This window comes from Pelophylax lessonae (assembly GCF_965119305.1).
Source record: "Pelophylax lessonae genome assembly, chromosome: 8".
NCBI classification, from domain to species: Eukaryota; Metazoa; Chordata; class Amphibia; order Anura; family Ranidae; genus Pelophylax; species Pelophylax lessonae.
Window position 1 is genome coordinate 143,074,013 of NC_138775.1, and position 72,089 is coordinate 143,146,101.

At 42.7% G+C, this 72,089-nt stretch overlaps 2 protein-coding genes across 3 annotated transcripts in view; both read right to left on the reverse strand.

Moving 5' to 3' along the window:
* The window catches only part of TXN2 (thioredoxin 2), a 49,484-nt gene extending 46,412 nt beyond the window's left edge, over positions 1–3,072 (reverse strand). Inside the window, exon 1 of one of the 2 annotated variants that reach the window (XM_082266546.1) lies at positions 2,989–3,072. The gene's annotated coding sequence lies outside the window, so the exon portion shown is untranslated. Of the gene's footprint in view, positions 1–2,967 lie in introns of both variants that reach the window. The other variant, XM_082266547.1, reaches the window with a different exon arrangement.
* A 9,644-nt stretch (positions 3,073–12,716) lies between these two features.
* On the reverse strand, positions 12,717–51,715 carry FOXRED2 (FAD dependent oxidoreductase domain containing 2). Its single transcript, XM_082266396.1, has 11 exons — positions 51,696–51,715; positions 51,456–51,568; positions 48,975–49,109; positions 40,765–41,259; positions 33,918–34,169; positions 33,511–33,792; positions 30,446–30,612; positions 26,805–26,970; positions 22,057–22,301; positions 16,872–17,042; positions 12,717–12,954 (listed from the first exon to the last, which is right to left on the reverse strand). Exons 4-11 carry the CDS (start codon positions 41,256–41,258, stop codon positions 12,770–12,772), a joined length of 1,962 nt encoding a protein of 653 aa, XP_082122522.1. The 5' UTR covers position 41,259; positions 48,975–49,109; positions 51,456–51,568; positions 51,696–51,715; the 3' UTR covers positions 12,717–12,769.
* Between the last annotated feature and the right edge of the window lie 20,374 nt (positions 51,716–72,089).

Genomic DNA, 72,089 nt, shown 5'->3' on the forward strand with positions numbered 1-72,089 from the left:
GATGTTAAAGCTTATATAACATTTTAGTGATTAGGATTAGATCTCAACATAAAATCAGGAGTGTAACTGCACTTAAAGTACAATTATACTTTAAAGCAAACCTTTCATAATCAACGTATTACTGTAGCTCACAATGAACCTTTAACAGTGCAAGTTGTCACACAAGACATTTTCAAAATAAACACAAACTATTACAGTGGGAATTTTTATTCTACCATCTATAAAAATATTACCAGGTATAAAGTTTTCCACTAGAAATCACACAAATCTCACAGAAATACACACACAAGGGACAAAAAAAAAAAAAAATTCAAAAACAACCGGCTTGAGCTAGCTTGGGTAAAAGCTGAGAGAAACCTGGAGGCTGCCATTAATGACCTCTCTGTCTATAAATGTTTGTTGCCAGGCTGTCATGCTGATTGAGTATCTTCAGTTATTTTTGAGTCACTGGTCTCGAATAAGCATGCAGATCAGGTGACTTGACTTTTTCTGTGATTTAATTGGCTTCTTCCAGTTCAGTGGTTAAGAATGTACTGAAGATTAGCTGTCACTGTCAAGTAACTAGCCTACAGGCTTCTTTTAGTATAGATTTCCTTTAAAGTGTATATTAATCCATTAGAATTACTTTTTTGCAAATGAGCAGTCATTGAGACCCTAACCATACCTGGCCACAAATCACAATTTCATTAAGCTCAAATAACTATTTTGCCTCTTTCCTCCTGTGGTCATGTGATGTACCTTCGCACCTCATTGTCCGATAGTAGGGTGAGGATTAGTTTCTGTGTGTGATGAATCCCAGGGCCCAAACCTTACTGAAATTACACTTTCCCAGAATCCCTTTAGACTAACATACTCCTCACTTCTATACATTTGGTGGTCCAGACTTTAGTTGTGTAATCTTCTGCTTGATTACACTCTATCAGACCTGCTTCTGGAACAGATTGCACAGCTAATGTCCACAACACCCAGTGGCCAGCAGGGAAGAATATGCATGTCTAGAGGAATGCTAGTGCTGTTTTATTTCATTCAATGCTTGATTTCCTCCCAGAGGTAAACTTGGAGCATTCCCAGAGAGAGTGGCACTGCTGAAGACAGAGGATTGGCTAGATTAGCAATGCCATTCTGAATAACAAAGTAGAGTGAAATGACAGTATCAACTAGGGATCGACCGATTATCGGCAAAACCGATATATCGAGGGCCGATCTGCATTTTCCCCAATATACCGGAATCGGCCCCTGAGGTTACCGATATTTCAGGAAAGTGCTGTACCGGAGTGATGCCTGCAGCTAGAGGCATCACCCTGGTACCAGTGCCCATAGCCGATGGTCAGGTGTCTTGTAATGACAATTGATGCGACTGAGAAGCCGCTCGGCTGTTATTACAAGGAGCTGGAGGGAAAGTCCTGCCCCTCCCGCGGCTCGCCCGGGTCTCCCACCCCACAGGGATCCTACCTGCATGGCCGACAAAGACCCGATCAAAGCCGCATTCGGCTCTGATCGGGTCTCCATGTAAAAACCTGGAAGTGATGTCATGACATCACTTCCGGGTACTCGGCGCCAAATTAAAAAAAATGACAGCATTGAAAACAGCCAAACTTGGCATTTTGAATGCTTTTAAGTGCAGAGGAGGGGTTTGTTGTCTTTTAGACCCCCAGATCCCTCCACAAGAGTATCTGTAAAAAAAAATATATATATATATATTTTTTTTAAATGTCTGAAAATATTGGCAGATATCGGCCGATACCAATATGCGATGACCAAAATATTGGCAATAAAAAAACGATATCCGTCGTTCACTAGTATCAACCAGGCATTTATTATATAAAAATACAGCATTGAAAGAAACGCAAGATAAATATTAAAGCGGAGTTCCAGTCATTAATTTTTTTGTTTATTAAATGTCAGCAGATACAAAAAGTGTAGCTGCTGACTTTTGATAAACTGACACTCACCTGTCACACCCCCTCAGTGCCTTTCCATTGACATACAATAGAAGGGCCATTTATTAATCCTATTCATGCACAAGCATCCATGTTTCCAATGCAGAGGATATACATAACCCACCGAGAAGGGAACACGTATGACTCCAACTGACGCAGAGACATGGACACTGTGGAATGTATTACCTCTACTGAGCTCCAATGGATACGTTTCTTTTAAGCCCACATTCACATTGGTCCGATTTAACATGTCAGATTGCAGCAATTGCCGGCAATGGCACTGTCCCATTCTGTGGGTGCGGTGCCGCAAAGTCCTTTCCCAAAAGTAGTTTCTGTATTACTTTTGGCGAATTTGGGGGGGGGGGGGGGGTGATTTCCATAGACATCTGTGCACGAACCCGCACAGATGTCTGTGAAATCGCCCCCAATGTCGGACTGAAATGCTGGCTTGAAATCGTGCGAGTTCAGATTTTAAAACGGCTTCAGTGTGAACCTAGGCTTTGCGGCGCCGCACTGATTGCCAAAAGTAGTTTCTGTACTACCTTTAGCGATTTCCATAGACATCTGTGCAGGAACGCAGACAGATGTCTGTAAAATCGCCCCAAAGTCGGACTGAAGTGCCAGCGAGAAATCGTGCGAGTTAAGCTGAACTTGTACGATTTTAAAGCAGCCTCAGTGTGACCCTGGGCTTACTCCTACTGGCCCCAGTCTGATGGGCAATGAACTGGCCCTGTAAGTGAGCCCTGGACTTCTCCTTAGATTAATATGGCACAGCTCTGGGACTGTCTACATGACAGGTCTATGATGAGATCACAGGGGAGTCCTGCCTGCTTAGCTCCAAGTAAAGGATTATTATGGGTAATGTACACATTCTGTGACTGGAGCATACCTGTACTTCCCTCTGATCTTCACAGCCACTCTGACCAATAGTGGGCCCCTTATTACTGTACACACCCCGTATCTACCTACCTATGTACTTCCAGTACCCACCAGCACTCTATCCGAGCCCTGCACCCCCCGTACTCACATCTATACCATGCGTCCTTACTTTTCTCCTTGTAGATCCTCCTTCTTCCTACCCACAGAAGGGACCTTGATGACATCACACGGTCATGTGACCAGGACTACCAATGCACAACCGCTCATCGCTGGGTTACAAAACATAAGGAAGTGTCCAAACCGGAGAAGGGGGAGATCCGCCTATCACCGACCCGGGATCTCTCCGTACTCCAGGGTGGTGACAGCTACACCTGGTCACGTGACGGCCGTGTCATCCAGGTCCTGATCAGACATGTGTACTATCCTCACTGATCACACAGCCTACACCTGACCCATAGGGTTGTCACCTCATCCCTATAACCAGGACACACATTAATTACACAGGTTCTGTGGCTGATAAAGGTGGTAATTAAAGTCACTTAGTGCCTTATCTGCATTATATTAGCCTCAGAACCTGTGTAATGTATGTGTCCTGGTCTAAAGGGATGAGATGGCGACCCTACTGACCCCATGACCCTGAACTTCAACAACTACATCTCTATTCTCATCAGTAGGATTTGGAACTTTCAGGATTTGTTCCCCGTTCACATTGGAGAGATTTGACATGTTAAATCTCAAGCCAAATCGCAACCTATTGCCGGCAACGGTACCATGCGACACCGACTTTGCAGCACCTAGGGTTGCCACCTCATCCCTTTAACCACTTGCCGACCAGCCGCCGTAGATATACTGCAGCAGGCTGGCTCGGCTGCGCGAACCGCCGTACCTGTACGGTGGGAGCGCTACCATTAGGCAGTGGGGAAGCGGATCAATGGGGCCGGCGGCCACGATTGCCACCGGGCGCCCATGATCGCTCCCGTGGAGCGAGAACGATGGGTCTGCTGTTGTAAACACAGCAGACCGTTGTTCTCTCTGGAATGAACACAGAGTGCCTGTGATCCTCCTATTTAGGATCACAGGTCTCCGTGTTGATTCCACAAGCCCATCCCCCTCACAGTTAGAAAACATCCCCTAGGCTCACATCTAACCCTTTGATTGCCCCTGAGTTAACACAGTTCCCTGCCAGTGTCTTTATTACAGTAACAGTGCATATTTTTAGTACTGTAGTAATATCACTGGTCCCGACAAAAATGTCAGTTAGAGGTCCGATCTGTCTGCCGTAATGTCGCAGTCCCACTAAAAGTCGCAGATCGCCGCCATTACTAGTAAAAAAATAAAAATACTTAAATCTTTCCCCTAGTTTGTAAACACAATAACTTTTGCGCAAACCAATCAAAATACACTTATTGGGATTTTTTCTACCAAAAATATGTAGCAGAATACAAATTGTCCTAAAATGATGAAAAAATGACAGTGCACATTTAGGAGATATTTACTGTAGGTATAGGTAAGCCTTATTATAGGTACAAGTAAACATGGGGTCCTTTACTACCGCTTTAAAATATAAGTTCAGCTTGCATAACATGTCACTGCCCTATTCAAGGTGTAACATGTAACATGCAGCAGCCCCCCAAGACCCCATTGTAACAGTGAGCAGAGGAATCTTCTTCCCGCACTGGCTGTCACAATTTAAAAAACAATTGGCTGTGCGGGGCTCCGCCCCCCAGCCGCATCATTCATTCACAGAGTTCTTTGAATGAGAGAACTACAACAATTGCGGCTTATGGTTTGTAGTTCCCAATGGACTACGAGGATACTGATGAGCACTCTAGCAGTCCCTGATATTGAAGGACTGTCCCTGATTTGGAACAAAGTCCCTCTGTCGTCCTCATTTGCCCCTCATTTTGGTCCGATCTATATAGCTGTATATAAAATACACTATTTATCGTAAAAAAGTGTTTCAAAGTGCGCAGCTAAACCTTTCATCCAATTTCCACGTTGCTGCATTTGTAAATTTCAAAAGCCAGTATAAAGGAATAGTAGTAGAAGAAAAAAAAAAAACTATTGTGGGTTTAAGTATTCTTTTTTTATATAATTCTCCTTTAAGGAGGCATGGTAGGGGGTGTGTCCTATGCCTATATACTTTTTCTAATAGGTGTTCCTCATTCCCATCTCAAAAAGTTGGGAGGTATAGGTATAGTTCATTGATCTTCCTGCCATTCAGTAACTGCCTGACCATACAGCTACACTGACAGTCTGCAGGAACGTGACACAGAAGGTGCAATGCTTTACAGGCTCCTTAGACCCCTTTCACACAGGGAGCCCGTCAGGCGGACTCAGTTTTTCTCAGCGGGGGATCAGCGGGTGGATGGCAGCTCTGTCTCCGTGTTGTGTGCGGAGACAGAGCTGTCAGGTCCCCATTGTTCTCTATGGGGAAATCGGATGAGAAAGGACCGTCTGTCCTTTCTCATCCAATCCGATCCGCCAGACGGATGGAAAATAAGGTTTCCATCCGTCCAGATTTGACGGATTGGATGTCAGCGGACATGTCTCCGCTGACATCCGATGCCCCATAGAGATGCATGGGGCATCCATTCAGATCCGCCTAAAAAACGGACAGGCGGATCTGAACGGTCCGCCTGTGTGAAAGGGGCCTAATAAAAAAAATAAATGCCCATTTTTTACCTTCAAACATATGTTCATTTATTATTTTTTTAAAGGTGAACTTAGCCTTTAAATTTATAGTAAAGTCTTTTTTTTTTTTTAAAAATAACAAACATGTTATACTTACCTGCTCTGTGTAGTGGTTTCATCCTCTTCTTGGGTCCCTTGACAGCCCTCCTGGCCCCTCCCTCCTGCTTAGTGGCCCCACAGCAAGCAGCTCACCATGGGGGTGCCTGAGCCGAGCTGCAGCTCCGTGTGTCCATTCAGACAGGGAGCTGCGGCTTGGGCCCACCCCCTCTCTTTCCTCATTGGCTTACTGATATTGATTGAGAGCAGCGGGAGCCAATGACGCCCACTGCTGTGTCTCAGCCAATCAGGAGTGAGAGTCCCGGACAGTCTAGGCTCTCGTTCAACATAGCTAGATCGAGATGGGGCTCAGATATTGGGGGGACTGCTGCACACAGAAGGTTTTTTTTTTTTATCCTAATGCATAGAATGCATTAGGATAAAAAAACCTTCTGTCTTTAGAACCACTTCTAGAGGTTCTCAGTTATGACTTTGAAGTGCAGCACCTGTTCTAAATCCTGTCATTTATTGCCATTTTTACATAAATTGTCCTCTTTTAGGAACAATTTACTCACAATGCCATGGGCCAATTCTTGCATGAAAGAACACCCAATTTTTTTATTGAGCTCTTTGCCAAACCCTGTAAGCAAAAAAGTGAACTGTGAAATTACAGCACACAAAAGAAGTGCACATGGATTCTTGCCCAAGGCCTCGATCCATGAGCACCCTGAACAGACAGGGGCAAGGCACTCTGGTCCATCTGGCCATAACCAAGTTCATAGTTACATAGTTGGTAAGGCTGTAAAAAGACACCAGTCCATCCAGTTCAATCTGTGTGGGTGTGTGTGAATGTGTTTAAAACGAATATAGTTTACAAAAGAATAAAAATAATAGTTTTTTGAAACTATCGATGCTCCCTGCTGATACCACTGCATGTGGAAGAGAATTCCACATCCTTACTACTCTGACAGTATAGAATCCTTTATGGTGATTATGGTTAAACTGCTTCTCTTCCAATTTCAGTGAATTGCCGCATGTCTTTTTAAATTCCCTTTCACTGAAAAGTTTTTTCCCTATGCTAGGGTCACCAGTAAAATATTTGTACATTGCTATCATATCCCCTTTCAAGCGTCTCCTTGTGTGGATTCTTCGTGCTTTTAGGAGAAAAGTTTATCCATGCCCCATCCATCTCAACCACTGTAATACAGCTAAAGGGCTGTCAGGAGTTCTCATCAAAATAGTTCAACTATGTCTGACCTTTCCTGCCATATCTCCCATTCATAGAAGCTGTACTACATCTTGTATGAATGATACAGGATCTCTAAATGGGTAACCGGTGGGTGATTGATAGCCCCACCCCTCCATTGGGAGATGCTGTGTCATTCATAGAAGTATGAATGTAGTATGGCTGGCATATTATCTTTATATGAATGGCAGATCTGGAAGGAAAGGGCTGGCATAGTTGAGCTCTCTTTATGCTAGCTCCTGACAATCCCTGCTGAAACCTGAAGTAGGGGATGGGGGGGGGGGCATCTTACTGAATGGGCACGCTGGGCAGTTGCCCAGGGGCCCCACCTGCCCAGCGACCCAGCCCCAGCCAAGCATTAGTCCAGATTCTCGTGTGCATCCCGCTGCCGAACTTGGCAGATGGCAAGCGCCTGTCGGCCCTGCGCTGCTGTCAGGCCACTTAGGACTGTGGAGGGGGAGCCCACAACTGCAGGAATGCCTGTCTGCCTCCACGGGAACAGGCACACACAGGACAGTCGAGTCTGACCCCCGTCCGTGTCACCGGACCCAGCCACTGAACTTGGAAGCTGTCATTAGCCTGGCACTGCTGTATCAATAAATATCGCCTGATCGATAATTTGCATTTTTATTCTCGTGGATGATTGGGTGATTGTGTAGGCAGGGCCCCAGTGCATTGCATTGCCCGGGACCCTTTAATGCTATTAAGATGGCACTGGGGGACCCATCATACTAAATGTAAGCTATGTTCCTTGCGTTGATTTTTCTCTGGAATCTAGGCTAAACTTAGACTTTAATGACTCCAGAAGAATATAATCAAAGGCACATTAGAAACTTTTAGACTTTCTTGTGCAGTTAGATGAAAGAAAACTTCAAAGTAGCTCAATAGCCTTGGAGTTCCATTGCTGCTCAGCAACTGCTGTCAAATTGTTTTATCCAGGTTTTATCTCAGAGCCCTGATGAAGGGGAGTGGCATTGCCCCTGAAATGAATTGGATGTTTTTTATATGACTTACCGTGCTTCCCCGAACATAAGACCGGGTCTTATATTAATTTTGGCACCAAAAGACACAGTAGGGCTTATTTTAGGGCTAGGTCACATATAATGTGCTGTCTTCTCTCCCCCTCTCCCTCCCTGCCTGTCAGGAATCCCCTGTGTGAACCCAATAAAATTGTTTGTAAAACCCTAGAATCCACTCTATTATTAGTATATTATGCGTGGCGTTTCCGTGACCCCCCTGGAGCTCTCTTCTCGTAGTATATCATGTCCAATGTGTGTATTTCCTGTATTATATTTGTGCCAAATACCTTAGTTATAGCGCCGCCCAGCGCTTCCGTGACCCACCGGAGCTCTCGTTTTCCATATGCTTTAAGCACTGCAGAGGGGAGGGGCTGAGATCCCCCGCTGACAGCTGGGAGGAGAGCAGCACGAGATAAGCTGAGCGCCGAGCTGCGCTGTACTGAAGGTATTTGACACAAATATAACACGGAAACCCACACATTGGACATTTTAGAAAACAGTAAGAGTGGATTCTAGGATTTTTCAAACACTTAAAACTAGGGCTTATTTTTGGTGTAGGGCTTATATTGCAGCCCTCCCCGAAAATCACAGTAGGTCTTATTTTCAGGGTAGGTCTTATTTTTGGAGAAACACGGTATTTACCAACAACTAAATTTATCCTAGACTCTTTCTCGCACTCCTTGCTGTATTTCAAAGGTTTCAACAAACTAAGACAGCTGTTGGATATATATGAATGTGAGCTGGTGGATGATGATAACCAATGGCCAATTTGCCTGTGTATGCATTAGTATTATTATAAATAAGTTTCAAGTTCTATACCAGGGGTGTCAAACTCAATTTAATTGTGGGCCGCATCAGAATTATGGTTGCCCTCAAAGTGCCGGTTATATCTGTAAGATTAGATGTCAAGAGCACCCCACGCCCCCTTACATGGGATTTCAAGAATCCCCCCCACCATCAGAAGTCAAAAATCACCCACCCTTCCTTACATCACAATGCATCCCCTTACCTTGTGCTGCTGCCAAGAAGAAGATGTGGGTGGTTTTGGGAAGAAGTGCCGAGTCTGGAGGAGAACCAGAGGAGGGCTGGAGTCAGCCTCCAGAGTCTGCTGAATGCTGAGACCAGGGGAGGCAAAGGCAAGGTGGTGTTGCAGCTGCACAGAGAAGTGCAGGATCTGCAGGAGGAGTTCTGACCTCCTCTCTGCTGCAAACTGCTGAGAAGGGGGTTGTGGGCAAAGAGGAGCCTTTCTGCAGCTGCACAGAAGAGTACAGGATCTGGCAAAGGAGTTCTGTCCTCTCTACTGCCAACTACAGAAGGTGAGGGCAGAGACAAGGGGGGTGTCGCAGCTGTAGGAGAGGTGCGAAGGCCACATGAAATGGCCTGGGGGGGCCGCATTCGGCCCGCGGGCCTTGTGTTTGACACCTGTGTTATATACCATGTTAGATATCAGAAGAGCATCCTGGACAATAGTATAGGCTGTGGTAATTTTCTATTGTTGGAGTTTTTTATACTGTATACAGTAAAATAAGGCTTTAGGCAATACAACTTAAAAAAGATAAATAAATACTTTTAGATATATTCTTAAATGCATGAGGTGCAAAAACTACAATCCAAAACTCACTCCTCCTTTAGGTTTCTTTGGTCCACGTGGTATATATTATTCAGTGGGTCAGGATTGATTAGTATTATTATAATTTATGATATGTTGAATACAATACAGGGGCGCATAGGTAATTGTTTTAATTAAGCAGCTCCCTAATTGAAAAAAAAAAACTGTACCTTTTACAACTGAGCCCTTGTTCACACTGCCACAGCTTCAAAGTCACATGACTTTGAATCCAAAATCCCGGCACGACTTCATTGCGGCTTGCATATGACTTCTTTAACAGTAGTTAAAAGAAAGTAATGCAGAAACCTTTTTCTAAGTGGGAGTGACCTGAGTCGCACCGATTAGAAGTTGTGGCAGTGTGAACTGTGGCTGAGAAGCAGTTCAAGTGACTTTTCCTAGGTCAAGATAATGTCACCAGTCTGCTCTAAGTAGGGTGAAGTATTTTCTCAGCCTTGTCTTTCCCAGTTCTCAATCAGATTGCAACATTTTAACTTTGTGGCAAGCTGTAAACTGAGACCTGGCAGTAGGGGGCTGATTTATGCCAGTCTGTACGGGATGATTTACATGATCTTTGTCATCTCTGATCTGAACCAGAATCTATACAGAAGTATATGCTGACCCTAGACAGTGCCTAAAAAAAGATGGCACTTTCCTCCTGGAAAGAAAAGCAGATAAAACCATTATTGGGGGGGGGGGGGGGGGTTCTGTAGTCTCTGAGAGGTAATAAATACCAGCAAACGTTACACTTTGTTGCATGCACCTACAGTGGACCTTGGCTACAAAATGAAAGTTTGCTGCCTTGTAATCCTCCACTCTCCCCTTTACTAAAAGCGGTGTGATTTTTTTATTTTTTATTTACTTTTTCTTCCTAATTTTCATGCTGACCCTACCCCTGCCATTGTTTCCTAGGCCTATGATGTTTTATTCTCCTCCTGCAGCCTACTGTGATACTGACGTCACATATCCTAGAGGCTGCAGGAGAATCCTTCCCATTCCTATAAACTGACTTGGCACAGATCTTGCGCATGCATAGAGAGAGATCTGGCACCATGACTGTTTACATACATGCTCTAAGAATGGAGAAAGGATGCCAATGCCTCCTGGTTTATGTGACGTTGGTTCAATTCATTCAATGTTCCATTCATAGAATAGTATGGTAACAGTCAGCACCAGATCTCTCTCTGTGCATGAGCAAGATCTGACTGTTTGTCATGGGAAGGTGGCAGCTGAATAGCAGTAGGAGAAAGTTGGATCCCTGTGGTGTAAAAAAGAAAGATGAAGGTGTAGGACAGGACCTGTGTAAGGACATCCGGGTGAAAGAAAGGGGCGGCACAGGATCTGTTGGGCTTGTAAGTAACTGATTACAGAAAACAGTCACCAAAGGTTTGTCCACCCTCATGGCCAAAAGGGCAAATTGTAATCTTTTAACCGGTTGCCGGCCGCCGCACGACTATATACTGCGGTGGTCAGCCCCGGCCAGGCAGAGTGACGTAGGGGTACGTCACTCGCCTGTCACTGACTTGTGAGCCAATTGCCCGCCCCGGCTCGTTCACTGACAAGTCAGTGCGTGTGACCAGCGGACCCGATCGTCCGCCGGTCACTCACGATCGCTCCGGTGAAGGGAGAAAGTCAGGCGGCTGATGTAATCAAGCCGCCTGTCATTCTCCCCTGTGTGTAAAAATGAAGATCAGACGGTTCTACTATGTAGAACCGTTGATCTCTGTTTTTACACCAATAGCCATGTCCCTTTACAGTTAGAATCACGCCCCTAGGACACATTTAACCCCTCCCTCTCCAATACAGTTAACCCCTTCCCTGTCATTTTTGCAGTAACAGTGCATATGTATAGCACTGATTACTGCAGTAATGTCACTGGTAACCCCAAAAGTGTCAAAAATGTCAGTCAAGGGTCCGATCTGTCCGCCGCAATGTCGCAGTACCGCAAAAAAAATTGCAGATCGCCGCCATTACGCGTTAAAAAAAAAAACACCAAAAATGACAAAAATCTTTCCCTTTGTTAGTAAACGCGATAACTTTTGCGCAAACCAATCAAAATACGCTTTTTGCGATTTTTTTTACCAAACATATGTAGCATAAAACAAATTGGCCGAAAATGTTAAAAAATTTTTGATTTTTACATTTTTTTTTGGGGAATTTCATATAAAAAAATGTGAAAAATATTGTTATTTTTGCAAAATTGACGCTCTTTTTTTGTTTATAGCGCATGATCAAAAAATCGCACAGGTGATCAAATACCACCAAAAGAAAGCTCTGTTTGTGGGAAAAAAAGGACGACAAATTTGTTTAGGTACAGCGTCGCACGACCGCGCAATTGTCCGTTAAAGTCACGCAGTAAAAAAAATCGCAAAAAAAAACCCTGGTCAGGAAGGGGGTAAAATCTCCTGGGGCTTAAGTGGTTAATTTCAGCAAACAACTAAATGTAGTGCCTCTACTATGGATTCTTTTTCCTTCTCTCTACATAATGAAAATAATCAGTGCTGGTTGTGATCCTCTAGCTCAGCGATATGCAAACTGTGGCCCTCCAGATGTTGCAGAACTACAAGTCCCATGAGCCATAGACTCTGACAGCCACAAGCATGGCACCCAGAGGCATGATGGGATTTGTAGTTTTGCAACAGCAGGAGGGCCACAGTTTGCTATCTCTGCAGCTAATTTCTTCATGCAATAAAAAAAAAACACACTTCCAAAATGTATCATTCCTTAATTGTTTGTTCTTTCTTTTAATGCAGTAAACCAGAAATATAATCTCTTTTTTACACAGTAAATAACATTAGCTGTATTCACAAAAATTAGATACGGTGTTCTGAGGTATCATACAAAAGTACTGAATAAAATAAAACACATGCTTTATTTGATATTTCTTTGTTATTTTATGTCTAGATAATATTTGAACCAAAAAGTTCAGTTCACAAAAATAAATAATGCACTGGTGTGGAATTTATTGTCTGTGTGAAAGGAACATTTACCATTGAAAGCCTCTTCTAATGATTTATTATCCATCTCTACCTGTAATGTTTCCTTCTTTTGCTTTCCTCGAGTGGCTTTAAGAGGCTGTATTTAAACCTCTGAAAGTGACTGGTCTCCATTATTGCACACAAGGTTACTTATGCAGAGAGTGCATAAATGATTGCTTGCTTTAGTATACTGTTATTTGTGCAGCCTCATTGTTCTGTCTAATGCTTTATTAATTCACTTAGAGATGAGAACTTTGAGCAACTCTTTGAGCAGAACTTTCAGCAACAATAAATGCATTCCTGAGTTTGACAATCATTTATAGCACTGCCTGCTGGAAAGTCCATAGATCCCAATTCCATTTTTGGAAATATCAGAGTTCATCCTTTTGTTGCATTTTATATGGTATTTCAGCGGTTATGTCAGTTCTCAGTGTGTAGGTCTTATTAGAATTTTGTCTTTGTTGCTCTTTTCTTATAAGTCCTTGGTTCTGTAGATAACCCAGCTGGCAGAAGACAGGTATTTTTCCATGCAAAAAAGGAAACGCAAAGCATGAATCTATAAAAAAAGAAAGAAAGAAAGTGAAAACTAAGAGCATATCGGATAAAACTTCTTTCACCAAAAAAAAAAAGCCGAACACAGCAAGACCGCACATCAACAGGACCTTAGGTTGGCCATGCACTAACCAGAATTTAACCGGTTAAGCAGGGACTGGCCAAATTCTGATCAGTGTGTGGCTGTCCCTGCTAGTCAGAAGTCAATCCTTTGTGTGGATGAGGGAATCTGTTTTTTTTTAACCCAGTGGTGTATGGCTAAAGCTCTAAGAAACGGCATATATAGGTGGGACTTAAGTATTGGTAGCAGTAAATCATGCAGAAGACAGGGAAACTCAGGAATAGTCCAAGCAGGTTTGTCCTATGCTATTATTCAACGTAATTTCTATGCAGGAGAGTATTGTGCAGCAAGTTTATAGTAAAAACAAAAGAAAGCATCTCCTTGTCCAGGCAAAAAAAATATACTCAATTCGATCCCTGACTAGGAGAGAGCCCCTAATGGGTTCTTGAAAACAAACAGGCAGCTCTTAGAGCCGGTTCACACTGGGGCGACTTGTCAGGCGACTTGTCAGGCACGGGACCCGTTCCAATAGGAGCGACACAAGTTGCTCCGACTTAGAAAAAGGATCCTGTACTACTTTGGGGCGACCTGGAGCAACCTGCATTGACTTCAATGATATGAAGTCCGTGCATGTCCCTCCGAGGTCGCGGTGCGCGCTGTGCACCGCGACTTCACAGGTCGCCCCGGCAAGTCGGGTCACCTGTATGTGAACAGGCTCTTATACCTTTTTATTTTATGTTTTAATATTCTGTCAGCAGTAGCCTTTTTACCAAACAACAGGCTCTTACAGCAGAGAAAGAGTTTTTTCGAGCATCAGTCAGCTTACATATAAAAGGCATGTGAACAGCTAAGACTAATAATGAGGTTTGGCAAGCAGGTCAGATGTGGATGGAGGCCTTATCTCACCCAAAGCTCTACAAAACCTCCGGGCTCCTGGACTAATGGTGTGAATACACGATTAGAATATTGCCCGATCATTCGACCACCGACTTTTGAAAAAGTATTTGTCGGTCGAAAACATACACGGCCCGAATATCGCTCGACCGCTGCCCGCCATCGAAACAGTGTTCGTCGGTCGAAAACGTTGCCAACATTAACGATCCAAAAAAATATATTTTGGCTGAGAGGACTTCTTTAGCTTTTTTCATTCGTGTTTATGAAACTTCTTGACATTGTACAATGCTTCCGGGTCAACAAACATTTCCGGGAAAATATGTTCGGCATGCGTGATTAGGTTAAACTGAATGACCTCAACACCAACGTATAGAATATCGTTCTTCCGCAAACGAGACGACAGAATTTTTCAGGTTTTTCAAACGGTATTTTTTGTTCACAATATCGATATCGCTCATTGATGGCCAGACATTAACGAGTAGAATATCGGCCGATCGCTCGCTGAACGGAAAATTTCAGCCGGTTTTCTTATCGTGTATTCCAGCCATAAGTCTGGAACCTATCAAGATCCTGAGAAAACAAAGAGTTTGTTTCCTCCACACCAGATACAAACCCTGCAGCCTCTCACCATATGTAGGCAAGAAACCTAGGTGACACATATGCACCGTCCAAAATCCTGCCAGTGCCTCACAATATATACAAATTTTTATTGAATGATTTCTGGCTTCTGAGTGGTACACAAATCAATGCTGTGCATTACTGGGCAATTAGCTGGGCATTATTTGGTAAAGTGTGCCATCTCATTAAAGTGACCATGATGGAGAAAATTCAAACTAATCATGGATTATATTTAGAAGAAAAAGAAGGCAGAATATCAGCAAAACATGGACTTGGGGAAAGGGGTGGTTAAAGGAGCCACAATGGCAACTGGCTCTAGACCACAGGGGGCAAAAAAGGAGCCAATGAAGAAGCTGAGCATGGCAAGAAGTGGAGGGGGGGGGGAGAAGCAAGAGTTGATCAAGGCAAACTGCAAGGGAACAGTAAGACCTAAATAGGGAGGAAAGAGAATGGCAGCAGACTGATGCCAAAATGCTAACCAGCAACAGTGCTTTGTTTCCTAATAGCATACTGCCCAAGGGGTGAACTACTGAACAACCCAACAGATGCAATATTTGAGTGAAGCCCAACAGGTGTTCCTAAAGAAACAACAGCAAGTGAACCTGTCTCTCGAGCGGCAGATACAAGCCCTGTCAGAAAGGTAGATGGGTTAGAGGCAGATGTTCCCACTTCAACAGCTGGTACAAAGTGCATTAGGGAATGCTTCCATTGCGTACATTATCACTGATGTTGAGAGAGCTGCTGAATGGTAGAAGCTCATATGTTTTGTAGAAAGAAAGCGGCACCTCCAGTCGTAGGAAACTTGAAACTTGAGTTTATTGTGAAATCAAAGGTCCAACACCGAACATACGTACAAGACAAACTGGATCTGGATAAGCAATAATTAGGCACATGGTGTGAAACGCGTCTGCTGATCCAGTTTGTCTTGTACGTATGTTCGGTGTTGGACCTTTGATTTCACAATAAACTCAAGTTTCAAGTTTCCTACGACTGGAGGTGCCGCTTTCTTTCTACAAAACATATGGACTTTCCGGGTTGCGGACCTTGGCGAGCACCCAGTTTTTCAGGATTGCCACAGTTTGCTCGGGATCTTTCCTGTTCAGCTGATAGCCTTGGAGCGGTGATCTGTTTCTTTCTCTGCTGAATGGTAGAAGCTGCCTAAGAAGCAGTCGGTGGATGTGCTAGCACCCTTTTTACACAGGAGACCCCCAAGAAGGCCTGTTTCAGCTTGCAACATTAGGATGCCAAAACGTATCCTAAACTTAAAGGAGCATTTCTAGCCAGGCTCAGGGTTTTCATGGCCATCCAAGTTTAGTGAGTGCTGTCATGGGAATATGAGGCCACAAGGTCAGAGATGACTATTTTGTTTCAATTTATAAACATTCCAACCAGGTATTCTCAACCCTGCTCAGATTGTGGAGCAAGTGGTGCATGTAAAACCATTATATCAGAGCCTTGGCAGATCACAAACAGCTGTTTCACATGTTTATTGTATAGGTATTACTAATTTTGATGGACCAATCAACCCCTTTCAAGTTAATCAAAGAGCTGCACTGCCAGTTCAAAATTGCTTACCTATGAACCTTAGTGTACCACCCCCAAAACTGATAGGTTCATGGATCAGTTTAATAGAATCCTGAAAAACACAGTGCTCAGACACAGGATAGGATAGCAGCAGTTGGCCCCTAAATCGACAAGATATGCAGCATGCCTATGAGGCACAGGTCAGAGTTAATAACTGCTCTGCTAAAATCAGAACGTCTTTGAAAAGCAATCTGAAGTGGATTCCTTTTCAACGGGTGGTAGAAGAGTGACTTCCAGGCTTTGCTGTTTTTTTTTTTTACTAAACTGTGATTGCATTGGCCCTAATGAATTGCAACTGCTAGCTAAGCGTGTGGCTCACGTTTGTGGCTTAGTCCAAAATGCAATTGATGGATGAGTTTGGCAGGTTGTGCCGGCTGTCAACTTGACAAGCCTAATTAAATTTGCTGCAGTCACAAATCAAGGCATCTTTGCCATGGCATGTGTTTGAGCCCTTTACCTTGCTATGCTTTCAGTGGATGGTTAAAATGCAGCTGAACCACATTCCACCTTGTGACATTTCAAGAAAGTTTGCACAAAAAAAATGTAAATAGTGCATAGCACCACTGTCATCACATGGCACAACAGTGGCTACTGTATTTTCTAACAAAGCTGTTGGTGTGAATGGGCACTAAATAAAATAAGTTATTAAACAAGGCAAAGCTGTGCTAAATAGGAATCCAGAAATGTCCCAAGAATTCTAAAACATTTTTACCACTGCACAATAAGTGCACACTTTTAGCTTCCCATGCATTCCTTATACAGACCTGCATAGAAAGCTCTGAGGTCTGTTTGTAGACAGTTTTCTAGAAAACGACGAAGTGGCAACAAGTGAGCACTAGGTGCAGTCCAGTCTGTAAGGAAGTCCTCCACCACATGATGAATCTTTTCAGGACGTGGCAAAGACCACTTTTCTGGACGTGCCTCCATTTGCTCCTCTGTAGTGTAGAAGATAGGAAGGAACATGTCACATACCAATAAAATACACATTGTTCAGCTTATTAACATAAGATAATAGACACATGATTACCGTGAACGTATGCAAGAATACTTGAAACCACCCTCTACGAGTACTCTAGTCTCAGAGAAATTCCGCTTTAAAGTGGGGTACACACTAGTAGAAAATCTGCCGAAAATTCCCGTCCGAGGTAAAATCGTACGATTTTCGGCTAGTGTGTACACAACTTTCAGCAGCCGATGCCGACATTTTGAACGAAAAAAAAAAACGGAGGGACAAACACCAACATTTTTATCGTCCGTCCCCAGACGACCAATTTTCGTTTAATGTGTATGCAATACGTCCACGAAAAATCGGATAGGAAAGACCGCGCATGATCTGAAGTTGCTGACTACCCAGAAGTCTAGGAACAAATGTCCCCAAAAAAAATAAAAAATCGGACGAGAAATTTCGTGAACATTTATGCATTGTCAACTAAAAACGGTAATGAACGCTGAGCAAGAGAGAGGAAAATCGGATATTTCATTTGATTTCCGTCAAGTCTGTACGGGCCTTAAGTCTTTTGTAGGGAAGGGATACAGGTTTGTATTCCTGTCTGTGCTCATTTTCCTTAATTTCCTGTCCTTTACATTATCGAAACAAAAAGGAACTGTTTTTAATTCCATTTTGTAATCAAGAAGTTCAAGAGTGTAAAAGTTTGGAGTTTAAGTTATACTCTTTATTGGCTAACAAAGCTAAATTCCAGGCAAATGGCTAAATACACTGCCCTGCCACAATGAACAGCCAGGCTAGTGACTTTTTTTTTCTCTGTTGTTGTTAAGATATAAAGCTAGGTCACCTCCCTGCCCCCAGCCTGTGATTGAACAGGAATGGAACAGCGAATCTTACATCTGCTCTCTCTGCTTCCTCCTCCTGTCAACATGTTCCTTGATATCACATAAACACTGCAGCATAGCTGACTGGCTATTGGAGCTGCTCCTCTCTTTCTTAGTGCTGCTGTACAGGGGATTACCGGAGGTGAATACCAGGTCAAAGGTACCTACAGTAGCTAAAGTTTAAAAGGCATTTACTTATTTTTAATAAATATATAACTGCATTATTTGTGCTTTTTGTTTGCCTGGAGTTCAGCTTTAAAGTGAATCTGAACTCAAAAAGTGAGGATATGCTGTTTTATAGGGGACATTCAAAAAAGGTTATTTTGCCTAAACATATATAGTAAAAAATGTGTGATGGGGCAAAGGAAGTGGGATTTTAATGGTACCATCCTTGGTTGGTTTTTGATCAAATATCAAACACCAACATTACATAAAATAAACCAAAACATTAGTGTGACAGCAGAGTCACCTCATATATGAAGAACAGAGCTCCAAAAAGAGCAACGAGACTACAAATCAAACTCCTCCCAGGCGATCATGGAATTCGTGGTATAGGGACACCCTATATCTATTAATAGGGATAACATCGATAAGTAAACAATATATTGGATCTCAAAAATTGGAGCTCTGTTCTTCATATATGAGGTAACTCTGCTGTCACACTAATGTTTTGGTTTATTTTATGTAATGTTGGTTTTTGATATTCTATCATACAGTTGTACTTTTTCCAAAAACTTTTTTAAACACACTTTATTTTTTTATTTTCTTTCCTTCTGTATTTATAGGGTAATTATTGTCTTTTGCTGTTTTGTTGTCCCATTTCCCTGAAGAAGCGGTTCTCCGCGAAACATGTCGGGATCCTTTGGGAGTTCTATACGCTTACAGATTTACCAGTGAAGGAGTAAATATAGGAACAGTATCCTCCCTCTAGGTTGTATAGTATTATTCCACACATACATATATGTTTTTATTACCTGTATGTATATATTATGTGTAATCCTTTGCTTTTCTTAGTGTTTTGTACCTTAACCTCCCTGGCGGTCTGATTATGTCCAGATTTCTGTGCTAAAAGCAGTCCATTGTTTTGCATAGAAATCTGTTGTCTTACATTTTAAAACTCACCTTCCCCTGCGATCCCCCCACCGTCCTCCCCCGCCGTCCTTCCGCTGTCCTCCACCTGTGTGCTCGGTCGATGGTGGCAAATTCAAAAGTGTAAATACACTAAATGACATGAAACAAAGTTGTAATCCTAATGGATTACACTGTATCATGCCATTTCACCACAGGATTTCACCTGGTTACTTTTCCAGTGCCTGTGTGGGGATCACAGGGTAGGTAAGTAACGTTCTGCGGTAATCCAGAGTGTGGCTCTGGGTTACCGCTTTTGGTACTGAAAGTTAACCCCCGAGCCACACTCGGGAATACCGCCAGGAAGGTTAATAAAGTGTAAATTTTATTGATTTTTCATTGGATTCATTTTTCCTGTTTAAGGACAGTACTATTAAAACCTTGCTCCCCTTGCCCCATCACACATTTTTTAGTAGTTACCCTTTACAATACTCTAGCTTTTTCCTGAGTATAAAATAAGAGCTCTCAACTCATTTTGCATAAGCAGGGTTGGATTTGGTAAAATTGTTCTTTATGTAACTTTGATGTGAACTGACATATGCCTTGGGGTGATCAGACTGCAGATTAGGGCACAAAGAGGTAATAAATGCTCTCTGAGTAATGTCACTGATTGATCCTTGGACAGATACCAAGAAAGTGGCTGTGAAGAGTCACTGTAGCTTCTTTACTAAATTCAAATAGGCTGTTCACTTTGCAAGCCAATTTTCTCTAGAGCTTAGTTAAGGTGGTGACGTTTCTCTTAAAAAGAATACCTAAACTCGTAGGAAAATAGGAAAAGAGATTTTTTCTTGCACATGATTCAATAATGAAAGTCAGCAGGGCTTCCCCTCATTCACAAAGCTCTTGGAAAAATTCCCTTGCAAAGTACAATTTCCCTAGCAATGTGAACAGCCTATTTGCCTTAGTAAATCAACCCTATTATCACAGTGGCCAGTAGCTCCCTGTGATGTCACATCTTATTTCCTAATCATCTCCACAGAGCAAGACAGATCCTGGGACCAAGAAAGGACAAGAATTAACTTTTGTATGACCTGTTGGACAACTCTTCCTTAATCCTGCCGGTAGGGATGAAGTTATTTGCTGGGACCCACCTGATGGGAGTGTTCCAAGAATAGATAGCGGTGTTGTGAGCGTGAGAGCTGTTGTACTTCCAGGTATGTGAGTGTGCCTAGGCACTCCTGCACCTCTGGCATCAAAGCTGTATATCTGCATTGTGAGATTTAGGACTTTTATACCTCTGACTACCTATGTCTTAAGCATTTTGGAGTCAAATTTGGGGATATCACTACTGTGTCACTCACTTGTCTCCTTTCTGGAAACACTGACATAAGTAAGTAAAACCCTGCCTCAACCAAAATAGTAACTACCACACACAGACACAGTGGGATTGATTTACTAAAACTGAAGAGTACAAAATCGGGTGCAGCTCTGCACAGAAACCAATCAGCTTCCAGTTTTTTTGTCAAAGTTTAATTGTACAAGCTGAAGTTTGAATCTGATTGGTTACCAGATCTGGTTGGCTACCAATACTGCATTAAATTTTGCACTCTCCAGTTTTAGTAAATCAACCCCCAGTGGGGACAAGGAATGGCAAGTCCGTAATGGGGTAGAGATCAGCTGCAGGGAGACCACAGGCAATGCTGGTGACTAATCCTTTTCTATTTGCCTGCCTTTTTGGGCACAGATTTTAGTTCTTCTTTAAGCTAATAAAGATGGATGAATTGTAAAACTGTATATTCCTGTTGAAGAAGCCAGAACTGTTGACAGACATAAGAAAGGATTTACTAAACGCAAAAAGACTGTGCACTCTGGAATTGCAGATGCACTCATTTTCCCCAGAGCTTAGTAAATGTGGTAAAGCTATGCTTTTTTTTTATTATTTTCTTTGCACCTGATTGGGTATTCTTTACATAGTGAAGCATAATCACATTTACATTTACTAAGGAAAGTAAGCGCAACTGCACTTGCAGAGTGTACAGTCTATTTGCATTTAGTAAATCAATCCCATAGTGTCAAGTTTAAAAAACGAACATACATCTGACACTTGACATACCACAGATTACAATATAGGTATTGACTATTCTAAGTGCTTTTGGTATAAAAGATACAAGAATCCTGATTTGAATCTAAATACACTTTTATTTTAAAATAATGTTTTTTCTTGTATGTCTACCCTTTGTAACTTTTTTTTGTATGCACTGCATACATAAAGGCTATAAAAACATAACACAGCTTGTTTTTTGACTGCTCTCGGGTATGGATAAACAGAAACAGTGAGCCTATGCTTGTATGTTTGCAGTAAATGTTCAGGTGAAAGTATCTAGTTTAGATAACCTTTTATGCGTTGGAGAAAAAGCAATGCCTGTATACAGTAAATACCTATATATACAGTATATACCTATATATAGTAGTCTGCTAAAGGGCAGAGTTTACAGACTGGAAATATCAGGAGTGTCTCTCTTACTTTTACCGCTATGTATACCAGGCATTTTACGTTTCCTAGCACAGCAGCAGGGGGAGTGAAGGGAAGGTAAGTAGGTTCAGTTTAAAGGAGTTGTAAAGTCAGGAATGTTTTTTTATCCTAATGCATTCTATGCATATACAGATACAGTCACGGCGCCACTGGCTCCTGCGGCTGTCAATTAAAGTCAGTGACCCAATCAGGAGAGAGAGGGGGTGGGGCCGAATGGCAGCTCCGTGTATCCTTAGCAAGCTGCTTGCTGTGGGGGCACTTGATAGGAAGGAGGAGCCAGGAGCAGTAACGAGAGACCCGATAAGAGGAGGATCTGGGCTGCTCTGTGCAAAACCAACAGCACAGAGGAGGTAAGTATAACATGTTTGTTATTTAAAAAAGCAAAAAAACGCGACTTTACAATCACTTTAAAGTACACATTTCTGTGCAGGAATTACATGCCATATCCTCACCTTTTAAGTTAACAGAAGCAAAATAAACTTTTCAAATCACAAAAGCAATGTCAAAGCTCTCATTACCTGTTGGCAATTGTTTGTAAAAATATATCACAGGATGAAGAAAGTTGGAACGCCATGCTGCTTTTGCATCTCCTATAGCACGATTATAGTGAAAGACATCTTTGTCTGCTCCTGAAAAATTCTTTCCATATTCCATAATAAGGACAAAAAAACCTGTGCTGTATACCTTCCTGCCAGTGCTTTTCTCAAACATGGGAAGAACGCCTACTGGCACTTCCTCTAAATATTCAAACGTGTTAGCGTCTCTGGAATTAAGAATAAAAGAATTATGATTGTTTGCATGCAGTAACCATATAGAGGACATATAGACATGTATATACAGTGGATATAAAAAGTCTACACACCCCTTTTAAAATGTCAGGTTTCTGTGATGTAATAAAACTGGACAAAGATAAATCATTTCAGAACTTTTCATACCTTGAATGTGACCTATAAACTGTACAACTCAATTGAAAAACAAACTGAAATCTTTTAAGCGGGGGGGGGGGGAGTAAAATTAAAAAACTAAAATAACGTGGATGCATAAGGGTGCACACCCTCTTATAACTGGGGATGTAGCTGTTAAAGCGGAGTTAAAGCGGAGTTCCGGCCACAAAATCGACATAATCGATTTTGTGGCCATCCGCATGCTTTTCTTAACCTGAAAAGGAAATGGATAGTTACGATTTTTTTTTTTTTACTTACCTTGTTATTGTAGAAAGAAATACTCACCTTTCTTCCACTTCCTCCCTCGGCGGCCGCGGCCCACACCGTCACTTCCGGTTTGCAATGATTCCTGGGAGCTGAGCGTCATCGCTCCCAGGAATCAATGCGACGGCACCGGCCCCGGTCGTCACTTCCGGTGCGACGCCGCATTCCCTGCTAAAGAGCTTCTGGGCATGCCCAGAAGCTGTGGAGGAATACGGCACCACAACGGAAGTGACGAGAGGGGCCGGTGCAGGCGTATTCTGGGAGAAGAGGACACGGAAGAGGACGCAGAAGAGGATCGCGCTGGCTTCAGCTGCCCACATCAGAGATGGCAACACTGGAGAAGAAATTTTAAAAGTGAGTATTTCTTCTTGCAGGTAAGTGCGAACCGGGACAGATCAGAGGCTAGCCATTGTGGAATGTACTAGCCCTGACTGTCCCGGGGGGATTTTCATTGAAAATTTATTTTTGTGGCTGGAACTTCACTTTAAATAGGAGTCAGTACACACCTGTCATCATTTAAAGTGCCTCTGATTACCCCAAATAAAGTTCAGGTGTTCTAGTAGGTCTTTCCTGACATTTTCTTAGTCGCATTCTACAGCAAAAGCCACGGCCCACAGAGAGCTTTAAAAGCATCAGAGGGATGTCATTGGTAAAAGGTATCAATCAGGAGAAGGGTACAAAATAATTTCCAAGGCATACAATGAAACACAGAAAAGACGGTCATCATCTAGTAGAGAAAACATGGCACAACAGTGACATTACCAAGAACTGGATGTCCCTACAAAATTGATGAAAACACAAGAAGAAAACTGGTCAGGGAGGTTGCCAAGAGGCCTACAGCAACATTAAAGAAGCTGCAGGAATATCTGGCAAGTACTGGCTGTGTGGTACATGTGACAACAATCTCCCGTATTCTTCATATGTCTGGGCTATGGGGTAAAGTGGCCTTGTCTTACGAAGAAAAACATCCAAGCCCGGCTAAATTTTGCAAAAACACATCTGAAGTCTCTGAAAAGCATGTAGGAAAATGTGTTATGGTCGGATGAAACCAAGGGTGAACTTTTTGGCAATAATTCCAAAAGATATATAGTCATGGTAGAGGGAACTAGAAAACGTACAATTTCCGGGGAAATTGTGGGAAGTGTTCTTGCCGCCACCACACTAGACTAGAACATTCCGGCATTCATTCCTGAACATTTTGATATAACATTTTGCAGGTGGCCTTAAAAATAAGAGAGTGGCAGCAGTTTAGAAATTGGCCCCATAGGAATGAACAGCGGAATGTTCCAGGAAAGGTTCAGGAAACTACCGTTGGCAGGAAGAACACTTCACACAATTTCCCCACTGTAGTTTTGAACATTCCGCCATTCATTCATAAGGGGCCAATTTCACAGCGTGAGTTGGAAACAAACGGTCATAGTGTAAAAACTATAACGCCCACAGCTTAGAGACTTATACCGTAGGAATCACAAGACCCAGGCTGACATTGATGTATAGTATGTCTATGAAACATTAAAACTGAGGGCACAGTCACAGGTTAGAAAACGACCTTGAAATCTGAGACGGTTTCAGTGGATTTTCCATTAATGTCAATGGACGACGTGAGTTGGAAACAAATGGTCATAGTGTAAAAATTATTAGGGCTATGGCTTAGATGTGGACATGTTAAGTGGCAGCAGGGATGGCTGAACATTTTGATGTAACATTTGTGTAGGTGGCCTTAAAAATGAGGGAATGGCAGCAGTTTAGAAATTGTGGCAAGATTTCTTCGCTCCTCCTCTCGGAATCTCCATCTCCACTCTAGTTTTGAACATTCCGCCATTCATTCCTATGGGGCCAATTTCGCCACAAAAATGACGATATTTCGCAAACAGTTAGGCGAAACCTTCCAAAAAGTAATAGCAAGGTGATCGGGAGCTTGTTTTGGTATATTTCTTGACTATGTAGTGTAAAAACTGTGGGAGGAGTTAGGGTGCCAAATTTTCAGATAGGCTTTCACTATAATAAGAACTAGAAAACGTACAATTTCCAGGTAAATTGCGGGACGTGTTCTTGCCACCACCACACTAGTTTAGAACATTCCGCCTTCCATTCCTGAACATTTTGATATAACATTTGTGTAGGTGGCCTTAAAAATAAGGCAGTGGCAGCAGTTTAGAAATTGGCCCCATAGGAAGGAATGGCGGAATTCCGCCATTCATTCCTATGGGGCCAATTTAACCATGTGAGTTGGAAACAAACGGTCAAAGTGTAAAAACTATAAATCTCACAGCTTAGAGACTTATACCATATGAATCAAAAGACCCTGGCCGACATTTTGTTGTATAGTATGTCTATGAAACATCAAAACTGAAGGCACAGTCACAGGTTAGAAAACGGCCTTGAAATTTAAGATGGTTTCAGTGGAGTTTCAATGAATGCCAATGGACAGCGTGAGTTGGAAACAAACGGTCATAGTGTAAAAACTATTAGGGCTATGGATGTGGACATGTTAAGTGGCAGCAGGGATAGGCAAATGTTTTGATGTAACATTTGTGTAGGTGGCCTTAAAAATGAGGGGGTGGCAGCAGTTTAGAAATTGTGGCAAGATTTCTTTGCTCCCCCTCTCGGAATGTTCATCTCCACTTTGAACATTCCGCCATTCATTCCTATGGGGCCAATTTCGCCACAAAGACGACGATATTTCACAAACCTTTCGGCAAAACCTTCCAAAAAGTAATAGCAACGCGATCAGGAGCGATCTGCTCGTTTCGGTTTATTTCTTGTCAATGTAGTGTAAAATCTGTGGGAGGATTTAGGGTGCCAACTTTTCCCTTAGGCTTTCACTATAATAAGAGTAATATACTGTATATGTGAAAGAATATTAAGTGTACTTGCCATAGGCAACAACACTTTATTATGAACAGTTCCAAATACCAGTCAATATTGGCACAAAACCTTCAGGCTTCTGTTAGAAAGCTGAACATGAAGAGGAACTTCATCTTTCAGCATGACAACAACCCAAAGCATACATCCAAATCACCAAAGGAATGGCTTCACCAGAAGAAGATTAAAGTTTTGGAATGGCCCAGCCAGTGCCCAGACCTGAATCCAATTGAAAATCTGTGGGGTGCCTACCTACCCTGATTCATCCCAACCCTGCCTTCCCAGCCCCCTCTCCCCACTCGGCCCCTGGCATATCTCATTAAGTGTTATACCTTTGTTTTGGTTGAGACCCCTTCTATGAGGGGGCCCATCTACGCATTGTGACCTCGGCCACACCTTCAATTTGTACGTGCCATTACTGCTTCTCAGTCGGGATGCCGGGTCGATCTCTTATGCGTATCACATTGTTACCTATTCCTTGAAAGTTTTATGCTGTAGTTCTATATTTACTGTGACTTGTTATATCACGGCATGTACCTAATCTTTCTACTGCATGTTACTGTACCATGTTTCTTTTGCCTTCAATAAAAACCATTTAAAAAGAAAAAAAAAAAGAAAGAAAATCTGTGGGGTGATTTGAAGAGGGCTGTGCACAGGAGATGCCCTCACAATCTGACAGATTTGGAGTGTTTTTGCAAAGAAGAGTGGGCAAATATAAGTCAAGATGTGCCATGCTCATAGACTCATACCCAAAAAGACTAAGTGCTGTAATAAAATCAAAAGGGGCTCCAACCATCTATTAATTTAAGGGTGTGCACACCTATGCAACTATATTATTTTGGCTTTTTATTTTTACTTCCCTCCACCTAAAAGATTTTCCTATGGGGCCAATTTCGCCACAAAAAAAAACAGTTGTTCAACTGAGTTGTACAGTTTATAGGTCACATTAAAGATGGAAGAAGTTCTGAAATTATTTATCTTTGTTTAACTTTTTCATCACGGAAACCTGACATTTTAACAGGGGTGTGTAGACTTTTTTATACCCACTGTAAATGGGGTTCTTTCTTTCTGGATTCTCAACAGTGCTACCCCCTGATCCAAATCCCCATATTCTCAATGAAATTGTGATCCTTACTATACACATTGCAACCTACAGCCAACTTCAATCATACATTCATTAAAAAATGTCTTACTCTCCGAGAAGAATGAAATCAGCTAAGATTTCAAACATCTGGTAAATACCCGATCCTTCGTTCATACGTTTGACCAGTAAATTCAGGAGCTGGGAGATGGGGTAACGAGTTGCTGGCCATGGGATATTATGGTAACGATTTTCAGTCAACCGATGGACAGACTGAGCTAGAGGAAGAACAGATATATTTTCATGTTATAGTGGTACTGTATTTATAAGTAGTATAATTATCATTATGCCTACACATGGAACTTAGCTTTTTTTATTCAGGAATGAGGAATCATGCAGTATATACCCATTTAAATGAGTTGACGACTTTAGAGATGGTTTATATATATATACAGTATACACACACACATACAATACTGACATATTGACCGGGCCAGAATTTGTCCAAGCATACTATATTTTAACATAGGAGCTGATGACTCTTCGCTATGTTAATCTTATGGAAGTTCACCTAAGTATGTGGGGAATAGCCTGTTAATCTAATTGAACATTTTAAAGGGTACATTGTTTACATACTAAAGGATGATAAAGAACCATAGAAGAAGTATTTATTGATAGTAATATATATGGGAAATGGGTATATATGGGAAATGGTGGCTTGTTTACCTGGTAAACATTAAAGTGACTGTAAAGGGTTATTGCCAGTAATTACAAGTAGAGTCTAGACTAGTGTCAGACTAGTATTTTAGGGGAAGTTTTAGCTGTTAAGCATTCATTCTGACACACATTCATACATCAAGATGAAGGCACAGATCTAGATTATAATACATATTATTGCATGCATGGAAGCTATATACAGGTAGGTGCATAATATGCTGGATTGTGTCTCTATGCTTGTTAGAATAGGAATGACAGATGATACTCTAAAGGCTGCTGTTCATTGTAATATTTACTCTGTTGGATTTTGTCATCTGTGGCAAGTGTCCTGTAAACTTTGTTCTGCGCTGGGACTCAATAAATGCATCTCTCTGGATAAACCTAGTTACTGGAATTATACTAATATAATTAAAAATCCTCATCATACAACTATTTGACTACAACTTTGGCAATAACCTTTTATGGTCACTTTAGTGTTTACCAGGTAAACAAGACACCATTTCCCAAACATACCCCTTAAGTCTAATTACTATCAATAAATACTTCTTCTATGGTTCTTTATCATCCTTAAGTATGTAAACAATGTACCCTTTGAAATGTTCAATTAGATTAAGAGGCTATTCCCCACATACCTAGGTGAACTTGCATAAGATTAACATAGCAAAGAGTCATCGGCTCCTATGTTAAAATATAGTAGGCTTGGACAAATCCTGGCCTGGTCAATATGTCAGTACTCTTTGTGTGTGTATGTATACATATATATATAATATCCTACATAAAATCGGCCAATAATAGTGAACCAAATATTGCCATACGAAAATCTTATTATTATTCAAGCATAGAGGATGCCCCAGGAAATACAACAAAGCTGGCTATACATTATACAATTTTCTTCTCCAATTTTCTTTTAGATTTACCAAAACCATATAATATGAGGTCAAACTTAAACACTTTAATTTTGTATGCAATAAGGCAGGCCCTTGCACTACATAATTGAAGGTAAATTTAAAGAAAATTGAACAAGAAAATTGTATAATGTATGGCTAGCTTGAGATTTGGGATGCCTGGTGTTCTTCTTCCCAAGTCGCCTGGCAAGTCGTAATAGTGTGAACCGGCTCAAAGACTTGTTTTATGTCTGTGAATCGCATTCTGTACTTTATTGTGCTCACGTTGAGCACCAGGATGAATGTATTAATGTGATGCATCTTCGTCAATAAAAAGAGTTTAAACAAAAAAAAAATGAGTAGACTTTTACCAACCTGCAAAAGTAATGATGTCTCAAAGAACATTTTGATAAGTGGGCTGCGTGACAACAAATACAGGGTATAATAATATCTATGAAACAGTATTACATTTATCTTGATAATTATGTGACTTTTCTTAGATGTTTCTGATTTTACATAGGGAGTGCAACATGTTATGATATTTTGGTTATAGCTAGAGCCTGATCGATTTAGCCAGCATGTCATAGATACTTCAACAGTAAGATCTCCTTGTCATGATATAAATTTTTTCCATCTACCGGGCAAGGGTTGTGGGAACCCCTCATAATGGTCACTTCAAATATGCAGACCCTGGCAAAATAAACTTATCAGGTAGTTTAACTCTCCAGCATCCATCAAAAATTAGTTTTATACAGACTGACCCTTATAAAAATGTATTTTAATATATACAAGCCACATGTCTTTAAAAAAGTTTGTAAATATTTTAACCACTTTAGGACTGCTCACTGTGCTGCTACAGCGGCACAGTGGCAGCCCTGTGTCCAGCGACGTAGACCTACGTCACTGCACTCCTGCCCGTCTTGGCGGCGTGCGTGCGCCCCCGGAGGATCGCTCCCGCTGTGTTTAAACACAGCAGGAGTCAGGCCGGAGGAGGAGAGGCAGTGATCACTGTGTCTCTTTCCCGATCGTCGGGGAAAGAGTGAGAAAATCCGTTGGCTTGTGTAAACAAAGTGGGCGGATCTTCTCAATGACAGACAGGGACAGATCACAGGATCCAGCATAGCTGAACCTGCGATCTCTGTCTCTGTCACAGAACCCCCTCCCCCCACACACGTCAGTAAGCATGAGGCATACATTTAACCCCTCGATCACCAACAGTGTTAACCCCTTCCCTGCCAGTGTCATTATTACAGTAACAGTGCATATTTTTAGCACTGATTACTGTAGTAATGTCACTGGTCCCCCAAAAGTGTCAAAAATGTCAGTTAGGGGTCCAATCTATCTGCCGCAATGTCGCAGTCCCGCAAAAAAAAAAAAAAAACGCAGATCGCTACCATTACTAGTAAAAAAAAGAAAAAAACAATAAAAATGACAAATCTTTCCTGTAGTTAGTAGACGCAATAAATTTTGCGCAAACCAATCAAAATATGCTTATTGCGATTTTTTTTTTACCAAAAATATGTAGCAGAAAACAAATTGGTCTAAAATGTTAAAAAATTTTGATTTATAATTTTTTTTTTTTGGGAATGTTATATAGCAGAATGTGAAAAATATTGTTTTTTTTTTCAACATTGTTGCTCTTTTTTTCAAAAATTAAAAATCACAGGTGATCAAATACCACCAAAAGAAATACATTTTGGCCTAAATATATGACAAAAATTTAATATATTGGATATTTTTTAACAGTCAAAGTAGAAAATGTAAATTTTTCGCAAAATTTTTGCTCTTTTTTTATTAATATCGCAAAAAAATAAAAAAACGCAGAGGTGATCAAATACCACCAAAAGAAAGCTCTGTTTGTGGTAAAAAAGGACGTAAATTTCGTTTGGGTACAGCATTGTGTGACCGCGCAATTGTCAGTTAAAGTCACGCAGTGCCAAGTTGAAAAAAGTGGCCTGGTCATTGAGCAGCCAAATCTTCCGGGGCTAAAGTGGTTAAAACATGTTTTAAAAAATGTAAAGTACAATTTAACATTTAGTGATTTAACCTGCAGTGAATATTTGTTACTGTCACATTCACTGCTTTAGAAATATACCCTTATATGTTTTAAATAAAGAAAGCAGTAAAAGAAACAAGAAAGCCAATTTCTCACCAGTATAACGGAAACCATGGATAAATCCACCGGCCGATTTGCGAAAATCAATACCATGGCTGGCAGCACCCACCACAAACAAACCTCGAGTATGTCTCGCTTCATAGTTCACATTTAACAAGGGATATTTTTTCTTTAGGCCAAAACCAGACTTCAGTCTAATAGACCTGAAGAACAGATAAAACATCTTATAACAAACATAAGATCACAAAAGTCTTCAACTACAAAGCATAAAAACAAGACATTCTAATAATAGGGAGCAATATAACATGTAGTAAATGGGCTTCTGGCTTTAATTACCACCAGGGATACTAGCTGCATGGAGTATGTATGTTCTCTTCACCTAAATACCCTCTTAATGGCTGAGAATGTAAAGAGTTTTTCAATGGTTTGTAAAATTGTACAGAATGTGTTTACATGATATAAACGAATAGCCCAAATAAAATGTGATAACAAATAAATCATTCAGCAAGTAAACTTATCTACACCCTGACATTTAAACAGTTTTTTTTATTAAACACCAATATTTTTATCTGTCATTTTCAATGTTATATTGTAAACCACCTTTAATTAAATGCGCTAAAGCTTGTCTGGGTGTTGCCAAAGCCTGAAGGCACATTAGAGGACATTCAGGGGTGCAGGCAAAATCCAACTGTAATCTCTCTTACACTAAAGAGTGCTCTATAAATAATTAAGGAGCTCTGTTTATCTTCAAGGGGAATGTAATTTAAAGGGTAAGCTCCCTTTTACACGTTTCCCAAAAAGGTCCCTATGCACCAGTGTCCCCAATCAATTAAAATACTGCGTTGTGTTCTCCAAACAAATGCCCACTGCTTCAGCTGCTGACATCCTTGTTCTCCCCAGACTGTCCTGCAGATGGCAGGATGCTCCCAGCACTGGATGGGTGGACCCACAAATCCACAAACAGGTACGCCAGCCTCCACCCCCATACATGCATGCACAGTTTGCAATCCTTTACTCTCACAAAAACTCTGAGTTGCATCTCTCTCCATTTCAGGTTTTTTAAAGCACCTACACACACCTGAAGGTACCGCCACTTGCACACATATCCATGGAAGCTGTCTGTATGCCCATGGTAGTGTAAAACCACAGGAACATAGGCTGCAGTGTGCACATAATGGGTGCACCAGTGCCCGTTGCTTACTTGCTGTGACTAGCCTTTTACGTACACCCATGGTCACTGAAAAGGAGCTGGAACCTAAACAAATGCATAATCTACAAGCAAACCACATGTTATAATAAATGGTGTTTAGCATTCTGGAAAGCAACATCACACCTACTTGTGTTTTGGCAGCATGCGGTTTTCTTAATAATTAAAGCCCAACTGAATCCTCTTTATTTATTACTCTAACGCAGCCAGTCTGCATATACAGTCATAAATATAGGGCTCTTTTTACTTTTTTTTTGCTAAATTATTATTTTTCAAAATACTCTGTGCTGCCAGGGCATAGGAGAGTCTGGTGGTGGCTCTCTGGCACACAGCAGCAGTCTGACTCTCCAGAGGTCTGACATGCCTCCAGGATCAACAGCACATTCATTTTCTGAGTAGCACTGGTACTTGGAACACTATTTTGACCCTTGCTGAAGTACATAGTAGCGTAAAAAATAAACAAACAAGTCCTTCATTTTTTACTGTATATGCAACCTGGCTGCATTACAGTAATAAATAACAAGGGTTCAATTGAACTTTAAAGCCTGTAAGTTATTGCACAAAAATACGCAAATACAGTAAGCCAGGGCTCGAAAAAACCCCAGGCGCCAGGTCGCACTGGCAACTAGAATTAGCGGCCTGGCACCTGGGCTACACTGCAGCCTCTGCCCGCAAGTGCGCAGACTAAGATGCTGTGCCCGGCCGGTAATTGAGGCCGCGGCCTTACGGCCTGCTGTAGAGAGACGATTTCATCAGGGAACTGGCACCCTCTTGTGTAGGCCGGGGCTGCAACAAGCAGTCACTGGCGGCACTGAGATGGAAACTGTTTTTTTATTTTTTTTCCATTAAAATTAATTTTTTATTATTTTTTATTCCCTCCCTGTCATGCCACACAGCGGAAGGCCTCTTTCACATGGGCTGCCTGATCAGGTCCGCCTGTCAATTTTTCAGGCAGACCTGATCGGACCCTCCAGTCTCTTCTATGGAGTGGCGGATGTCCGCTGTCGGCCAAAAAACAGACGGATGGTGGTCCTACTTTCCATCCGTCCGACAGATCCAATCAGATGGAATCGGATTGAAATGGACAGGCAGTCCATTTCCATCCGACTGCCCCATAGAGGAGAGCAGGACTGTGTCCATGTTCGCTCTGCATAGCGGAGTGGACAAGTCCTGTCATCCACCTGCTCAGCGGGTATTAGCAGAGAAATCTCCACTGAGCAAGCAGATCTCGCTTAGCGGAGGTGCTCGTGTGAAAGGGGCCTAAGGGTAATGGATCTCCTATTACCTCCAACTTGCTGCACTGTCCTTCCCTAGTGAGCCACTGCCCATCACACCATCAAGCCAAGTACACACTGCCTGAATGCCAGGCAACATCAGCCGGTTCATTAAAAATTGGCCGCCATTCGGCCCATGTGTATGGCAGCCGGTCCGACAGAAGCCGGCCATTCGGCATGCGTAAAAAAAAAAAAAAACTGTCTCCTAACTTTTTTAGCTGGCTCCTAAATTTCAAGCAAATTTTGTCAAGCCCTGCAATAAGCTGTCTATAAATGTTTACCATTGCCAATCTACATCATACTATAGAAAAAAATAATTGTTTACCTTTATACAATTCATAAAAATACATTAAGCAAATTCAAAGAAATCACACATTATTATATAACTTCATGTGCCAGGAAGATATTGTTCATATAGAAGTGTTTTAAAGGGGAATTCGACTTTTGTTTAGGAAAAAAATAGTATACAAAATTGCCACACAAGCCATTTTGTAATTGTTATTAAAAATGTTGCCACTTTCTAATTAGTGTGTATGATATATTTCTTTAATATACACACATAATGTTTTTCACATCCTGCTCTGTATCAATAAAGAGAACAAATAATTAAATTTCATTACTTATCAAATATTGAGAAATCAAATTTCCATCCCAAGCAACGAATGACACGGTCATATGGTTCTCTTGCTGCAAAGTTATCTAGATCATCCTTGGGAAGCATGGTATGAGGATTTATTGTGTCATTATTTGTAGAGTTAATAACATTTTTTAGATAATGCTTATGGGTGACGTAGAGTTTTCCAGACCCATCGCGGACTAATGCCAGGTCAGATATATCGCCTTCTAGAAGCCCATCCAAGGACTTCAGCTGGTATGTGTCCAAAAGTCCATTGTTAATAGCTCTGCGGAAAGAAGCACAAATAAGGAATACTTTTTTGAAGGTTCTGTTATCTATGGCTGCCATGGAAAAAAAAGTTGAAAAGAAAGTGTTCAGTTCTTTACTTAAGGACATATTTAATTCACTCACCTTAAATCCCCCACATAGTGTGTAGACCAGGAGAGACGAACTCTTGAGCGACCAAGCATATGTATAAAATTGGTAGAGCCCAGGATATTGTCCGCTGTCTCAAATGCAGAGTTCCCACGCCCCAGAATAAGAACACTCTGTCCCGTAAAATTCTGAGGGTCTACAGACACAGTCTCATAACCCTCCGTATATTCTGCACCAGGAAAGTTTACCACATTAGGCAAAGATAAGCCACTAGCCACCAACAAAACACTGAAACAAGCAGTAAGAAACCAAGAATTATAAAGACAATTCACACTGACAAAATCAACAAAAAGTAAATTGTTCAAAAATACAATGCAAAAACAAGCAAATATGAATATGTGTATACCTTTAGTGAGCATAGTATACCAGTAGGTATACAGTGGGTATGGAAAGTATTCAGACCCCCTTAAATTTTTCACTCTTTGTTATATTGCAGCCATTTGCTAAAATCATTTAGGCTTCTTTCACACGGTCCGCCTCCGCAGGCGGATCCGTGTTGCTCAGCGGGGATCGATCCGCGATCCCCGCTGAGCCGGGCGGATGACAGCTCCGTCTCCGCTTGCAGAGCGGAGAGGGAGGTGTCTCAGCACCCGCTGCCCTCTATGGGGGATCGGAGGAGAGCGGACCGCTTGTCCGCTCTCATCAGATCCGCTCCGCTCCGATTACTGAACGGATGGAATTTCAGCGCAGGATCGGATGCGGATGGCAGCGGGTGTCAGCGGAGGTGACCTCCGCTGACACCCGCTGCCCCATAGAGCTGCATGGAGGATCCGATCAGATCCGCCTAAAAAACTGACAGGCGGATCTGATCGGACCACCCGTGTGAAAGAGCCCTTAAGTTCATTCTTCTTCCTCATGAATGTACACACAGCTCCCCATATTGACGGGAAAACACAGAATTGTTGACATTGTTGCAGATTTATTAAAAAAGAAAAACTCAAATATCACATGGTCCTAAGTATTCAGACCCTTTGCTGTGACACTCATATATTTAACTCAGGTGCTTTCCATTTCTTCTGATCATCCTTGAGATGGTTCTACACCTTCATTTGAGTCCAGCTGTGTTTGATTATACTGATTGGACTTGATTAGGAAAGCTACACACCTGTCTATATAAGACCTTCCAGATCACAATGCATGTCAGAGAAAATGAGAATCATGAGGTCAAAGGAACTGCCTGAAGAGCTCAGAGACAGAATTGTGGCAAGGCACAGATCTGGCCAAGGTTACAAAAAGATTTCTGCTGCATTTAAGGTTCCTAAGAGCACAGTGGCCTCCATAATCCTCAAATGGAAGACGTTTGGGACGACCAGAACCCTTCCTAGAGCTGGCCGTCCGGCCAAACTGAGCTATCGGGGGAGAAGAGCCATGGTGAGAGAGGTAAAGAAGAACCCAAAGATCACTGTGGCTGAGCTCCAGAGATGCAGTCAGGAGATGGGAGAAAGTTGTAGAAAGTCAACCATCACTGCAGCCCTCCACCAGTCGGGGCTTTATGGCAGAGTGGCCCGACGGAAGCCTCTCCTCAGTGTAAGACACGTGAAAGCCCGCATGGAGTTTGCTAAAAAACACCTGAAGGACTCCAAGATGGTGAGAAATAAGATTCTCTGGTCTGATGAGACCAAAATAGAACTTTTTGGCCTTAATTCTAAGCGGTATGTGTGGAGAAAACCAGGCACTGCTCATCACCTGTCCAATACAGTCCCAACAGTGAAGCATGGTGGTGGCAGCATCATGCTGTGGGGGTGTTTTTCAGCTGCAGGGACAGGACGACTGGTTGCAATCGAGGGAAAGATGAATGCGGCCAAGTACAGGGATATCCTGGACAAAAACCTTCTCCAGAGTGCTCTGGACCTCAGACTGGGCCGAAGGTTTACCTTCCAACAAGACAATGACCCTAAGCACACAGCTAAAATAACGAAGGAGTGGCTTCACAACAACTCCGTGACTGTTCTTGAATGGCCCAGCCAGAGCCCTGACTTAAACCCAATTGAGCATCTCTGGAGAGACCTAAAAATGGCTGTCCACCAAGGTTTACCATCCAACCTGACAGAACTGGAGAGGATCTGCAAGGAGGAATGGCAGAGGATCCCCAAATCCAGGTGTGAAAGACTTGTTGCATCTTTCCCAAAAAGACTCCTGGCTGTATTAGATCAAAAGGGGGCTTCTACTAAATACTGAGCAAAGGGTCTGAATACTTAGGACCATGTGATATTTCAGTTTTTCTTTTTTAATAAATCTGCAACAATGTCAACAATTCTGTGTTTTTCTGTCAGTATGGGGTGCTATGTGTACATTCATGAGGAAGAAGAATGAACTTAAATGATTTTAGCAAATGGCTGCAATATAACAAAGAGTGAAAAATTTAAGGGGGTCTGAATACTTTCCGTACCCACTGTATAATAGCAACGGGAAATAAATCATACTTTAATACAAGACACAGTCGTACTCTTGTAATACGAGAGGCGTTCAAGTCAAGCTGGGACTTTTATTTTACAGGTATAAAAAGGGATGTTAGCGTGGCGGTACTACACACAGTAGTAAGTGGCAAGTGTGTCCGATTACTGATAGGTTACGCACATGTCGTGGACCGATCCAGAGACAAAATCAAGATGGCACCAATACGGTTAGTGCGTGCATGGAACAGCGTGTGGTGATGACGTTTCTTGGGTAAAACCTGTGGATATCTACAGAAGACTTCAAGCACAGTACAGTGATAAGACGCTCATCCACAGTAATGCTGGCCATACACTAGCCGAAAAATCATTTGAAAATCTGTCATTTGGTCCGATTTTCATTTTTCGTCCAGTTAATGGGAACAAATAGAAAATCGTTTTTAACTTTTCAGAGCCGAAAAATTGAAGGAACAGTTTGGAAAATTCTGCCGAACTAACGATAAATTGAAAGGTTAATGTTTTTCTTGGCTGAACTGTTTGCACTAGCCATATGTGACCAACTGAACGAAAAAAATCCATTGAATGATCTATCGTTCAAAATTCGGTCATTACATGATGGCACGATCGTCTGCTCTCACGGACGATTTTTTGTTGTTTGAAAATGTGTTTGAACGAATTTTCGGCTAGTGTATGGCTAGCTTAAGACATTTGATTGTTGTAAAAGTTTCAAAGATGGCCGTACATCCATCAGTGACGATCCCGGACCTGATGATTCCCAGCCAACAGCAGTCATTCCTGTGAACATTTAGCTCGTGGAATGCCTGATCCTGGATAATTAATGCTTAACCTGTCGTGACAAGTGCACAAGAGACAAATCTTTCTGGGAGAACAGTGAACAAAGTAAAGCAGGCTGTCCTAGGATGATTCAGGCATACTGACAAATCTTTCTATGCCAAAGCTTTCCAGGCATTAATTAAACGCTAGGATAAGTGTATAAATGTAACAGGAGTATGTTGAAAAATAAATGCAGTTTCCATTTCTTGAAATTTGTTCTTTTATTATATAAATTCCAAAGTCCCGGTTTGACTTGAACGCCCCTCATATATAACAGTGACATTAGTATTATTGATGAGCCGAACATACCCGAGTTTGGTTCAAGCAGGGTTCGGTGAATGTGTCTAAAGTTAGGGTGCCGAATCTGAACCCCAATAAAACTCAGTGGGAACCATATGCGTAGGGGGTGTCACCTTAATCACTCTGTGCAGTGCCAATTCCCCCTACTGCCTGGGCTTCCCTATGTGTTGCCAACCCCCCCACCGCAGTGCTGCTGGCTTTGCTCCTTCCTCTCCTCTCCCTCCGGCTGTTGCGGGCGATGTTCTGGAATGGAGAGCGGGGAAAGGGACTAAGCAATATATAATTTAACACCCCCTTCCTTTTATAAATGAACACAGTAAATACACTCACTCACTGTGTTCATTCATAACTGTGTTTACTATGCTTCAGTTTGTGAATAATCAGGAAGTCTCAGGACACAGCACTTCCCTTTCATTCACTGTCCAGTGCATCAGAGGCTGCAGATAAAGGCATGTGTGTTTGAGCTTTGGGGTGCACAAATGGCACAGGATGCTGGGCAGTGGCATGGGGAATATTTACCAAAGCAAAAGAAAAATGTTTTAAATTTTGTTTGGCTGAGGGAAGTGATTTTAGTAATGCTTAAAGTGAAACATTAAGGCCCCTTTTACACTTGTGCGACTTGTCCTGCAACTTGGGACTGCAAAGTCCCATGACAAGTCGTACTCCATGATTTCCAATGAGTACCATTCATATCTGTATGACTTCACTTCAAAGTAGTCCCTGCACTATTTTGGTCTGACTTTGATGAGACTTGAGGTCCATAGACCCCAAGATTACAGAGGCATTGCTTCAAGTCGCGTCAAAATCGCACAAATTTCAGGCCATAAAAGTGTGAAAAAGGCCTAGAAACACAAAACGTCATTAAATAACATATCTGTGGGATGTCCTCACCCTGCCTGTGAAGTGGTGCATCTGTGTGATGTATACATGCTATTGTTTATATAATACAAAGTACCGCTCTAGGTTGTGCCATGACCGGCTTGCCCACACAGTCCAGGTGCCGATCCAGCTGGTCACTGCAGCGCTATAACATAACTCCTAAAGATAATAACTGCACACTGGTAAATGTCAACATCTTTATTCCATCAATATAAAATGTAAAACCACATCCACAGTGCAACAAGAGAAGAGATCAGAAGTTTCACACGCCAATTCATAGCATCGCATAAGCAAAGCAGCTATGATTAGGCTCTTAACGGCATGAAACGTGTTAGCAGCTTTTCCTCTATTGTTGTATTGGGGATGTGATTTCAGATTCTAAATAGATAAAATATAGAAGTTGGCATTTACCAGTGTGTGGAAGTTGTGTTATATGATGGAGGGCAACCTACCACAGCAACACTGACATTAAGGCTTGGTTCACACTGGTGCAATGTAGGAATCACAGTGATGCCTGTGCAGGGTCCTGCACCGCTTTAGAATCGCAAGCAGTTCACACAGTACTCTGCGAACCACTGGGGGTGTCAATATAAAGTAAATGACACCCCCAAATTGGTTCGCAGAACACAGTGCGAACTGTGGAATTGGATATAATTGGATCGCATGGGTCTAAACATCCATGCGATCCAATTCCAGTGCGGTCAAAAAAAAGGATCCTGCACCATTTTGGCATGAATGCGATGCGATTTCAGCCATACAACCTGTATATGCACAGACATCGCATGTGATGTACACAGGAATGTCCGCAATCGCATTAGTGTGAACCCAACTTTAGAAAGAAAAAAGTGTGTTTAAGGCCCCTTTAAACACTTGTGCGACATGTCCTGCGACTTGGGACTGCAAAGTCACATGACAAGTCCTTCTCCATGATTTCCTATGAGTACCGTTCATATCTGTGCAACTTCAAGTTGCAACCACTTCAAAGTAGTCCCTGCACTACTTTGGGCCGATTTAATGCGTTTTGAGGTCCATAGACATAGGCATTGCTTCAAGTCCAGGCAAAATCGTGGCAAAAAAAATCATGGTAAAATCACGCGACTTTTAGGTCGCTTAAGTGTGAAAGGGGCCTTAATTGCCAGTAAATTGCCAGCTCCCTGCCGCTTCATTCTGTTTGTAAACAAAGCAGCCAGGAATTGCATTCACTTATACTAGACCCGTAGTGCCGGTGTAACGTGAGAATTACCTACCCTGTGAGAAAAACCTACCCTCGTCACTTCCGGCCAGGAACAGCTGAGCAGCGCAGCAGTGCGCATGCTCACAGCCCCGGATACCTAATGAGAGAGCTGAGGACCTGACTAGTGCGCATGCGCACTAGTACGAAATTATCACGGTGTCCGTGAAAAAAACCTACCCACGCCACGCTTACATTAAAACAAGTGTGCTGCAATATAAGTCATCTCCGCTCCTGTCCCTGTCACTCCCCTGATCTTGGCTAGTAAATATAAAAGCGGGTCTCGGCTCCGTGATTTATGTTCTCATACAGCCGCCGCCGCTTTTATATTTAGTAGCCGAGATGAGGGAAGTGACAGGGACAGGAGTGGAGATCACTCGTATTGCAGCACAGCTGTTTTAATGTAAACGCCGAATGACATACAGTGCCGTGCAACCGGAAGTGACGAGGGTAGGTTTTTCTCACGGGTAGGTAATTCTCACGGAACACCGGTTCACACTGAAGCGGCATGACTTCGGGGGCGACCTGTAAAGGCGCCTGCACCGCAACTTCGGCACGACTTGCACGGACTTCATAAAATTAATGTCTATGCAAGTCGCTCCAGGTCGCCCCGAAGTAGTACAGGAACCTTTTTCTAAGTCGGAGCGACTTGTGTCGCTCCTATTAGAACCGTTCCTGTACCACACAATGGACCGCGACGGTGCGCGACTTGTCAGGCTGACCAAGTCGCCTGACAAGTCGTACTAGTGTGAACCGGCACTTAATCTAGAAGCAGTGAAACTAAAAAAATACAAGTCATATTAATAATACACTGATCACAGCCTACATATCTATTTATATATATATATTATTAATATATTATAATTAAAATAACTGATATAGCAGAGCTTCACATATAAGGCGCCATTTACATATAGGTGCCCCGGGTCGCGGGCAGAATTGCTGCGATTCTGCCTGCAATCCCGAACCACTGCAAGTCGCGGGACGACCGTGCAACTCCCGTGACGCCATTGCAAGTCAGGGGAATCGCACGGGCTCCCCTGCGACTTGCAATGGTTCGGGATCACGGGCAGAATCGCTGCAATTCTCCACGCGATCTGAGACGCCTATATGTGAATGAAGTCTAAGAGTTACTGTATTTTATGTCAATAATTTGACGTTCTAGGCTATATTTGTTCTAGCTTACTTGCACTCATGTTCTTGTCCTGTTTGATCCATAAGTAGAAATCGATGTCCATTCCATGCTTCTGGGTTGGTTTCTATCCTGATGTTTTTGATATCTGTTCCATAACGCACATTGATTCCAATACTGAAATTTTGTAAATACCTCACCATGTCATCCGCATGAGGAAAGAATTCATGTGAATAATGCCCAAAAAGCAACTGTTCATCCTTGCTTAGCAGAGAATTCCAGTCATGACGAAGATTAAATTCTTTGTTTTTCCGACCAGTAAATTGTTTGTTAATGCTGATTAATTTACGGTGCCGTGGAAGATTTAAAAAGAAGCTACCGGGTCTACGGTTCCTTTCAAAGACTACATAATCCCTCCCAGAATCTTTAAGAAACTTTGCAATCTGAAGCCCTCCAGGACCAGCTCCAAGGACACAGTAATCATAGGAGTATAGCTTTGAGAAGACAGATGGAAGGCTTAGAAGAAATATCATCTGCACAACCTGCATTCTGCACAATAGAAAATGTAAAGTTTCAGCATACAAATAATAGTTGGAAACATTTTATAACATGAATATTATTTTCAGTGAGAAAACAGCAATTGATATGCACCATGACACCTCTTATATCTTGCATTTTCCATGCATTAAAACCTAAGTGTACTCAAAACATAAAACTGAAAAATCAGCACAAGGGATGTAACTTACAGTCAGTAGGATGTGTCCTTGTGCTAATGCCTCTTCTGTTAATAGAAATCCTCCTCTATCTATACCCCCACTATAATCTATTAATAGAAGGGACTGTAACAGGCTCTCTATGAATTATCTATTCTAGGAATGAAACAGGATCTTTGAATGGAGGGGGCAGACCTTTCAATCATCTGCTGTCATCCTTTCATTGATCCTGTTCCATTCACAGAAATATTAAACTGAGCAGCTGAATGGAAAGGGCACTTTTCAGGCTCTCTTGATGAGCGCCTGTGACAGTTCCCTCAGTTCTATTACCTTCCGCCACACTGGAAGATTATGACAGTGGGGTTAAGGGCGATAATGGATGGAGAAGGATTTCTACTAACAGAAGAGACATCAGCACAAGGGACACGTTTTACTGACTAAGTTATGTCATTTGTGCTGATTTTTCTGTTTTGGCTGCATTCAGACGTTAACCACTTCAATACCGGGCACTTTCACCCCCTTCCTGCCCAGGCCAATTTTCAGCTTTTAGCGCTGTTGCATTTTGACAATTGCGCGGTCATGCAACACTGTACCTAAACCAAATGTATGTGTTTTCCCACAAATAGAGCTTTCTTTTGGTGGTATTTGATCACCGCAAGGTTTTTACTTTTTTGCTAAACAAATAAAAAAAGACCGAAAAGTTTGAAAAAAAAAAAAGTTTTTTTGTTTATGTTATACAATTTTGTAAATAGATACGTTTTTTCCTGCACTGATGAGCACTGATGAGGAGGCACTGATGGGGTGGCACTTATATGCGGCACTGATAGGCAGCACTGATATGTGGCACTGATAGGTAGCACTGATATGCAGCATTGGTGGGCACTGATAGGTGGCACTGCTGGGCACTGATAGGTGGCATTGATGGGCACTGATAGGTGGAACTAATGGGCACTGATAGGCGGCACTGATAGGCACTGATAGGTGGCACTGACGGACGGCATTGATGGGCACTAATGGGCACTGATAGGCGGCACTGGTGGGCAATAATGGGCACTGGTGGGTGGCACTGATAGATGGCAATGATGGGCAGCACTGATGGGGAGGGCACTGGCAGGCAGCACTGATGGGGAGGGCACTGGTGGGCTCCCTAAGCCCTGATTGCCATCCCTGGTGGCCATGGTGGGCATCTCTGGGGTCATCGGTGGGCATCCCTGGTGGTTCTAGTGGCCCCCCCCCCAAGGGTCTGCACTGGTAATAAATGATCTGATTACCAGTGCAGACCCTCCCCTGTCAGGAGAGCCGCAGATCAGCTCTCCTCTACTCGTGCCTGTCAGGCACGAACTAAGGAAAGCCGATCAACAGCTCTTCCTGTGTACTATGTGACCAGCTGTGATTGGATACAGCTGGTCACATGGTAAAGAGCCTACGTCAGTAGTATGGAAGTAGCTGGAAGTATGGCACTGCCACTGCAGTAATGCATTAGTAAATGGGATTCACTGGACCAGATAACATTTTTCTACATGTCATAATAGAGTGTCAATGTGGAACTAAACCCTTATATCCTTTACAGCAGAGCAAGCTGCCATCTTAACCACTTACCCACTGGGCACTTAAACCCCCTTCCTAACCAGACCAATTTTTAGCTTTCAGTGCTCTCACATTTTGAATAACAATATATATACTAATGGCTGGGAAACCTCCCGCTGTCAGAATATGGTAGTGCAGCAGGAGAGATTTCCCCCATCAACACTGGCTGTGCTGATGGGAAATTCAGCCATTTTCTTTCCTTCAATCAATGGTTGAAGGAAAGAAAACTGCATAATGTATGGCCTGCCTTAGCTTCAGTTTGATCTCTAGTTATCATAGTGCTGAACATGCAGGGCCGGTGCTAGACTATTTTGCGCCCTAGGCAAGACCAGCTACTTGCGCCCCCCCGTCACCCGTGCCCCCGCCACGTGCGCCCCCCCAACTGCATTGCACACAAGACTGTGTATGTAGATAGATAGTCCATCTATATACACAGTGTGTTCAGTAGCCTTTGTAATTGCACTGCACTGCACATATAACTAAGACAGTATTAACATAGCCTGCAGGCCTCATATTTAAATTGGAAGTATTCCCAGGCTCAGGCTGTGTACAGTAGTACTAGTAATAGTACTAGTATGGCATCATCATCATCATGATGCCATACTGTACACAGCCTGAGCCTGGGAATACTTCCAATTTAAATATGAGGCCTGCAGGCTATGTTAATACTGTCTTAGTTATATGTGCAGTGCAGTGCAATTACAAAGGCTACTGAACACACTGTGTATATAGATAGACTATCTATCTACACATACAGTCTGTTCAGTGGCCTTTGTAATTGCACTGCACTGCACATATCTAAGACAGTATTAACACAGCCTACAGGCCTCATATTTAAATTGGAAGTATCCCCAAATTTTTACCTTAAACTCCTTAGGTGCCTGAATTGATCCTTCCTTTCAATACTGTATACAGACTGTCTCTCAGTTCTCATGTGCCTCGCCTGCACTGCTAAACGCGCGGTAAAACCACCTTCCATCACCACAAAAAAAGACAACGTTGTCTATAAACTATATATGCTACATACACATCCATACAATCCAACAAACAAGTACATAGTGTAGGTACTAAATGTACAGAGTAAAGAACTGTATAAATTCCACCAATAGATGTCCAGGAAAGATAATATACATCCCACAAGGGGAAAGGCAAGAAAACCAGGCCAATGGGAGAAGCTCAGGCATAAAGTGCATATAGCCCAGAGCTCCCAGCTAAACCAGATGGTTAAAAGCAAAGCAACATGAACAGGGAGATGACTGCATGTGGTCAAGCAGTAGCACATATTGCAGAGCAGGCACTGTCTCAGGACCTGAACTAACAGCAAGATGAAGCAGCCACAGCAGAGCGTGAAGCAATGGGCAATGTAGTGCACTCCACAGTGAAAAACAGTCATTTGATTATCCACTTCTCAACCTCCGCTGACAGAGTGGATAAACACAGCTTGTGCATAAATACCATACATCGGTAGTGCCTCCTCATGAGTCGTCCGCTGTATGCAGGATCAGTCCCTGTCGCTCAAAGCAGGACACCGTTGAACTGTACCATGCCGTCTCCCATGTGGTGGAAGTGGAGTGGAGGCGGAGCCAAATTGGAGTTGGCGGGGTCGGGGAGGCGGCGGCACGGCAGAGTGGAGGAGCCAAGGAAGGCGTGACGTCACTGGTTGCTAGACGCCAAGCGGCTCTAGCAACCTGTGCTGTGTGGGCTCTGCAGCAGAGAGTCACAGAGTCGGATCAGATGCGGTCCGGTCCTCCGGATGATGAGGAGATCCATTCCAGATGGTGCATGGCACAGGTCACTCACAGTAAGTGACACAATCTGAGTCAGGCAGTTAGCAGTTCTGCAAAGTCTGGCCAGCAGTGCGTCCCTAGGCGGCAGTGCGCCCTAGGAGGCTGCCTAGTTCGCCTAGCGGGAGCTCCGGCCCTGTGAACATGTGATCAGTTATGACACCTGCCATTTGATAATCTGACAGTTCCGTTGAGTTCACAAGCAAATGCAACGTTTATCATTCATGGCATACCTTTAACTGTTATGGAAAACAATTAAAATGATGGGTCTAGTTCCACTTGAAGCCCATTTTAAACACTCTTTGCAGGTTGACATGGTTAGGAGAAATATAATGTCTAGTTATTTGAGGTTATATTATAAAAAGTCAAGAGTGCATAATATTGTGTTTTCTGGTATTATTTCTGGTATTACAGTACCTTATAATTGTGTTGAATTGTTAAATGCTCTACTATGGACTGGTAATTTGCCATAATACCCCAGCCCCCAGAGGTCTATCAGTTTGCCCTGGTGGATATTTTGGTGGGTTGTTTTAATCTATGATCCATAATTGTACATTTATACCTCCAAGTGGCTCAACAGTCTTTGCAGATGATCAAACCCACCCTCTTGTCATAGAGGATCAAGCCTTATTTAAAGCAAGTAAGTCATACTTTAAGACTATAGTCAGTGATCATACAGGTAGAAAAGGTGTGATCCTGGGCTCAAAATGGCAGGCTTACAGGCTTTAAATAAGGTTCACATGGTATGCAAGTGCTTAAATCCTGTTGCTGTTGGATATATCCAGATATGCAAAGGGAAGGGGCAACGTTTCTTTTTTCTGGCCACAGCATATAAAATAACTGTACAGCTGTATAAAGAAACATTCTTGATGTAGCCGGGATCAGACTACTTTTATAAATATACAGATTTATTGTTGTTGTTGGAATTGTTCCTGTTCCCCTTTAATGCTGATTTCAAATGGAATCGCCCTCTGGCAGGAAGTGGAAGATTGGGATAGTGGGAGCTGTAGTTTCTGGCAGAGACCTGATCATTGTTTGGATAACCGAGGAAACTATCTTCCCATGAGGCTAAAGGGGGAACGGAGCATCTTGGGAGAAGTTATAAAACTATCTGCTCCACAGCATGAAAACTCTCTTGCTTCTGGGATCCATCGCGTGCACATCAGCCTGCTGAGTGTGTGACTGAGAGCAGCCTGCGGCCTAGTACAGAATTCAGTCTCAGCGGAGCGGATTCTGGTCATTGTACTGTGGATGCTTTATCATTATCACTGAGGGAGGGAGAGAGGGAGAGAGAGAGTGGAGGTCAGTCAGACCTCCTGAGGTGGCAGAGCGCAGCCTGTCTCCAGACAGCGTGGGAAATCACATTGCCTGTTCCAGCGGGCCCTCACGGATGGACATCCAAGTTGGAGAGAGGGTGCCTATGCTTGGCTCAGACCGCAAGTATAACATCTCATCTTAACACTGACTGCAGACATTGCAACAGACACTCTTAGGATTACAATATAACATCTGATCCTCTAGATATTTTAAACCACAGTGGAAATTATCTATGAGCTCCAACTGCCGGTGAAGAACATAGCAAGGCCTTGCTAAAGGGAGGGACATTGATGCACAGTCGTTTTAAAGGGGACACGTTCTAGTTTATTGTCATATTGCAAAAAGGGGACTGACAGTATAAATTAGCCTAGAGTTCTTTTTCAATTTGAGTATTGCCTCATTATCTTATTGTGTTAGGAAATATTCATTACACTTCTAGGATATACAACATTATTTACAATACTGTGCCCTGATATTATAACTTACTGTTTTCTGTTGTTTTCTGTGTCAGTCTGGTTGAACCCTGATGGTTTAAGCAGGGGTTCAGCTGACTGACATGATTTCACTTGCTTACTCACTGAGTAAAGCCTCGTACATACGATGAGATTATCGGACGATCTTTCGTCCGTTTTTTGTTGCATGCTAGTCTCATATGGAAAGTGAAGAGGTTACTTTCATATGAAAATTCTTGTACGACAGAATTCTACTTCAGAAGTGATGTCTTGTGTTGAATTGTTTTGTATGTATTCTTTAGTTTCTGAGCATGCGTAGTCTTGCTCTTACGATTTTTTTCGGAGGAAAACTGTACTAATTAGATGAAAATCAGATGTTGTGTTCACGTACGATAAAAATTTTATAGCCTGCGCATCCAGTTTTTGTCACCCGAAAATTCGTAATCGGCTGTCGAAAGCACTATACTAACGATCAGAAAATCGACAGATTGTTCGTCGGACGAAATTTTACTTCCGATTTTCGTATCCTGTGTACGGGTCTTTAAAGTCAAAACTCATTTGTACTCTGTCAGTGTAAATCTTAAAGGTGTATACACAATGTCTGGACCTAGAGTGTTAGGTGGGCTGGATGGTTTACAGCAGGGGTCCTCAAGCTATGGCCCGCGGGCCGCATGCGGCCCGCCAGGGTCCTGAGCCCGGCCCGCAGGCCGGTGTTCTGACAGATTGCTATAACCTGTCAGAATGCTATACTCCCGTCGCTTCCGGGGGCGGTACGTCATGAAACAGCTGTGAGACTCACCAGTGTGCATGCGCAGACAGGTCGGCTTGCCGCTGTTAGTCATTGACTCTGACAAGGTATAGCCGTCCATACAGGGGGCAGGACGGGGAGGAACATTTTGCGCAGTGACAGGGTATCTGTCAGAACACCCGTCATCGAGTCCTTACAGGGGGCGGGGAGGAACATTTTGCAGAGCTCACTTACCAGAGGCGGGGACGGAGGGTAGAACTGAGAGGAGGCGGGAAGGAAGTTCGGCCGTCACATTAATACAGGCATTCTAGCCATTAAAAGCCGAAGTGGCTCCTCCTATATATAATTTATATAAAATACTAAGTATATGTTTTGTTTTTTTTTATGCCTTTTAATGGCTAGAAGGCCTGTATTAATGTCACGGCCGAACTTCCTTCCCGCCTCCTTCAACCCTCCCGCCCCGCCTCCGCTAAGTGAGCTCTGCAAAATGTTCCTCCCCGTCCCGCCCCCTGTATGGACTGCTATACCTTGTCAGAGTCGATGACTGTAACAGCGGCAATCCGTCCTGTCTGCGCATGTGCACTGGTGAGTCTCACAGCTGTTTCATGATGTACCGCCACCGGAAGTGACGGGGTTATAGCATTCTGACAGGGTATAGCTGTGGTCACTCTGGTATTGAGAGGAGGGCATGCTTTGGTCACTTTGCATTGAAAGGGGGGCAAGCCGTGGTCCCTCTGCATTGAAAGGGGGACACGCTGTGGTCAATCTGGCATTGAAAGGGGGCACCCTGTGGTCACTCTGGCATTGAAAGTGGGCACTCTGTGGTCACTCTGGCATTGAAAGGGGGCACGCTGTGGTCGCTCTGGCATTAAAAGGGGGCACGCTGTGGTCGCTCTGGCATTGAAAGGGGGCACGCTGTGGTCACTCTGGCATTGAAAGGGGACACGCTGTGGTCACTCTGCATTGAAAGGGGGACACGCTGTGGTCTCTCTGCATTGAAAGGGGGCATGCTGTGGTCACTCTGGCATTGAAAGGGGGCACGCTGTGGTCACTCTGCATTGAAAGGGGGCACGCTGTGGTCACTCTGCATTGAAAGGGGGACACGCTGTGGTCACTCTGCATTGAAAGGGGGACACGCTGTGGTCACTCTGCATTGAAAGGGGGACACGCTGTGGTCACTCTGCATTGAAAGGGGGCACGCTGTGGTCACTCTGGCATTGAAATGGGGCACGCTGTGGTCACTCTGGCATTGAAAGGGGGCACGCTGTGGTCACTCTGCATTGAAAGGGGGGCACGCTGTGGTCATATATATATATATATATAAATAAAACAATAAATATTGTATTGTTTTTCCTGTTTTTTTGTGCACTACAAATAAAATATGCGCATTGGAATTCGTTCATATTTTTTTTTCAAACTATAGTCCGGCCCCCAACAGTGTCTGAGGGACCGTGAACTGGCCCCCTGTTTAAAAAGTTTGTGGACCCCTGGTTTACAGGATCACAGTAGTGCTGAAGAACACCCATTAACCAGCAACCCCCAAGGGAGTAGTGCTACATTTAAAAAAAAAAAAAAAATATATATATATATATATATGCACACACATATACTGTATATCCTCTTTTACAATGCCACCTATGCCCACATTCAATAAGTCACTTACCTGCAAAGAAAGACACCTGGAAACTAACCAGTATGATGTAACACAATACATATCACTATGAGCGGAGCTTGTCAACCATAAATGCTAGGGACTTGTCAATTGGCTCATAGTGATTAGAAACCCCTTTGAATTGGACTGATGACACAAAAAATGAAATCAAAGATAAAGCAAATTTGTCAACTCAAGATCCCTTTGGCTATGGTGAGACCTATATCCAAGAATCCCAATAGATAAATCTCAATGCCAAGGTATCATAAAAATGCACTAAGATGAGTAAATAATTTTGCGTTCTAAAAAGTATGTCAGATTAGAAATTACAGTTGGTGGGGGCCCTGATCTCAAACAATACTGGCACCTTCCCCTAAATGTATACTGCCAGCAAAATAATGAGTTCCTACCTTTCCAGAAAACTGGAATAAAGCAGTGAGTGATGGTTTCAATGAGCCACTAAAAAACAAAAAATGTAAAGATAAAAATCAATTTTTTATTTGTACATTAGAATGATCACATAATAAAAAAACACCTATAGATCAGCTGCCGTCCACGTGGGTTGAGATACATCTAAATTTACAGAAATTTTGATCCATTTCTGTAAATTTAGATGCATTTGTACCTTGACATCGATGGTAGCTGAATTATAGGTGTGTTTTTTCTTTATTATGCAATCATTTTGTACAAATTAAAATGTGATTTATAGCTTTACATTTTTTGTTTCTAGTGGCACATTTAAATCCCCACTCCCTGCTTTATTCCAGTTTTATGGAAAAGTAGGAACTCATTATTTTACTGGCAGTATGTGAGATATGTTTCTCTGCTTCAAGACAAAACAAGTCTCTGTGAGTTGTTTAGGTACTCATATCGATCCTCAAATAGGTACTCATATAGGTGCTCATATCGGTACTAATATAGGTGCTCATATAGGTACTCATATCAGTACTCAAATAGGTACTCATATTGTTACAGATATCGGTACTCAAATAGGTACTCATATCAGTACTCAAATAGGTAGTCATATTGGTACAGATATCGGTACTGAAATAGGTACTCATATTGTTACAAATATTGGTACTCAAATAGGTACTCATATAGGTGCTCACATAGATACTCATATCGGTTCTCATATAGGTACTCATATAATTACTCATATCATTACAGATATCGGTACTCATATAGGTATAGGTGCTCATATCGGTACTAATATAGGCGCTCATATAGGTACTCATATCAGTACTCAAATAGGTACTCATATTGGTACAGATATCGGTACTCAAATAGGTACTCATATCAGTACTCAAATAGGTACTCATATTGTTACAGATATCGGTACTCAAATAGGTACTCATATCAGTACTCAAATAGGTAGTCATATTGGTACAGATATCGGTACTGAAATAGGTACTCATATTGTTACAAATATTGGTACTCAAATAGGTACTCATATAGGTGCTCACATAGATACTCATATCGGTTCTCATATAGGTACTCATATAATTACTCATATCATTACAGATATCGGTACTCATATAGGTATAGGTGCTCATATCGGTACTAATATAGGCGCTCATATAGGTACTCATATCAGTACTCAAATAGGTACTCATATTGGTACAGATATCGGTACTCAAATAGGTACTCATATCAGTACTCAAATAGGTACTCATATTGTTACAGATATCGGTACTCAAATAGGTACTCATATCAGTACTCAAATAGGTAGTCATATTGGTACAGATATCGGTACTGAAATAGGTACTCATATTGTTACAAATATTGGTACTCAAATAGGTACTCATATAGGTGCTCACATAGATACTCATATCGGTTCTCATATAGGTACTCATATAATTACTCATATCATTACAGATATCGGTACTCATATAGGTATAGGTGCTCATATCGGTACTAATATAGGTGCTCATATAGGTACTCATATCAGTACTCAAATAGGTACTCATATCGTTACAGATATCGGTACTCATATAGGTATAGGTGCTCATATCGGTACTAATATAGGTGCTCATATAGGTACTCATATCAGTACTCAAATAGGTACTCATATTGGTACAGATATCGGTACTCAAATAGGTACTCAAATAGGTACTCATATTGGTACAGATATCGGTATTGAAATAGGTACTCATATCGTTACAAATATCGGTACTCAAATAGGTACTCATATAGGTGCTCACATAGGTACTCATATCGGTACTCATATCGTTACAGATATCGGTACTCATATAGGTATAGGTACTCATATCGGTTCTCATATAGGTACTCATATCATTACAGATATCGGTACTCATATAGGTGCTCACATAGGTACTCATATCGGTTCTGATATAGGTACTCATATAGGTGCTCATATAAACAGATCTGATGGGAGTTACCGGGCATCTACACCATAGTGTGTTGTGTACTTTCAGGAGCTCATCTTTAATATAACACAAGTATCAATATTTTTGGTGCTCTGTTGCTACTCACCTCTCATACATAACCCCGGATCGTGTGATCATTCACCGCAGTTCCAGCCTATCAATGCCAAGGAATGAATAAGCCCCTCATTAGACAGCAGAATATGGGATCTGGGAGAGTTTCTAGAGAAAAACAAATCATATGAGACAAATCAGTTCCATTCCAGCATCAGAAGCTCTCTATGACAAATTCTCTGGTGTGAATATGAAAACTAATAGGAACAGATGAGATAGGAAGAGGTCCAATCACCGATCACTGCCTGTCACATCCGTCCAGACTGACAGATCCCTGTCATCACAGCCCATCACTGAACCCTTACACCTCAGCTACATCAAGAGCAGACAATGACCAGATAAATCCGGAGAATATATAGAAATCGGTGTCCTGTCCCTTTATTACGGTCTGCCTTCATTGCTCCATTCATTTCCGTATAGAAAAACTCTATCCAATGTGAGAATGGACTGATGTCACGTGTTGTGCTGCTTTCAAGGCACAGCTTTTCAGATGGCTAAGAGCGACCCCTACTGGCCGTCTGTATGAAGAGGTTTGCTATCATTCGCCTTCATGCTGTGCAGCTAATAGACAGACACACGTTTGTTATTGCAGAGATCAGGGCTTTCCTATACAATGCTGCTATTCTAATGATGATGATCAATGCAGTACCATCCTGTATCAATCTTCATCATAAACCGGCTGGCAAATTGTCCAACCGGAGCACATTTTTTACTGACAACTTGAAAAATGACAGAGCTCCTATTAACCACTTGCTGACCAGCCGCCATAGTTTTACTGCAGCAGGTCAGCTCTGTTACGTGAAACGACGTACATGTATGTCGCTTCATGTAGCAGTTAGAGGGGGAGGGGGAGCGAATCAGCGGGTCTGTGGTGGGCACCCATGGAGACAGAACAGCGGTCTTCCCATATAAACACGGCAGACCGCTGTCCTGTGAGTGATGAACACAGGGGTCCTGTGTTCCTCCTATTTAGGAACACAGGTCTCTGTGTTTATCCAGTGAGCCCATCCCCCACACAGTTAGAAAGCAACCCCTAGGCACACATTTAACCCTTTGCTTGCCCCTGGTGTTAACCCCTTCCCTGCCAGTGTCATTAGTACAGTAACAGTGCATATTTTAGCACTGATTACTGTAGTAATGTCATTGGTCCCCTCAAAAGTGTAAAAAATATCAGTTAGGTCTGATCTGTCCGTCGCAATGTCGCAGTCCCGCTAAAAATCGCTGATCACCGCCATTACTAGTTAAATAAATAAATAAAAATGACATAGATCTTTCCCCTAGTTTGTAGATGCGATACCTTTTGCGCAAACCAATCAATATACACTTATTGGGATTTTATTTACCAAAAATATGTACATATTGGCCTAAAATGATGAAAAAAATTTGGTTTTTAAATTTTTTTTATTGGGAATGTTTTATAGCAGAAAGTAAAAAATACTGTTTTTTTTTGTTTTGTTTTTCAGAATTGTCGCTCTTTTTTTGTTTATAGCTCAAAAAATAAAATTCGCACAGGTGATCAAATATCACCAAAAGAAAGCTTTATTTGTGGGAATAAAGGACATCAATTTTATTTGGGCACAGCGTCCCACGACCATGCAATTGTCAGTTAAAATAATGCAGTGCCGTATCACAAAAAATGGCCTGGTCATTAAGGGGGTAAAGTCTTCCGGTCAGTGCCATCTTAAAGCGGTTGTATCCCGCTTTTTTACACTTTTACCTACAGGTAAGCCTATAATAAGGCTTACCTGTAGGTACAAATAATATCTCCTAAACCGGCACGGTTTAGGAGATATTTACAGTGCATGCAGCCGCTCGCGCGAGCGGCGCATGCGCTCTGAAGGTCCGGGGGGACCTTCAATCTATTTGCCGGGAGCTTGCCGGAAAATCACTCCCGCGCGCATGCGCGGGAGTGACGTCATCGCGGCTCCGGCCAATCATCGCGCCGGAGCCGTCTCTTCCAGCCAATCACCGCGCCGGAGCCGCCGAACCCGGAAGAGATGGCGAGGGATCATGGCAGCGCCCGCAGCGATGTCCGGGGGTCCGTGTCGGGGCTTCGTTCTAAGGTAAGTAATACATAATGAGCTAGTATGCGATGCATACTAGCTCATTATGCCTTTGTCTTGCAGGTTTTTTTTTTTTTTTGAACTTTGGGTTTACAACCGCTTTAAGAGCATTAAAGGGTCCTGGGCAATGCAGTGCACTGTGGCCCCGCCTACACAATCACCCATGAGAATAAAAATACAAATTATGGATAAGGCGATATTTATTGGTACAGCAGTGCCAGGCTAATGACAGCTTCCAAGTTGGGCGGCTGGGTCCAGTGAGTACACACAGGGACGGGAGTCAGACTCAACTGTCCTGTGTGTGCCTGTTCCCGTGGAGGTAGACAGGCATTCCTGCAGTTGTGGGCTCCCCCTCCACGGCTCAAGTGGCCTGACAGTAGCGCCGGGGCTGACAGGCGCTTGCCACCTGCTAAATTCAGCGGCGGGATGCACATGGGAATCTGAACTAATGCTTGGCTAGGGCTGGGTCGCTGGGCAAGTGGGGCCCCCCAGGCAAGTGGGGCCCCTGGGCAACTTCCCAACGTGCCCATTCGGTAAGATGGCCCTGCTTCCGGTCCCTATGTGGGTAAAAATAAGATAACCGATAATTAAACAGTATAAACACAATACGGGAACAATAGACCATAACAAGTTATTTGCCTGGTTTAGTCTAGGTGCACACCGAATGCGGCTTTGAAATTGTGCGACTTCACCTGAAATCTCACGATTTCAAAGCCACATGTCAGTGCGACTTTAGTTGCGACTTGGCTGACATCTGTGTGACTCCATGCACAGATGAAAACATTTGGGAGATAGTGGGTATGGCGCTGCTCTTTGATTATTGTGGGTGTATATTTCAAATTGTATTTAAAGTGCTAGTGCTTTGTGCTACTATATAAATCAACACATTCACTTAAATAAACACAGATGCCATCAATAAAAAAAATAAATGGAAAAAAAAAAGTGACCGGTGTTCTATTACACCAAATAGTAAAATCAACATGTTCTATAGAAAAAATGAAGTGACTGGTGTTCTATTAAACCAAATCGTAAAACATTAATGCTTTGATTAAATATACAATTATTAAAGTGACAGGTGCAAAATATAGTGAACATTAGACTTTGTAGTGAAAATAAAGATCAATTTATGAGCAATCAAGTCCTAGAATCATTAATCAGTCCATATATGTTGATAGATGTAAACAAAAAATCAAAAATTAAAGGGACAGGCGCTGTTTTATCCGTGCTTGTAAACAGGTAAACAGATTGGTGAGGGTTCTCCACTCTGTGCTCTCCTTATGTTTCTGCAATCACCAAAGAGCTCTCCCCTCAAAGGGGTATTAGGTGTTCACAGCTATGCTGCTGTATGACAGGACACAAATCTGTGCTGGTGCATATCCTTTCTCCTTTACACAGTTAGCACCTCTTTATCTCATTAATATGTAGAGAAAAATAACATCCCATAGCACAATATAATTTTGACTCTTTTTATTCCATTTAAAACGATTGAAAATGCACTTACTGTACATTTGGTTAAAAATCAATGGGCTTTAAAAAGCAGAAAGTCCGGAAATCTCTTGCGCACCATGGACCAAACAGGAAGTGATGCAATGACGCTGGAAGCTCCGCCCTACACGTTTCGTCAGAAGAAAGTCATCAGGAGCTGACAATGCACAGATGTCAAGTCACACCTTAAATCGCCAAAAGTAGTGCAAAATAACTACTTTTTCAAATCGGTGCAGCACCGCAAGATAGGTGTCGCAGCGATTTGAACAGCTCCATTGCCGACAGTAGGGTTGCACTTGTCATGCGATTTGACTTGTGAATGGGAGCGATGCTTACACTTAAAAAGTCATCACAGATTGACAAATTATCAGCCCCTGATATTTACAGACAGTTGTAACAATCAGATTTTTACAAACTGGCCGTAAATTTACTAGAGGGTTGGCAACCCTGGTGCAGCTGTCAGCTGATTAGGCAGTTTTGCTGCATTTCTATCTGCCAGATGGAGCTTATTCAAACATTCTGGAAAGCAGAGACGGCAGCCAAGACTGTACTGCACACAGCAAGCTAAATATTAATCCATACCCAACCTTTGGTTGGCTCTCCCACACACAGCCGCCTTTACTTACACGCTATTTATTAACCCAAGATGTAAACTGTGCTTACCACTCCGATACCAAGCATTAGGCAATGTGTTGGAACCTGCTATGTTTTAAAGACAGCATGAATACCTACCTACAGTATCTCACAAAAGTGAGTACACCCCTCACATTTTTGTAAATATTTTTTTATATCTTTTCATGTGACAACACTGAAGAAATGACACTTTGTTACAATGTAAAGTAGTGAGTGTACAGCTTGTATAACAGTGTAAATTTTCTGTACCCTCAAAATAATTTAACACACAGCCAATAATGTCTAAACCACTGGCAACAAAAGTGAGTACACCCCTAAGTGAAAATGTCCAAACTGGGCCCAATTAGCCATTTTCCTCATCGGTGTCATGTGACTTATTAGTGTTACAAGGTCTCAGGTGTGAATGGGAAGCAGGTCTGTGAAATTTGGTGTTATTGCTCTCACTCTATCATGCAGGTCACTGGAAGTTCAACATGGCACCTCATGAAAAAAAAGTATCTAAAAAAAAAAATTGTTGCTCTACATAAAGATGGCCTAGGCTATAAGAAGATTGCCAAGACCCTGAAACTTAGTTGCAGCACGGTGGCCAAGACCAAACAGCGGTTTACCAGGACGGGTTCCACTCAGAACAGGCTACGCCATGGTCGACCAAAGAGGTTGAGTGCACATGCTTACCATCATATCTAGAGGTTGTCTTTGGGAAATAGATGTATGAGTGCTGCCAGCATTGCTACAGAGGTTGAAGGGGTGGGGGGTCAGCCTGTCAGTGCTCAGGCCATACACCGCACAATGCATCAAATTGGTCTGCATGGCTGTCTTCCCCGAGAAGGAAGCCTCTTCTACAGATGATGCACAAGAAAGCTTGCAAACAGTTTGCTGAAGACAAGCAGACTAAGGACATGGATTACTGGCACCGTGTCTTGTGGTCTGATGAGACCAAGATAAACTTATTTGGTTCAGATGGTGTCAAGGGTGTGTAACGGCAACCAGGTGAGGGGTACAAAGACAAGTGTGTCTTGCCTACAGTCAAGCATGGTGGTTGGAGTGTCATGGTCTGGGGCTGCATGAGAGCTGCCAGCACTGGGGAGCTACAGTTCATTGAGGGAACTATGAATGCCAACATGTACTGTGACAAACTGAAGCAGAGCCTGATCCCCTCCCTTCAGAGACTGGGCCGCAGGGCAGTATTCCAACATGATAACGACCCCAAACTCACCTCCAAGATGGCCAATGGCTTGCTAAAGAAGCTGAGGGTATAGGTAATGGACTGGCCAAGCATGTTTCCAGACCTAAACCCTATTGAGCATCTGTGGGGCATCCTCCATCAGAAGGTTTGGTGAGATACTGTACATAAAAAGAAGCTCTGTGTAAAATGTAAAAGTTAGCAGCTACAAAAGCTGTAGATGCTGACTTGTCATAAACAGCCACTCACCTGTCCCACAATCTAGCGGTGTGCTCACCCCAGCCATTTCTATCTCCTGTCTGACCCAGCGTCGGCATGTTAATTGTGGGCACCCGGTTGTGACAGCTTGTGGCTTCACAGCCAGGTGCCTGCTGCACATTATGAATGGTCCCGTAGTCTTCTGGGACCTGCTACGTGTCCCAGAAGACTGCAGGGAGGGAGGGGGAGCAATCAGAGCGGAAGTGGGAGAGAGCACCTGTCAAAATTAGGTACCCGCTCCCCAAAAGTGCCATTTCATTACCAGGAGTGGGGGAGGAAGCACAAAAGCGGAACTTCCCCTTTTGCATGGAGCTCTGCTTTAACCACTATGAAGACCAGGCCTATTCTGTCGCTTCTCTCCTACATGTAAAAATCTGTATTTTTTTGTTAGAAAATTACATAGAACCCCCAAATATTATATCTATATTTCTAAGGAGAGGCCATAGACAATAAAATGGTGGGTTTTGCAATTTTTTATGTCACATGTTATTTTTGCAGCAGTTCTTCAAAAGCAATTTTTTTTAAATAAAAAATACACTTTAACCATCTCCCTCCGGAAGGCAGTTATGTGACATCCTGAAGTTGAAGAGGGCATATCTGTATGATGCCTGCAGCTACGGCATCATTCAGATATCTTTGTTTTCAGGCAGTGATGCCCTATCTTGTAAAAGCCATCCTAGCGGCTCATGAGCCGCTGGATTGCTTTTACAGGCAGCGGGACGGGACATCCCCCCTCCTGCTGCCTTCTGGTGCCTCTCTGGGCTCTCCTGTGCAATCAGGGGTCCAGAGAACCGATCAGGTGGTGGTAGCGGTGGATTACCATAGAGCTGGTCCCCAGCCATCTCTATGCTCCTGGGAAGCTAGTAGATGTAATCACTGCCAATTTTGTACCTTGGAAAGCAGAGATCGAGATTTTTTTTTTTTTTTATCTTGTGCTTTCCAGAGTAGAGGAGATAGCTGAGGTCTTATTGACCCCAGATAAAGGGGACTTGTCATGCCTTATTCCTGTTACAAGGGAGGTTTACATTTTTTGTATTAGGAATAAAAGTGATTATAATAAATGAAGAGACAGTGTAAAAATATAAAAAATAATAATAAATATATATATATTTTTTTAAATCGTCCCTATCCCCTCGTCTTTGCATGCAGAAGCAAACACGTACATAGGTCGGGCCTGCATATGTAAACGACGTTCGGACCACACATGTGAGGTATCGCCGCAAATGTTAGAGTGAGAGCAATAATTCTAACACTTAACCTCCTTTGCAACTCTAGACTGGTAGCCTGTAAACATTTTTAAAAAGTCGCCTATGGAGATTTTTAAGTACAGTACGAATGTGTGCATTTCTAAAGTGTGATATGTTTGGTATCTATTTACTTGGCGTAACATCATCTTTTATATTTTACCAAAAATCAGGTTATCTATGGTGTTTTTTTGAATTAAAATTAATTAAAGTGTATTTTTTTTTTTTTAAATTGCATTTGAAAAATTGCTGCGCAAATAAATAATTGTCATGACCACCATGTTTGAGGGTTCTGAGTAATTTTTTAGCAAAAAAATTATGATTTAAACATGTAGGAGAGAAATTCCAGAATTGGTTCGAATGCGAAGTGGTAATATATTTTAATGAAAACAAAACTATATAATACGCAAATGTTTGGTAAAATATAAAAGATGATGTTAAACCAAGTAAATAGATACCAAACATGTCATGTTCTAAAATTGTTTACGCCTGTGGAACAGCTTCAAACTACTTACATTATAATATCCATCGCCTTTAAAGGTTACCACTTTCATTTTAAATAGTAGATCTGGTGCTAGAATTATAATTTTTTGATCTGATGTTCGTGGCGATACCATTTTGTACCAACGCGGGACAGACGCATGCGTTCATCTTTGCGTGTGAGCACAATGGAATGGGGGCACTTTAAAACATTTTATTATTTATTTTATTTGAATTTATTTTTATTTTTCTCTCTTTTTTGTCTCTTCACATTTTTTTAATCATTTTTATTGCTATCACAAGGAATGTAAACCTCCCTTGTGATAGCAATAAAGCATGACAGGTCCTTTTTACTGAGGCATCTGAGGTTTATTAGACAGGAAAGTTCCCATCCCCAATCACCTCTATGGGAAACTGACGGAACAGCTGGCTCCACTCCCGGGTTTCCCGGAGGGATGGGAGAACCTAAGGAGGCATCAAAGGGCACTCGTGGGCAGGACTGCCATGAGGGGGGAACTGCCCATTGTGACGGTGGCGGGTATCAGATCCCTGCCCTCCTCACTAACTCGTGACCAAGGACCAGCCAATCTCACACCCTGCCGTCACTTGCCTAACAATGCCACTCTCACCTGCACCCTGCACAAAGAATTTCCAGCTTGCGGGATCACAATATAGGTGCCAGCAGCGATTGTCACCGGGCTAATTAAGCAATTAACCCTTTCACTGCCACCACCTTATTTATTTATTTTCAGAGCCGGAGGAAGCTCTTAACTTTAGAAATTCACCAATTATGACTTTAGAATAATCATCTGTAACACGCACTGTCACCACAGACAGGAATGTTCAGAGGATTTATTCTATACAGTAGCACTCTTCAAGAGACAGGTTCTTTGTTAGTTTGCATTAAGAGCTTAGGGACAAGATTAACACTTTTCAAAATAAAGTTTAATAAAAAGGTTAAAATTGGTGCAAATAAAATATTTACAGAAAAAATTGTTTCAAAGAAATAGAGACACAATTCAGCAATTTAGAAAAATAAGATAGAATTGAGAAGTAAGAATACTTGCATTCAATGTCCTGAGTGTTATCAGAGTTCAGAAGCTGAGCCAGTTGTGATCGGTTCTCAAACTTGATAGATGTTCCTTCTTGATGTTACCATCAGAACTCCAACCCCCGTCTGCTTCTCCCTTTTTTCTCTGAGACCGCAGGGGGTGTTAACAGATGCCCCTGACCAATAAACACAGTGGCCATGGGCTGCCCTAAGGTTTACGACAATACCAAGGAACCTCCCGTATAGACAGACTTATAACATAATTCATATCTTCCAATATCTACCAGTCGCCTTCTTGAAACTGATAGATTATTGTGCAGCATTGAATTTTATATCCATAGATACCAAACACAGGCTATCTCAAAGTAACCTCTGACCCGTAAGGCATCTGACAGCTAGCTTGTCTTCCATAGGAGCTAACGTGGTCATGTATGATCTCGTTCCTTTCAGTATTTTATTTTGAATTTAACTATACACTTTCTAGAGACATTTCTTGTTTGTGTTTAAAGTTATGAATTTGTGTGTGAATGTGTTCAATTAACAGAGCTCTTGAATGGCTCTGTTTTACGACCCATTAGCCGTTATCCTTCCTTGCCCGGTTATGGCTTTACGACCGGCCTTAGTATCAGAACAGATATCAGTCCAGACATCTTTTCAGATACCGGCTTGTTTGAAGTCGAAACTCTCTGCATTCCAGGAATTATTTAGCCCAGGGAGGGGGATGTGTGAGTGAGGGTCTTTTGTAAACTGTCATGGCGTCCTATAAGCAAATCGAACAACATGGCTACCTCGTTCTGTATCTAGTACAGGTGATCATTACACATCCCCCATCAGGTGGTTGCATGGGAGGGAACTGCAATTTCCCTCCTGACGCAACCAACTGTTGCAGGCTCAATTTGTCACCCCACAGGTCCACCTTCCTAAGGCGTTCACCTGTGTGCGGTCTGGTCCAATAGTATTGCTGGAGAACCAGGTTCCCTCTGAGGAGTGGGTTGTTCTTCCTAGCAATACAGTTTGGCAGAAAATGGGGCTTGTGATGGGCGAGCTTCCGTGGTGCTCACACGATCACAAGACACCTCTGCTCAAGGATGGCATATGCTAACTTCCTAGAAGGTGCCTTCCTGCATAGATAGAGGATGAGATTTTCCTCTCCTTTCGCATCCCTCTGGCCCAGGGCTGCATCTGGCCCAAAGGTAGTAGCATAGGGGTGTGCCGGGACTGGGCGGTTAAATTCCGGGGCCCATGTCTCAGGTGCACTGGCCAGTACCTCCGTCAGGGCGGGACGGTCCTTCTTACACACTGGCGTCAAGGATGCCATTTTAATCAGGGTACCATTGGATTGGTCAGTCACAGGTTCAGCTGAGCCACTATAGTCACACCCCAGCATCCTCCTGTAGCCAGCTGTACCCAGGAATGACATAACCAATGTTTTGGTTTGAGGAGTAGGCCAGGTCCTGGTAGCCTCAGTTCCAGATCTCTGGGTGCCTACTCCTCCCTGCTGTTCCCAGTACCAAACCGCTGATATGTCCATCTGACAGTTACTGTGCGGAACTGTCAAACTAGGCCGTGCCAGATTGTTTGGGACTGCTGACAGGAGCCCTGGGTGTTCCACCCAGACAGGGCCAAACACTACCAGGCCCCTAAAGCAGGCCACTGCACAAGGTTCAACCACTCCCCGTAAATCACACATGACCCTTAGGGAGGTGTCTGATGTGTTCTCAACCCCATCTAGCATTGTCGTAGATGCAGTCAAGCCACATGGAGTGGTGAAGGCTGGCTTGTCCTGAGCCTTCCAGGTTAGAGGGTTTGGTCCACGCCCCCTGCTCAGGTTCAGGATCGTTAGACAGCGGGCACCAGCCAGCTGCTTTGACACCTCATGGTTCCTGGGCACAGGGTAGGCCACAATCGCAGGGCTGACGTTCAGCCTGTTAAAGGCTCCACAAAGCCTTCTCTTGGTCTCCTTTTCCCCATCTGCCTGCGCCTCCTGTGAGACAAGGGAGGTCGCAGGTATGGGGGGAGCAGACACCCAGGCGCCCACCTCGTGGACGTCATGGTGTGCCCTCCCAGAGTCTTCAATATCTCTGACACGGCATGCCGTAAGCACTGCCAGCAGCATAGATACCTGGAGGGAGAAGGGTGGTTTCAGCTGAAGGCCCAAGCCCACTCCCTGAGTGTCAGCTACCGCTAACAGGACACCTGTCTTACCCAGTTCAGGTGTACTACCTCTGCCCATGGCATGTGCTGTTCTAGGATGTTGTGTAAGAATCACGTTAGGCCACAAACCATTGTGTTTGACTCCAGGCCTGGTCCTCCTGATCTCACAGGGATCCTTACAGACCAGATCAAGTGACACCTTCAATACATGCCTTTGAGGTTGACTGGACACAATGAGCAGCTATTTAACCCCTTCAGTCTCTAGGCCTCCTGCCTGTTGACCTGTCAAACCTATCTGTCCCAGTCAAACTGTTGTTTACTCTCCTCAGCAGGGGGTTGATCAGCTCCACTCCTGAGTTGCTTTAGTGTTTGGTCTACCCCTTGTAACTTCACAGGCAAGGGGGCCTCCTCTCCATCTTCAGAAGATGGAGGACCTTGTAATTCAACTCTACCCTTCCACTCCCCCCCTCCCCCTCCCTCTGTCCATCCATAGGTTGCCCAGACATTAACCCAACATCTGCACACAGTACCTTGTTAAGTCCAGAGAGTTCCATGGAGGCATCAAGGGTGCTCTTAGCAGGGGTGTAGTAAGAAACAAGGGTACCTAAATCGGTACCCAACAAAACAGCTGTGGGGATCTCGTGTGAGACTCCCACCTCTCTCATCCCACTTCCAGCACCCCAATCAATGAAAACATAGGCACGGGGTACTCGTGAGCGGGTCCCCCCGACTCCAGTGAGGGTAAAAAACTTTCCAGGGATGATGTCCCTTCTTCTTATCACCTCTGGTCTGACCAAGGTGACTTCAGCTCCTGTGTCCCGGAAACCAGTTACGATCTGGTTGCCCACGGTGACTGGCTGCAAGTTGGCGGTGGTCACCCGGGATTTCCTGCGGACAAACAGCACTAAGGAAGAGTTGCTGGCCGGCTGAACAGGTGATATCATCTTCTTCTGCTCAGGGCAATGTGTCCTGAGATGTCCAGCTTTCCCACAGGTGTAGCAACTGCGGGTATCAGTTGCAGTTGAGGTGACTCCAGAGACTGCAGGTGCTGGTTGCTGGGGAACTTGACTCATAGGTGCAGGAGGTGTTGCCATGTGTGATTTCCCTCCTTTCCAGCCATTCGGAGGAGCCTTTGCGATGGTCAGATACCCGAGTGTTGATGTAGGTATCTGCCAGTTCTGCTGCTGCTTGGGCAGAGGTTGGCTTCCGTTCCAACACAAACTGTCTGATGTCTATAGGACAAATGTGCAAGAGTTGATCTTCAATCATAAGATCCTCCAGGGACTCAAAAGAATTGGCCTCTAGTCCACTGCCGGAATGTGGTGCGTAAGCGACTTACCACATCCATATATTAGTCCCCAGGCCCCTTTTGCAGGGACCTAAATCACTTCCGGTACACTTCCGGGGTCAACTGGTATTTTTGGATGATCGCAGCCTTTATGGCCTCATAATCGCCATCCTGCTCTGCTGGCAATTCGACATAAGCGCCCAGGGCTGTCAGGGACTCACTACCCTGCACAGGCGCATGCGCGTGCACCGAGGCTACCTTGGTGGAGATCGAGGCTACCTTGGTAGAGTTCGAGGCTACCTTGGTAGAGTTCGAGGCTACCTTGGTAGAGTTCGGGGCTACCTTGGTAGAGTTCGAGGCTACCTTGGTGGAGTTCGAGGATACCTTGGTGGAAGTTCGAAGCTACCTCTGTAGAGTTCGAGGATACCTCAGTGTAGTTCGAGGCTACCAAATTGGCACCAAAACAGCCTATTTAAACACAGCTGTCACTCCAGGTGATTGCTGTGTTGTCTTCAGCTCTCCTGTACTCTGTGACCTGTTTGTTATCTGCTGTTCCTGTTTACCTGACCCTGCTTGTCCTTGGATTCTGACTACCTGCTGCCCGCCCTGACCCCGGCTTGTCCGGACGATTCTCCTGCCTCTTCCTTATCTGTTTACCTGCTACTGGCTATCGGTCCTGGACCTGCTTCTGGCACAACCAGGGAATCCGGGGGAACGCGACCTGGTATTAGCAAGCAGCCAAGTCCATCCCCACCATCTGGGGCCCTGGTGAACACCGGCTAATACTTAGACTCCGCGCCGCTGGTGAACCTGTGTAATGCCAGATACCCGGTAGACACTCCTCTATGTCAGGCTCTGCCACGTACCCCGTGACAGTACAACACAGCCATGACCGAGCCTGCAAGAGGAGCCTCTCCTATGGATGAGATCTGCCAGCATCTTGCGGCCCTCACTCAAGCTGTTAAAACTCTGCAGGAGGGTTATACCCAGTTGGAGGGTCATGTCCAGTCCCTAACCTCCACCACAGACCCTACAGTTTCTTCTGCTTCCATAGCTTCCACCGGAAATCCCTCCGGTCCCACGGTGGTGATGCTGCCTCCTGAGCCTAGGGTCCCTACGCCGTAAAGGTTTTCAGGGGATCGGAGCAAGTTTAGAGCCTTCCGCAATGCCTGTGAGTTATACTTCTCCTTGCAACCCCGAACCTTCTCTTTAGCTCTGCTGCAAGGCGAACCTCAGTCCTGGGCTCACTGCCTGCTTGAAGAACGCAGTAATCAGTTGAACACCATGTCAGAATTTTTTTGGACGCAATAGCTCAGTTATATGAAGACCCGCAGCCCACTGCCACCGCAGAAATCGCGCTCACCACACTTCAACAAGGCCATAGGGCCGTGGAAGATTACATCACCGATTTTAGGCATTGGAGTACAGACACTCACTGGAATGACGCAGCTCTACAACATCAGTTCCGCTTTGGTCTGTCAGAGAGCTTGAAAGATGAACTGGCCCGAGTGGGCTTACCTGAAACCCTGGAGGCATTAATCACCCTGGCCATACAGATTGACCGCCGGCTCCGTGAACGCAGAGCAGAGAGGTCCACGCAGCAGACCGCCCAGTCTGGATGATGACACGGGTTCCCAATCCCGTTCACGTCTTCTCCTCTGGATCCCATCCCATCAGCGCAACTCCGGTTACCCCCAAACCGGAAACTTCAGAGCCGATGCAACTTGGGCTTATGCGCCTCTCTTTATTGCCGGAAGAACGCTTAAGGTGACGTCAGAACAATCTACGCCTGTATTGTGGAGAGGCCGGACATTTTGTACGCTCATGCCCAGCAAAAATGCGTAAGTGTCTTTAATATTTCTGACTTAGTAGGGTTGATTTTTAGGTTAGAAAATTTTCCATATTTTTTCAAGCTTTCTAATACATTTGCTAAGGTTATCCTCGGTCTGGTGATGTACAGTAACAGATCATCCGCGAATGCGGCAATCTTATGCTCCACATTGCCCACCTCTATTCCTTTCACATCTGGGTTCTCCCTAATTGTCGCTAATAAGGGTTCTAATGAGAGTACAAACAGTAGCGGGGACAACAGGCATCCATGCCTTGTTTCATTAGACATCTCAAATGGTTCAGAGTGGGTCCCATTGACTTTCACCCTGGCAGTGGGTTGGCCGTAGAGTGTTTTTATCCATGCCATCATTTTTCTTCCAATTCCCATTTCCTCCAGGGTTCCCATCATAAAATCCCAGCTGACCCTGTCGAATGCTTTCTCAGCATCTATCGACAGAATCAGCCCTTGGGATCCACTCCTAGCCATCTGCTGCATCAACAGAATTGTTCTTACACCATTATCACAGCCCTGTCTCCCGGGTATAAATCCTGTTTGATCTCTATGGACCCATTCTTCCATCAGATTTTTCATTCTAGTTGCCAACACTTTTGCGAAGAGTTTCGTATCGATATTTAGAAGCGAGATGGGTCTATAGCTTGAACATACGGTCGCGTCTTTCCCTTCTTTCAGGATTATCGTAATGGATGCTAAAAGGGCGTCCTTACTCATCCCATATTCTTGCCTTAAGCCATTGAAGTAATCTTTTAATTTGGGTATTAACAGATCTTTATGTCTTTTATAGTAGCTTACCGTGAACCCATCGGGTCCGGGCCTCTTCCCTGAGGGTGTGGTTTTAAGGGCTATACTTATCTCTTCTTCTGTGATTTGGGCTTCTAGTTGATCTAATTTATCTTGTTGTATTTTAGGTCATTTCGCCTCTTTCAGACATTGTTTAATTTTTTCCATTTTAGTTGGATCCCTCTCTCTTCCTGTTTCTTTGATATTATAAAGTTTCCCGTAGTACTCCTGAAATACTTTTGCTATATCGGCCGTTGAATGTACCGTTTCCCCCTTAGTATCTTTCATTTTCTCTATATAGTTTATTGCAATCTTTTTTTTAATAATTTTCACGAGTTTCTTCCCAATCTTGTTATTTCCTTGATAGTTTTCTTTGGTTACTTTCCTAATCTCCTGTCTGATTTCTTGTTCTAATAACTCTTTTAGTTCTTCTCTTTTTATAACTAACTGGTGTTGGGTCTCAACCGACTGAGTATTTTTATGGCTTTGTTCTAGCTCATAAATCTCTTTTATCAGTTTTTCTTTATGTTCTAATCTCTCATTTTTCCTTCTTGATCCTTTAGAAATTAATATCCCCCTCATGTAAAACAATAAAAACCTTGCGCTTGTGGTAAGAAAAAGTTGATATATAAAGTGCTGGAATTCGTGTTAACCAAGTAAGGGGTAAACAATGGTGTCTGTGCATATGTGAGCTGCTTGCTGCAAATAAAAAGCTAGTGCTCTTTAAATCATATAGGTCAGTGTTGCAGCGTTGCTTCAACTAATAAAACTACATATAATGTGCAAATTCATATATAAATCAATAATGAGCAGTGATGCATCAAAATTCATAAAATACATAAAATTCATAAAAATTGGTGAAAAAATGGGTGAAAAAAATGCATATCGTCCATAATCAAGTCCATCAAAGTAATGCAAATAAAGTGCTTCTGTGCAAAATCCGTGCTCGGGTGGGGGGGGGGGGGGGGGGGGGGGTTCCCCGCGTGGTTTTCTACTTACCACAATATGCTTGTAAACAGGCATGTAATGCTGATCACACTCTTTGCATGGGAATGATGCCGATGGTAAGATCCTTGATGGTGCTTGTTACTCCAGAGTTTCCTCATGTAAGAAAGAACCATCCATAGTGAAGACTGTTTTAACAAATTTTATTCAAGCAAATAAGAATCATACTCACAAACATAATGAAAAATAAAGCATATAGGACACGACACGGTGGCTCGCTGCTCCCGCAGCGTGCGTTCCACCGGCCGGATATGTCGTGGCAGTCCGCTCGGCCAATTGCTAGACGCGTTTCGCTGTCAATCACAGCATCATCTGTAGCTAACGTGCTGAGCGTGCCAAGAACTTTTTATATGCACATAAGTCACTCCTTCATTGTACCTTGATGCGAACGGCTACGATTGCTGGTTGAGTAATGTACAATCTGCTACAAATTAAGGAATTAATAATAGAGCTAATTAATCCACTATGTGTTAGAAATTAATTTGATGTGAAAAATAAAATAAAATTCATTTCGGCCGCTATAGTGAAAACAAATGTGGTTAGACTGTTAACTGCAGCACATAAGTGCTGACCTCTAGTGGTTATCGATCAGTACTAAATTTAAAACCAGGCTTGTGCGTATGCCATACATCTTCCAATCAATCAAGATCGGTGAATATGACAGATATAAACTACAATGGCTATAAATTTCATGAATACAATAAATAAATACATGAAATACATAGATCTGCAATATGATTAATAGTCAATAAATTTCAAGTAAAATTATTAATAATAAAATCTATAAATATTAAAATGGGTTAAAAATCATTGATAAAACAGTTGATGTCTAATTCCACGTTCAATCCTCTAGGTGTCATACTCCCTAGCCTGTGTATCCACCAAGTCTCATTTTGTGAGATGGCTTTTTTCATATTAGTCCCCCTCCAATGTTTTTCAATTTTGTCTATTGCACAGAATTTGAGTTTGCTGGGTCTCTATTGTGATGAAGCCTAAAATGATTTGATAAACTGTGTTTTTTGAAACCTTTTTTGATATTAGAGATATGCTCTCTCAGCCTTATTCACAATTCTCTGGTCATGCGGCCTATGTATTGGAGTCCGCATTCGCACTCCAACAGATAAGTCACATGAGTGCTTCTACATGTTATAAATCTCTCTATTTTATACTGGCGTTTAGTTACTGTGGATTTAAAATGTGTTTCTTTCCAAGATTTGTTATTCTTTTTGTATGTGCGACAAATAACACAGTTGCCACATCTAAAATACCCTTTTTGATCTAAAAACGTGACCGTTTTTTTAGGGGGGGTCAGGAATATTTTTAGCAATTTTATCTTTTAAGATTGGGGGTCTTCTGTAAATGAATTGGGGTTTCTTTGGGAGAATGTTTTTATAGGTCGGATCTCTCATTAAAATGGGCCAATGGGTTTTAAAAATATTTTCTAATTGTTTGTACTGTTGGTTAAAATCTGTACAAAATGCTGTTTGATATGGTTTTTTTATTTTGGTAGTAGGTTTTAATAATTCTTTTCTATCAGTATTGATGACTTTCTGTTGGATCTGATTCAATGTCTTTGATTTGTATCCTTTGTCTTTGAATCTTTGTAATAGCATATTTGATTGCTGTAAATAATCTTGCTCTGACTGGCAATTTCTTCTGATTCTAAGAAGTTGTCCTTTGGGCACTGCAGATAACCATTTGGGGTGGTGATTGCTATTGACTGGAAAATAACTATTTCTGTCAGTGCTTTTGAAATATGTTTTAGTGGACATACGATTATTTGATTTGAAAATAGTAAGGTCTAGATAATTGATTTCGGTGCTATTGATGTTGGCCGTAAAAGAGATTTGATATCTATTGTTATTCATGTAATCAATATATTTTATTAAAGATTCTCTCGAACCTTCCCAGATAATTAAAATGTCATCTATATATCTTTTAAAACCTTTTAATTGGGGATGGGGATTGTTAAAAATATACTCTGTTTCCCACTTGTTCATAAAAACATTTGCCACCGTGGGTGCGTACTTTGCCCCCATTGCTACACCTTTGATTTGTTTATAAAAGTGCTTAGAGTGCCAAAAATAGTTATTGTACATGGTCATCTCTAAAATTTCTAATAAAAAATCAATTTGGGTCGGAGGTAATCTCTTATCTTCCTTCAAAGCCCATTGGACTGCTGCCATGGCATCCTTTTGTTTTATATTTGTGTATAACGAATTCACGTCTACACTTGCTAAAATTGTGTTATCGGATACTGTCATGTTTTCTATAAAATTCAATACATCTTTACTGTCTTTGAGGTAGGACGTTGTTTTTTGTGCTAACGGCTGAAGGTAGTGATCTAAATATTCACCTACCCTAGAATAAATGGATTCGATCCCATTGATGATAGGGCGTCCTGGTGGCTTTTCCGAATCTTTGTGTATCTTTGGTACCTGGTATATAATAGGCATTTTTGGTGCGTCAGGTACCAAATATCTCATTTCCTTTTTATTTAAAATCTCATCCTTAAAAGCTTTTTTTATCTTTTTGGTTAATTTGGCTTTAAGTTTATTGACTGGATCCCCTTTTAACTTCTCGTATGTCTCACTGTCATTTACTATCCAATCCAACTCTTCCATATACTGTTTTTTATCTAAAATTACAATGCCCCCCCCCCCCTTTGTCCTCAGGTCTGATTGCTATATCTTTGTTTTTTTCTAGTAGTTCTATGTTTTGTTGTAATTTTTTGCTTCCTGGGACTGGGTGTATGAAAATCTTTTCAATATCTTGTTCTACCATTAATTTAAAAACATCTAGGCATTGATTGTTACTTATTTTGGGATTGAACGTGGATTTATTTTTTAGACCACTGTGAATAAAACTTTGTTCTTCTTCTACTTTGTTATCATCAACTTATTTGCATAAAACTTTTTAATGTTTAGTGTTCTCACAAACGTGTTTAAGTCTATGAAGGCTTGAAACTTATTGATGTTTTTTGGTGGTGCATACTTGAGTCCTAGATCAAGGATTTTTAATTCCTCATCGCTAAATGTCGCGCTACTCAAGTTGTATATCCCTGATCCTAATTATCTCTCTTTCTTTTTCCTTTTCCCCCCTCTGCATCCTCTCTTCTTTCAGTATGTTGTGTGTGTGCGGGGGGTCCCTGATGTGCAGGGGGTCCTTGGTATTGACCCCTGGGCCTCCAATAATAGGGGTTTCCCCTTGGTGGGCCCCAATATGAACCCCTCCCTCTGTTTCCTCTCCAAGGGGGTCTTCCTAGCCCCCTGTACCAAAAATCCCCTCGGTGAGAGGGTTGGTGCTGATAGCCTTGGTTATGATAGGGCGGCGGTCCCCTTGGTCTTGGGGATGGGGAATATTGATTGAGAGACTCAAATGTGTTGTGTGTGGGCACATTATATTGAGGAGAATCAACATAATGCTGCGGAGTCCTACTGTTATGATATGAAGTACTGGCTATGGGAGTACTGGATGGGTATGGTGAGGAGATACTTTCCCTTTCTGGTGATGACTCTGGTGATGAATGTTCTCCTCCACCATCTCCTGCCATTTGTATATATTTCCTGCCTTGTAGTCATTCAAATCTCTGTGGAACGTCTTAGTTTTTTTCCTTTGTGTATCTCTGTCCAATTTAGAAATGAATTCCTGTATGCTTTTCATTTTCTCTTTGTATTCATTAGTGTTAATATGCGGTTGTAATGTTTCTTTTAAATTAAGGATCTTACTCTCCAACATTTTTAAATTATTTTTTCGTCTGGTCATGATATCTGCAGTGCCCAAAGGACAACTTCTTAGAATCAGAAGAAATTGCCAGTCAGAGCAAGATTATTTACAGCAATCAAATATGCTATTACAAAGATTCAAAGATAAAGGATACAAATCAAAGACATTGAATCAGATCCAACAGAAAGTCATCAATACTGATAGAAAAGAATTATTAAAACCTACTACCAAAATAAAAAAACCATATCAAACAGCATTTTGTACAGATTTTAGCCAACAGTACAAACAATTAGAAAATATTTTTAAAACCCATTGGCCCATTTTAATGAGAGATCCGACCTATAAAAACATTCTCCCAAAGAAACCCCAATTCATTTACAGAAGACCCCCAATCTTAAAAGATAAAATTGCTAAAAATATTCCTGACCCCCCTAAAAAAACGGTCACGTTTTTAGATCAAAAAGGGTATTTTAGATCTACCACAGTTTAGTGGCAACTGTGTTATTTGTCGCACATGCAAAAAGAATAACAAATCTAGGAAAGAAACACATTTTAAATCCACAGTAACTAAACGCCAGTATAAAATAGAGAGATTTATAACATGTAGAAGCACTCATGTGACTTATCTGTTGGAGTGCGAATGCGGACTCTAATACATAGGCCGCACGACCAGAGAATTGCGAATAAGGCTGAGAGAGCATATCTCTAATATCAAAAAAGGTTTAAAAAAACACAGTTTATCAAATCATTTTAGGCTTCATCACAATAGAGGCCCCAGCAAACTCAAATTCTGTGCAATAGACAAAATTTAAAAACATTGGAGGGGGACTAATATAAAAAAAAAAAAGCCATCTCACAAAATGAGACTTGGTGGATACACAGGCTAGGGAGTATGACACCTAGAGGATTGAACCAGTGGTGGGATTCAAAAATTTTAGTAACCAGTTCCGACTTTCCCAGCAGAATGACCAGCATGCCCCCTTTAAATGCACAGAGACCAGCGTGCCCCCTTTCAATGCACAGTGACCAGCGTGCCCCCCTTTCAATGCAGAGAGACCAGCATGCCCCCTTTCAATGCACATTGCCCCCAATTATTGCAGAGTGCCAGCCACAGCATTGTCCTCAATGATTGCAGAGTGCCAGCCACAGCATTGCCCCCAATGGTTGCAGAGTGCCAGAACACAGCATTGCCCCCAATGATTGCAGAGTGCCAGCCACACATTGCCCCCAATGATTGCAGAGTGCCAGCCACACATTGCCCCCAATGATTGCAGAGTGCCAGCCACACATTGCCCCCAATGATTGCAGAGTGCCAGCCACACATTGCCCCCAATGATTGCAGAGTGCCAGCCACACATTGCCCCCAATGATTGCAGAGTGCCAGCCACACATTGCCCTCAATGATTGTAGAGTGCCAGCCACACATTGCC

What these genes read in the sequence shown, in the direction of transcription:
- FOXRED2 (XM_082266396.1), bottom strand. Translation starts at nt 41,258, where the DNA reads ATGCAGGTTGTGCAGATGATATTTCTTCTAAGCCTTCCATCTGTCTTC. An exon ending in CACTATGTGGGGGATTTAAG is followed by an intron (nt 33,793 to 33,917) that starts GTGAGTGAATTA and finishes TTCTTTCCGCAG; the next exon opens with AGCTATTAACAATGGACTTT. An exon ending in GATTTCTCAATATTTGATAA is followed by an intron (nt 30,613 to 33,510) that starts GTAATGAAATTT and finishes TCTGTTCTTCAG; the next exon opens with GTCTATTAGACTGAAGTCTG.